The sequence below is a fragment of the Protopterus annectens genome, chromosome 5.part0, assembly GCF_019279795.1.
Source record: "Protopterus annectens isolate FY-2018-M chromosome 5.part0, PAN1.0, whole genome shotgun sequence".
NCBI lineage: Eukaryota > Metazoa > Chordata > Ceratodontiformes > Protopteridae > Protopterus > Protopterus annectens.
Window position 1 is genome coordinate 1747723680 of NC_056735.1, and position 71837 is coordinate 1747795516.

Consider the following 71837-nt stretch of genomic DNA (forward strand, 5'->3'; position numbering starts at 1 on the left):
GGAGCCGATACCAGTGTTGTCTTGGCCAGTCTGGAGCAATGAGAACCATTTTCTGCCTCTCTGCTCTGGCTTTTAATAGAACTTTGGACAGCAGAGGAAGAGGCGGGAAGGCATAGACTGTCAATGTTGCCCAATTGAAGGAAAGTGCGTCCGCTTTCCAGGCCTGTGGATGACAGGTCCTTGAACAAAATTTTTTCAACTGGCAATTTCTGTGGGTAGCAAAGAGATCTATGTCTAGCTGTCCCCATGCCAGAGTTATCTTTGTGAAAACTTGAGGATGCAACTTCCATTCGTGTGGATCTGTCATATTTCTGCTTAGGTTGTCTGCCAGTGTTTTCCTTCACTGGCAGGAATTGCGCCTGTAGTTGAATTTACAATTCCAGTGCTGTGTTCCATAGGGTCATGGCTTGCCTGCACAGAGGGTATGAATGAGTTCCCCCGTTTGTTTATGTACCACATCACTGTGGTGTTGTCTGTCCTTATCAATAGCTGGCCTGGATGCAGTAGGTCTTTGAAGGTCATAATAGCCTTTTGCACGGCTAGCATTTCCTTTTGATTGATGTGAAGGTGCTTCTCTTTTCGGGTCCATTTTCCCTGAATGCACTGATCTGTCATGTGTGCTCCCCAGGCGTAGTCTGAGGCGTCTGTTGTGATGATTTGAGTTGCTTGAGGTACACAGAAAGGAAGACCTGCGTTTCTTTGGCAAGCTTGAGCCCACCACATAAATTCCTTTTGAAGGCATGGAATGAGTGGTATAATTGCTTCCAAGCTGTGGCTGTGTTGAGACCACAAGTTTTTTTAGGTACCATTGAAGTTTCCTCATATGCAGCTTTGCACATGGGATTAGTAGGATGCAAGATGCCATGAATCCCAGAGCCTGCAGGACTTTCCTTGCAGTTAGCCTGGTGTAAGTTGCCATTTTTCTGAAGTATTGAGACAGTTGCCCTTGCTTGTCTGGTGTGAGGTAGGCCCATCTGGGTGGTTGTATCCAAGCTGGCACCCAGGAAAATTTGTTGAGGGTATTAGTTTTGATTTCTTTTTGTTGACTGTGTATCCCAGGAAGTTCAACAGTTTTATTACAAATGCCAGGTGCTGCAGTAGTATGTCCTTGCTGTCCGCTTGGATCAGGCAGTCGTCCAGATATGGGTAGATTTGTATCCCTTGTAGACTGCAGAAGGCGATTACTGATGCCAGGCATTTCGTAAACACTCTGGGCGCAGTAGATAAGCCAAAGGGCAATACAGAGAATTGGTAATGGGTTGAACCTGCAAGAAATCGGAGGTATCTTCTGCAATCTTGTCTGATAGGGACATGCAGGTATGCCTCCTTGAGGTCCAATGTTACCAGCCAAGACTCCTTGCCCAGCATGGGAAGAAGCTGCTGTAATGTGAGCATCTTGAATTTTGGCACCTGTAGGTAGGTGTTTAGGATGGATAGGTCTAAGATAGGTCTCCAATCTTTGTCTTTCCTTGGTACCAGGAATAGTCTGGAATAAAGCCCTTGACCTTGTTCTTTTGCAGGTACCTCTTGAATTGCTTTCATGTCCATGACAGCTGAAATTTGTTTTTGTGCCTCTGCCCTTGAATTTTGTGGCAGGTTTGGCATGCCTCTCAATTTTGGAAGGGTGTGAAAGTGGAACCTGTAGCCTCTGTCTAATGTCCAGATTCAATTTGTCTCTTCTAACAATATGTCAATTTTTTGAGAATAATGTCAGTTTTCCGCCCAAAGGTGCTGCCATTAAAGCTTTGCTTGGCAGGTATAGGGGGAAGTCATTGTGTCGGTTTTCTAAAAGACTGTGATCTGTCTTCTCTACCTCTTGGGGTTGGTGCTTGCCACTGTCTGGCTCTGAAAGATCCTTGAGGTTGCCCTCTACCCCTTGGACGCCTGCATCTGCCCCTCTGAGGTCTGTCCGTGGCTGTAAAGGACCAATTTTTTGAAGGCCAGTTTCTGCTGAAACGTGGAGGCTGTACCTGCAGGAAATCTTTCACTGTTTGCATTGATTTCGCTTTTTCCTCCATTTTCTTTAGCACCTCCTCAGCTTTAACACCAAACAATACATCTTTTTGAAGAGGTGTATCTAATAATTTAGCTTTGACATGATCTGGTAAGCTTTACTCCTTGAGCCAAGCATGCCTACATATAACAGACCCTGTTACAGCAGCTCTACATGAGGCCTCTAAAGCATCAAAACCACACTGCAAGGTATGTTTACCCACTTGCTCTGCACCATGCAACAAATCCTGCAACTCTTAAATCTGGTTGTTCTGGTTGTGTCATCTTGCTTTTCAGCTGAGATATCAAAAACTGTTGATACTTTAACATGTGGAACTGACAGTTTAATGCCCACATGGTTAAAGTGGCCGAGGTGTACACCTTTTCCCCCCACCTTTCTAAAGCTCTGGAATCTCTCTCTGAAGGTAATGGGTTTTTAGCAGTAGAGGCCTTAATTCCCTTGGGACCCTGTGAAATAGTTTCTGGGTCAGCAGTATGGCTTTTGTATAGGAACTGGTGAGAATCAGGAACCCGGTAATACCAGTCTGGTTTAAACAGGAGCTGGAGGCAAAGAATCAGGATTAAGGCTGGCTTCTGTGTACACATCATCAAATATATCTAAAACAGGAGGGATAGCCAGAGGCCTATGCTGGGGGAGCAGAAGAAATTCCCTGAGCCTTTTCTTGGAATCTGAGTAATCTTGGCCTTCCCAGTGAAAGTGTTCCCTCAGTGTATGCAGCGTTTCCCCAGAAGTGAAGTCTTCAGGGGGGGAGACCGAGGGAATAGACTCCTCTGCATCAGAATCCACGAAGGGAGAATAGGCATAATCCTGGTCCTCAGAAAGTTCTGAGGTAATAGAAGCTTGATCTGAGGAAGGGTAGTCTTCCTCTAATCTAGGCCTTTTGTCAGAGGGGGGTTGAGAACCTCTGATAAGAGTAATCAAATCCTCAGCCATTTTAAGAATCTGTTTTTTAGGCATGGTGCCTTGAGAGGGGGTCTGAGGAACCTGTTTTTTGGTTTCCATGGCTGTTTTGGATTTAGTGAAGGCTTTAATAGCAAAGGAGGAAGGCCTGAAGACCCCTTGAGAAATGGCAGGCCTGTCTAAATTCTGAGTTTCCCCGCCAGGAGTGGCGTCTGTATCTGTAGTAGGAATGGGGGCAGAGGAGCCTGCGACCTCAGGTACTGAAGACAACGGTAATGCATTGTCATCAGTACTCAGGGGCTGCATCGGCGCTTCGCTGAGTACCGGAGAACCGGTAGTCGGCCTTAGCGTTGTTTCATTAGGTGGTGCAGACCTCGTATGTCGGTCCTTATCCTTGCGTTTTTTGCTCAAAACTGGAGTCGGAGTATCCGACGACATAATACAATTACATTTTTAGCCAAAAAAGTGAAGGGCGATCTCCGCCCGACGCTTAATAGTGCGTTTGTTGAATCTAGCACAAAAACAGCAGGCCGAGACGTCGTGGTCTGGGCCTAAGCAAGGTATACAGAAAGAGTGGAAATCCTTATGCGGTATTTGCTTCCCACATGAAATGCAATTATTAACTTTGTCTGACATCGGTCTGAGGCAAGAAAAGTTTCTCCAACGGGGTACTTAGCTTTCAAGAAGACTTCGCCTGAAATACTTTCGTAAATCTCAGCAGCTGGCCGACCAGCACTTGCGAACTGCTTCTGCTTCGGGCACCGCGCGGCAAGAAAGACTGAAGAAAATGGTGTCGGCTGCCTCTTTTGTACCCCTGCCACACTGACATCAGGGAAGAAGCGACGACAACTGACGCCGGACCTAGACTTTGGAATTCGGCCGACCGAGGACCCGCCTGACGGCAGGATAACTCATCTGTTATGACTGCAGCTGTATGCACGATTAACATCAAAAAGCTACACAGCATTCCCAAAGGGCTTAGTTCGGTCAAGATAGTACTACAACTACCTGTGGACATCCAAGGTATGCAGGACATTTTCTAACATGTTTTAGGTTCTAGAAAGAAAACTGGGAGATTGATGCTTTTATTCACAGTAACTTCAGAAACAACCTTTGGCATGAAAGAAGAGATTAATGCATACAGCATACAACACTGCTCTAGTGCAAAATCAGACAAGGTTGACCCACCATAACAGCTTGCTGCTCACAGACTCACCCTGCAGTTTTTAAGAGCATTAAGCAAAACATTTTTCCAGGTGATGAACCTCAAATCAGCGAGTAAGGCATGTTCAAAAGCAGATTATGTCAAATTCTCAAAACTAAAGTTCATAGGTTCATAGGTTTATACTAGGCTATCTGCCCTAAGGCATTTATAAGCCTAGCCCAAATTATTGTGGCTTACGCCACCCCTTATATGAAAAAATACTGTGCCCATTAGTTTGTTGTGCCTCTGTCCAGCAGTGACCCAGAGATGATTCCCGGGGTAAACCTACGATCTCCCATCCACAGGTCTAGATTTCTCTTGAACAGAGTCAGCGAGGTGCTCTGCCTCACATGGACCGGGATTTTATTCCACAGCATAGGGAGTCTCTGAGTGATAAATCTATCCCTCCAGCACGTCCTATTTATATCCGTGCTAAGGTTTAAGTCGCTTGCTCTAGTGGTTTTGGTGGATTTGGATTTTTTGAGGTGGAGCATGTCCATTAATTCCGGGTTGGACATGGCCTTGTATGTCAGGCACATGTCACCTCTGAGCAGACGGTATGCGACTGAATAGAGCTGGAGTTTCTTCAATCTGGCAGCATATGACAGATTTTGGAGTCCCTTTATCCTTTTGGTGAGGAACTTTGGGGTCTCTCCAATTGCTGCAGATGTCGGGTGAGATACATCCCGAATGGGGCATTGTACTCGATCATTGGTCTGATAAGTGAAGAGTACAGGGGAACAATGACCTCACTAGATCTGGATGTGAATCCCTTCATGATCAGGTGGGCAATGTAGAAGGTCTTTCTAACCACTTTAGCAATGTGAGTGACAAAAGAAAGGCCACTGTCAACCTGGGTCCCCAGGTCCCTGATAACCTCTTCTGTGCTTAGTGGATTGCCACCTATATGGTAGCTTGGGGTTACCTTGTTTTTCGAAGGGTATGACTATACATTTTTGGCGTTTAACTTCAGGCCATGGCTCTGGCACCAGCTATCTGTTTCCGTGAGTCCCTTCTGAAGGATATCCGTGTCCGATGCACTTTCCACTATGGCGCCCAGTTTGCAGTTATCTGCAAACTTTGTCAGCCAAAGTCCTCCCATGTTGGCCTGTACTGCCAAGGACCTAGCCCTGTGGGACACCACTTGTGACCGGCTTGGAGTCTGACATAGCGCCAGCAGCTCTAACCCTGTGGGTTCTGTCCTTAAGCCAGTTTGCAACCCATCTTGTGACATATGGGTTTACATTTAAGCTGGTAAGTTTTTCTACAATACCCGAGTGGGGTATTGTGTAAAGCCTTTGCAAGGTCAAGGTAGGCTGTATGGACTGCCTTTCCTCATCAATGGCCTTGGTGACTATTTCAAGAAGTCGACCAAGTTCAAAAGGCATGATCTTCCCTTGACAAAGCCAAACTGGGTCGGGTCCAATGTCTGCAAGTCCCCTATATCTTTGTTTATGAGCTCCATTATGATCCTCTCCATAGCTTTGCAGACTAGACTTGTTAAGCTTATGGGGCGTAATTACCAGGGTCCGAGGCCACCTTTGTGGAGTGGGACCACAGTTGCCGACGCCACTCCTTGGGCACGTATCCTGTGGTAAGGCTGAGATTAAACAGCTGCCTTATGTGCGGGTTTAATTCCTCATTTAGCTCGTGTAGCACACAGCCGGGGACACCATCCGGTCCCATTGATGCTGTGTTTTTAGCTTTAGAGAGCAGCTTTCACCTGCATTTGAGATGCCGGGGAGGCTACACTCGGCTGGGATAGTTCTCTCCTTTAGGGGGGGAGGGGGGGGTGAAGTTTGCACTGAACCTGTCTGCCAGTATGTTGGCAATGTCTGTGGGTTCAGTGATTTTTGTATCATTTTGGACTAATTCTGAGCATATCTGTGAGTTTCCACCCAGGTTCCTAACATAGCTGAAAAAGGCCTTATGATTGTCCTTTGAATCCATGGCAATTTTTCTCTCACAATTGGCCTTAGTTGATTTTATGAGTGCTCGTATTTTTTTACTAATAATGATCAGGGGTGACTTCCCTTTTATGGATTTTGTTCTCTCATGTAATAGCTTTCTCCTCTTATTGTAAAGTTTGTTAATGGCTGGGGTCCAAGTTGAAATCCAAAGGAGGAGGAATTTGCTTTTGAAGGGGTCTCAAGTGCAACACTACTTTTATAAACCATTTGACCACAAAGAAAAGAAAGCGGGATCCTTAGACAGATCAGTTGAGCAGGCCGCAAGATGCACCTTGATAGATGCACAGGATAAGCCATTGAGTAGCTCGCAAAAACATTTCAAAACCAGAGAGGTAGACACCATATCAGGCCCTCGGATATCAGTTAGGCACCACCAAAACCTATTCCATTTGAAAAATTAAAGTTATGTACTTACCATAACTATGCATCTGTGTTGTCCATTTTCATTCTTCCTCAGCTACTGGGTATTGGATCTGATCTTGGATCCAACTCAGCCGCATTTCCTAAACTCTTGAATCCAACTCTCAAGCTCCTCCCTCTACTCATAATGCCCCAATCAACCTGCTAAACCTCAGATCAAGTCTGCTACTTTATTTGCCACAGGAATAACCATCTTTAGTTTAAGACAAAGTAAGAGAAGGGGTAGCAGAATTGGAGCTCAGACTTGAAACAGAAGTTTCACAATAACTATACATTCACTCCAAGAAAATGGACAATACAGAGGCATAGTTATGGACAGTACACAACTTTAATATTCTGATGTTTTCCTTTTCATTCGTTCAAGTACTGAGACAGAGTCCCCAACTATGTAAACCTTGGGTGGCACTAATGGAAGGATATTCCAGTGTACTGGAGAACCAAAGGAAGCCATGCTCCTGGAAGACAAATACAATTTGTCATGAACAATCAAGGTAAGAGCATTAGACCAGGTCAATGTTGCACAGATAGAAGTTCTAGACCAAAAGGTATAAAGTTGCGATAGACCTGGTGCAGCATGCTTTATGAAGCCTGGGTAAGGATAGGCTTTGCTGACTGTAAACAAAGGAAATGCAATCGGGGTAACTTTAGAAATTGCAGAGCCCAGTTTGTTGGGAGAGAAGAAAAAACAATTGCTTTGACATGTTGACATCTTGTTTTATGAAGATGAAAATGTAGTTGCTTATGTACATCCAAAAGATGGAGCAAGTACTGTCCTTTGGCAGCAAACCTAGGACACAAAACAGGCAAATTAATGGCTTGATTAATATTTGGAGGCTACTTTAGGCAAAAAAGATGGAATGGTCTACAAAGTAACCCTGTCTTTCTGAAAAATGAGATAAGTGGATTTGGAAGAAAGCCTGGACTTCAGAAACTCTTCTTGCAGATGTTATGGCAACAAAAAAGCAGTTTTCCATTAAAAAAAAAAAAAAAAAATTAAAAATCAGATTTAGCTCATGTTTTTTTTTTGGAGTTAACCTTTGCAGCAAGACTGTCGAATCTCGGGTGGGGGGGGGGGGGGGGGCTTCACTTGGGGCCTAAGCAAGAAAACACCTTTGAGGAAAAGCCTTACACAATTTTAAAGATGCCAATGAGAACGAATTTTCACCAGAGTGAAAATTAGATAGGACTGCCAACTGCACTGACTGTATAAAAACTAGCTCCATCTTGAAAAAATAGATGCTAAAAAATCTAGGACAGCAGAAGTAGGAGCATTGAACATGTCACATTCTCTCTGAAGTGCCCAAATACAGAATCTCTTCTATCTTCCCACAAGGCCTCTACAAGGAAGATCTACAAAAGTAAATGGAAGTACCTGTTAGACTGGGAAGGAAAGCCTGGGCTGTTATCAGTGGAATTGGAGAAAGCATGCAGTCAACCTGAGGCCTGGAATGTCCAGATGATCCACCCCTGTGGGATGAGAAAGGAGGTCTGGACCGGGGTCCAGCATCCATGGTGGATAACGAAGGCGAGTCCAAAGGAAGGGGAACCACACCTGACTAGGCAAAAAGGGGGGCAAGACAGGACAACCCAGTTGTTATGACTGCAGATGCATCCATGAAGGACATCCACACCTGACTAGGCAAAAAGGGGGGCAATAAGGATAATGGTGCGCTTCATCCAAAGTGCTTTCTGTAAGCATTTGGTAATTAAAGGTATTGCGGATAACGATGAAGGAGATCAGAGGGCAAAACTTGGATGGGAGCATCTCTGACTCCCACCTGGGAGGGAGGGGGGCTTAGGGCAAAGAACCTGTTGCACTTCTTGTGGGGAGATGCAAAGGGATTGCAGCAAAGTTACTTAAAAACAAAAGCCAGCACCATGTGAGTATGTCCAACCTTCTTTACTGTGGCAACACCATACAAAATCATACCGGTTTCATCACTTTTGCCTTCTTCGGTGATGCAAACAGAAGCACAAATTGTTATCATTTATACTCTGATAAATTAACATTTAAAGCAACAGCAACAATTAAAGTCAGGGCTATGTTTTAACACACTTTATAGATGGTCATTAAGCCCTGGCAAGAATAAACCCCCAAGCCTAATGATCCAACCTCTTTTTTTATTTAACATTACATGCCATCCTGATTTGTCTGTCCTGTCCCCCCAGATTTTAACAATAATCATGAAGTGAAACTTAGCATTACTGTGTTTAAGAGTATGTTTATATAAAACGTTTGATGTACGTTTATTCCGAATGTCACTTAGATGTTCAGACATACGAATACTCCAAGATCGCGAGGTCTGACCTACACAGAAGGCAGAAAGTACAGTTTTGTACCTACCATAAATGTAGATGTCGATAGGAATGCATCTGCAGCCCTTACAAATGGGTTGTCCTGTCGTCAGGCAGCCCTTCGGTCGGCCGGATTCCAAAGTCTGGGTCTGGCTTCGGCTGGCGTCGCACTTCACCCGACGTCATAGCTGCAGTTCTTTGGGTATAAAGGCATCAGCCGACGCCATTTTCCTCAGTGTTTCTTGCCCCAGATGCCAGGTGCCCTCTTGGATGGCTAAATTTGGATAAATGCCAATGTTTCCAAATAGCAGAGAGCAAACACATAAAATAAGCATGTATGTACATATATACAAACAAATACACCATAATAGATCCCCCCCAAGCTAGCTGAAAGATGGCAAATACCCTAGAAGTACCACAGAGGGGAAGGCGGGTGGGTAATCCTGACTGCAGATGCATTCCTATCGGACATCTACATTTATGGTAGGTACAAAACTGTACTATGTCCTTCAAGGATGCATCTGCAGTCCTTACAAATGGGTAGAATACCATAGCCAAACTAGGGGAGGAGGAAAAAAGGGAGATTATGGTGTAGTTAGGATCCCTTGCAAAACAGCAGTGGCAAAACCTGCTCGGGATTTAGAGTATAAAGGTAAATTATAATGCTTGGCAAATGTATGCACGGAGGTCCAAGTAGCAGCCTCTATAATGTCCTTGGTAGCCACCCCTCGTAAGAAAGCTGTAGTAGTGGCTGTAGCCCTTGTGGATGAAGCCTGATGTTCTCTGGAGTTTTCTTTCCATGGAAGGAGTAACAAAATCTAATGCAATTTCCTATCCACTTGGAGATTGTCTGTTTTGAAATTGCTTTTCCTTCCCTTCCTGTTGCTTATGCTACCAGAAGCTGGTCAGTTTTTCTATTGGACTTGGTCCTGTCCAGGTAGTAGCGTAATTGTCTATGTACATCCAAGGTATGCAACAGTCTTTCTCCCCTGTTCTGTGGGTTGGGGAAGAATGTAGGTAGGTGGATAGCCTGGTTTAAGGACATTCTGGATACCACCTTAGGCATAAATGTAGGATTTGTTCTCATGGACACTCTGTCTTGATGGAAAATCAGGAAGGGTTGCACTGCCATTAATGCCTGTAGTTCCGAAACCCTTCTTACTGAGGTGATTGCCAGCAGGAAAGCAGTCTTCCAGGATAAGTATTGTAATTCTGCTGTTGCTGCTGGTTCGAAAGGAGGAAGTGTCAATTTTTCTAGCACAAAGTTCAAGTCCCATGCTGGCAATGGTGGTTTCCTAGGAGGTTTTACATTTTTAATTCCTCTCAGAAACTGCCTGAGCAGAGGATGTGAGAAGACAGGGGGATCCAAGCTGTATTCTGCCGAAATAGCTGATGCGTGTATCTTGATGGAGGAATAGGACAGGCCTGTATGGAAGAGCTCTGCTAAGTACTCCAGGATGTTGGCTATGTTTACCAGTGACACATCTTTTCCCTTTGCAGTACTCCAAATGAGATATCTTTTCCATTTTGCTGCATAATTCTTTCTTGTTGAAGGTCTGCGAGCCTCAAGAATAATGTCTTTAACCCTTTGGGATAAATTTGGGTTAGTTGCTCTTATGTAATGTTCCAGGCAGTCAGCTGCAGAGTTTTCAGGTTTGGATGCAGGATGTTGTAGCTGTTCTGTGTTAACAGCAATGGGATCAGGGGTAGTGTCCACATTTGTTCCCGAGACATGCTCCTCAGTAATGGGTACCAATGTTGTCTTGGCCAGTCTGGAGCTATCAGAATGATCCTTGGACGTTCCTCTTTGATCTTCAATAGCACCTTGTGCATCAAAGGAAGTGGTGGGAATGCATATGCGGTCAGGTTTTTCCAACTGAAAGATAGGGAGTCCACCTTCCAAGCAAGTGGGTGGTACGTCCTTGTGCAGAATTTCTTTAGCTGGTAATTGAGTGGGGATGCAAATAAGTCTATTTGTGGTAGTCCCCATTTTCTTGTGATGGCTTTGAAGATGTCCGGGTGCAGCATCCATTCGTGGGCATCCGTGGTAGTTCTGCTTAATATGTCCGCTAGAATGTTTTCTTTTCCCGGTACAAAAATTGCTTGCAACTGAATGTTGTAGCTCAGAGCCACATTCCATAGGTCCAGTGCCATCCGGCATAGGGGGTATGAATGTGTGCCTCCCTACTTGTTGATGTACCACATAACTGTGGTGTTGTCTGTCCTTATCATCAACTGTCCTTCTTGGAGAAATGGTCTGAATGTCTGGATTGCCAATTTTACTGCCAGCATTTCCTTTAGATTTATGTGCAGGTGCAGCTGATCTTGAGTCCATAAGCCTTGTATGCACTTGTCCAGCATGTGGGCCCCCCCAGCCGAGATCTGAGGCGTCCGTTGTGATGGTTTGGCTTGGTTGAATGCTGTAGAAGGGCAAACCTGTGTTCGACTGACAGGCCTGAGCCCACCATAGGAACTCTTGCTTCAGGCATGGTATTAGTGGAATTTTGGTTTCTAGGCTGTGTTTGTGTTGAGACCATAAATTCTTCAGGTACCACTGTAGCTTTCTCATATGCAGTCTGGCATGAGGGACCAGAATTATGCAGGATGCCATGAAGCCCAAGGCTTGCAGTACTTTTCTTGCTGTTAGATGGTTCTGCTTTGTTAATGCCAAGAAGAAGAGAGGAAGTTGTTCTTGTTTTTCTACAGTTAGGAATGCCATCTGCTTTGATGTGTCCAGCTCTGCACCTAAAAAGGTTATTCTTTGGGATGGTATCAGCCTTGACTTTTTTATATTGACTGTATATCCCAGGGCTTGCAGCAAGTAAATGACTCTTTGTAAATCTTCTGTTAGCTTGTTTTTGTTGTCCGCTTGTATCAGGCAGTCGTCCAGGTAGGGATAAATTTGGATTCCCTGAAGTCTGCAATGAGCGATTACTGATGCCAGGCATTTCGTGAACACTCTGGGCAGTAGATAAGCCAAAGGGCAATGCTGAGAATTGATAATGCTCTGATCCTGCAAGAAATCTGAGGTATCTTCTGCAATTTGGTCGTATGGGGACGTGCAGGTATGCCTCCTTGAGATCTAGAGTTACCAGCCAAGACTCCTTGCCCAGCATGGGAAGAAGCTGCTGTAGAGTCAGCATTTTGAATTTTGGAACAATGAGGAATGTGTTTAAAGCGGACAGGTCGAGAATAGGCCTCCATTTTTCTTCTTTTCTGGGTACCAGGAAGAGTCTGGAGTAAAATCCTTTTCCTTGTTCCATAGATGGTACCTTTCCACAGCTCTCATTCTTACTAATTGAGCTATTTGTTTTAGAGCTTCTATCTTTTGATTTGGTGGTAGGTTTGGCATTCCTCTTTTTCCTGGTAGAGTATGGAAATGAAACCTGTAACCTTGGTCTATAGTTTGCAAAATCCACTTGTCCCTTGTGATGTAATGCCAGTTCTTTGAAAATAAGGCTAGCTTTCCGCCTAAGGGTGCTGCTATTTGTTCCCTGGTAGGCGGTGCCAGAGCCAAGTCACTGTGATTGTCCTGTTGCAGTGGTAGTGGCTGTGTCTGTGCCTCGCTGGTTGTTGCCCTGCCACTGGCGTCCCCTGTAGGCACCCCTGGATTGATTTCTGCCTCTTGAATGCCTATTCCTGCCTCTCTGTGCTTTAGAGGAGTCTGGAAAGGACCAATTCTTGGAGGGCCAGTTCCTGCTAAACCTTGGAGGTTGGACCTGTAAGAAGTCTTTCACTGTTTGTACAGATTTTGCCTTCTCTTCCATTTTCTTCAGTACCTGCTGAGCAGGAGAACCAAATAAATTGACCTTGTCCATGGGAGCATCTAATAGTTTTGATCTGACATGGTCCGGCAAGGCCTGTTCTTTCAACCATGCATGCCTTCTGATAACTGTGCCAGTCATGGCTGATCTAAAGGAAGCCTCCAGTGCATCATAGCCGCATTTTAAAGAATGGTTACTAACTTGCTGAATGTTATGCACCATTTCTAGAACATATTTCTTATCTAAAGATTCATCAGAGGACAGTTTCTTAGTTAACTGATCAAGCATAAACTCCTGATATTGGATCATATGAAATTGACAGTTCAAGGCCCTAGCTGACAGAGTAGCAGAGGTGTATACTTTTTTACCCCATCTCTAAGGACCTGGATTCCCTTTCAGAGGGAGGGATTTTAGCAGAGGTAGATGCTACTGCCTTAGGCCCCTGGGAGATAGTCTCGGGATCTGCAAAAGGAGCCTTGTATAAATGGTGATGTGTGTCCGGGACCCTGTAGAACCTATCGGGCTTAGCAGGGGCTGGAGGTAAAGAATCAGGAGCAGTACAAGCATCATTAAATGCATCATCTACAACAGAAAGTACTGGAGGTATAGCTAAAGGCCTATGTTGTGGTAAATGCAAAAAGGTCCTAAGCCTTTTCCTGGAGTCTGAGAAATCTTGGCCCTGCCACTGAAATTGTTCCCTCATGGCATGTAAGGTTTCCCCAAAGGAAAATTCCTCGGGTGGAGAGGCAGAAGGAATCGACTCTTCAGCATCAGAGTCTTCGTAAGGAGAATAAGTAGCCTCTGGAGGGTCTGTATTGTCCGAATCATCAGAGGAATCATCCGTGGACACTGGCTCAGGGGGCTCTGCTCTAGGTCTCTTTTCTGGAGGTGGATGAGATTGGGATCCCCTTATTAAAGAAATGAGATCCTCGGCCAAAGAAAGCATTTGGGAACTGGAGCTGGGCCTGTGAGAGGGGGGCTTAACAGGCACAGTCTTAGTAGCTTTAGCTGCTTTAGCCCTGGCAAAAGCCTTAATGGACATGGCTGCAGGAGGCCTAGCAGCTCCACGTGCAGGGGTCGATATATCCAAGGGAATAGTGTCCGATAATTCCTGAGAAACCACAACAGCAGGTTGGATTTCAGAAGCCGATTCTACCAGGTTAGAAGAGGCCTCGGTAGAAGGCATGGTTTCGGCTGAAGAAAGAACCGCTTGCTCGGTTTCGGCCGAAAGAGACACTCGCGGTTTGCTTAACCGCGGTTTCGGCCGAAACCGCGGACCGCGAGTGTCGGTCCTTTTCTTTGCGTTTTTTGGTAATTTGGGTAGTCGGAGGATCCGACGGCATAATATAGGCAAAATCAGAGCCGAAAAACTGCTCAGCAAACTCCGACCGACGTCTAAGCGTCCGTCGGTTAAAAGAAGCACAGGCTAGACAAGCTGCTACGTCGTGGTCTGGGCCTAAACAAGGTAAGCAGTAAGAGTGGAAATCTTTATGAGGTATTTGTTTCCCACAGGTTATTCACTTTTTCTGACATCGGCTGAGGCAAGAAAGAGTCCCCAACGGGGTACTTAGCTTTTTAGAAGTCTTCGAAGTAGTATTCGGTAGTAGTAATCTCTGGATCTGACCGACTGGCACTTGCGAACAGCTTCTGCTTCGGGCGCCACGTGGCAAGAAAGACTGAGGAAAATGGCGTTGGCTGATGCCTTTATACCCGAAGAACTGCAGCTATGACGTCGGGTGAAGTGCAACACCAGCCGAAGCCAGACCCAGACTTTGGAATCCGGCCGACCGAAGGGCTGCCTGACGACAGGACAACCCCATTTGTAAGGACTGCAGATGCATCCTTGAAGGACATTATGAACATGTGGCTGGATATATCAGCCAATCTGATCCAAAGTTTGCAAAAAACCCAATATCATAGACCCTGCTTGTATTTTTACTAGAGAATTGTTTTGTCTTTAACATGCGTCTACATAAAGAACAATACCCACATAGAAATGATCCAATCAATTTTTCCCCAATCAAAGTAAGCTGTTCTATACTCTGGCCCTTATTACCCCATTTATAGTGGTTAAAATAAGAGCCCAAGGTCCGCCCTCTCAGATATGAAAATTGACATTTTCCTGTAAGGAGATTAGAAAGTTCATTAGCCAACAGAATATTCCAATTTTGATTAATAGTGTCTTTAATGATGTTAATATTCCTCCCATAGGTAGTGACAAACCTAATAGTGTTATCATCACACGTTTTCCCACGATATTTCAACGTTTCAGACCTATCCAAACCTGCCACCCACTTTGTAGTTGACAATGTTACTATGTTGATAACCCCTCACAAAAAATCTCTGCGTAAGATCATCTTCAAAGTGCTCATAGCTTTCTACTGTAGAACAAACTCGTTTAACCCGTAAAATTTGTGACTTCGGTATATTCTTGATGACATGGCGTGGATGAAGATTAGTGGCATGCAACACATTATTGTATTGCAGATATTTATGAAATATTTTCGATGACAATGTATTGTCATTATTTCTAATAACCGTTACATCCAAACAATGTATCTGTTGTAAATCCATACTGAGAGTAAATCCAATTTCCCATTTATTTTCATTCGGGTATTGAATGAACTCCAACAAATATGTCATCACCACGCCAAATTAACCAACAGTCATCAAGATATCTTCTCCAGATATCTACTTCTGGCAAAAAAATATTATGTGAGCTGTCATAAATGAGCAACTCCTCCAAATAACCCATAAACAAATCGGCATATATGGGGGCAAAAGATGCCCCCCATAGCGGTTTCTTGAACTTACCAATAAGTCTCCTTAAAAATACAGAACATTTTTAGTTAACATATGTTCTGCCATGCATCTTAGTAATGTGTTAAAGCCCGGTGGATAAATGTCCACCTTCTCCAACCAGTATTTAATGGCTTCTAAAGCCCAGTTGAGGAATACTGATATATAATGCCGTTGCATCTAATGTCAACAGCCAATCTGTCTCAAACAGAGTCTGATATTATTCTGAGAAATTCAGTCGTATCCTGAATTCTTAACATAACTGCCCTTAATAAAGGTTGTAAATGTTAGGTCAAGAAGACCGAGGGTTTCAGTAAGGGAATCAATACCAGACACAATCTGCCTCCCTGGTAGTCTATTAAAGTTTTTTAATAGATTTTGGATTACAAATCGAGGACTTGTTTCTGGGATCATCAACTACCAATTATTTAGTGCACCAGCCTTACATGCTGGGGGGGGGTTTGGATTCAGTTGCAGCAAAGTTAGCCACAATGATAGAAAAACCTCCCTACCACCAACTGATTCAGAGCCCACTTGAGGCATCAGAATGGACCCTGCTGAGTTTGTCCACTAGCACATTGGATTGTCCTGGCATGTGTGTTGCCGTAACACAGAGGTTGGAGGAGATCTTGCCTCTTGAAAAACAGGAGAAGATCAGCCCCCCCGTTTGCTGATGTACCAAACCACAGAATGTCAGTTTGTACTGGAACTGTCCCAAGAGGAAGGGCATATTGCAAGGCCTGCAACGCTAAGAGGACAGTACAGTTGTGTGCACTTACCTTAAATGTAGATGGTAGAGTGTATTCACTGTTGTAGTCATTTCATTTGGGTTATCTGCTTGCAGTAGCCCTCAGTCGGCCTGATAAACTCTTGAATTCTGCGTTGGTTGCTGTCCCTTCTTCCATGATGTCAAGGGTATAAAATATGCAGCATACGCCATTACATAAGTTTTTCTTGTCCCAGATGTCAGGTGCCCCCCTAATGGGAAGCAATTAAATCTATAAATACAAGGATATACCTCCAACAAAAAAGCAAATACACCAAAAAGTTTTTTGCGCATAGTGAGAAGTAGAGGTAAAGCCAAAAGAAGAAAGGGGGCTGGAGGGAGAGTAAAGTACAGTTGTGAACAGTTACCATAAATGTAGATAAGAGTGTATTCACTGTTGCAGTCATTACATTTAGGTAATCTGCTGGGAGGTTGCCCTCAGTCGGCCTGAATAACAAAGTTTTGGGTCCCGCGTCGGTTGCAGTCTCCTCTTCCATGACGTCAGGTCGTCAAGGGTATAAAACATGCAACAGACACCATTTTATTCAGTTTTTCTTGACCCAGATGTCAGGTGCCCCCCCCCCCCAAATGGGGAGCAAATATATATATATATATATATATATATATATATATATATATATATATATATATATATATAAATAAACAGTAAATATATAAATATACTTTTAGAAACAAACAACCTTCAACTAAAAGTAAATACACCACAAAGGCGTTTGAGTATAGTGAAGAAAAGAAAAGTTATAGAATAGGGGGTGGCGGGTGGGTAACCAGGACTGCAACAGTGAATACACTAACATCTACATTTATGGTAAATGTACACAACCGTACTATGTTCTTCATGTTTCTATGTTGTAGTCATTACATTTGGGTAGAATCCCAAAGCTATGGATGGGAGGACGGAACTAAACAGCATTAGGAGTGGCTATAAGGCCCTGCAGGACTGCAGTGCCAAAGCCTGCCCTGGAGTTGGAGAAGAAAAGTAAATGATAATGCTTTGTGAAGGTATGAACAGAGCTCCAAGTAGAAGCTTCTAGAATGTCTTTGGTTGGGACCTCTCTGAGAAAAGCTGCTGAAGTAGAGGCAGCCCCGGTGGAATGCGATCTCATCCCCTTGGGCACAGGTTTACCATGGTGTAAATAGCAGAAACAAATGCAGTGGCTTATCCATTTAGAAATAGTCTGCTTTGATATAGCCTTCCCCACTGATCCTGCAGCAAATGCTACCAGTAGCTGCTCAGCCTTAGAGATTTAGTCCTACTTAAGTAGAATCTTAGTTGTTTGTGTACATCCAATGAAAGTTCAGCGAATTTGGGTAAAATGTTGATAAGTGAATGGTCTGGTTAAGAGCCACACTGGATACCACCTTAGGCATACAGGAAGGATTGGTCTTGAGGGACACCCTGTCCGGGTAAAATATAACAAAAGGCTCCACTGCCATGAGAGCCTGTAGTTCTGAAACCCTTCTTGCTGAAGAAACTGCCATAGGAAAAGCGGTTTTCCAAGATAAACATTTTATAACCGCAGTAGCTGCTGGTTCAAAAGGAGGCAGGGTGAGTTTTTCCAGCACAAAACTGAGGTCCCATGTAGGAGTTGGTGCTCTTCTGGGAGGCCTTAAATGTTTGGCCCCTCCAAGATACTGTTTAAGCAGTGGATGAGAAAAGAGGGGAGGCTCTGTGTTGTAATGAGCCGAGATGGCAGAAGCATGGATTTTTACTGAAGAAAAAGATAGGCCCCTGTCAAGTATCTCAGTCAAATAATGTAAAATCTAAGGTATACTGGGCTTTGCTGTGTCTATTGTTCCAAGCACAGAATCTTTTCCATTAAAATCAGCATAAGATTTCCTAGTACTAGGCCTTCTGGCTTCCAAAATGACATCCATCACAGATTTACTGAGAGGTGCTGTTTGAATAATTAATTGATTAGCCATGCTGCAAGATTCAGAGTTTGGAGCAGAGTGCGCAGAATTTGAAAACTCTGCTGAGACAGCAGATGAGGTATTTGAGGCAAGTACCATGGAGGAAAGGGAGACATATTCCTTAGAAGCGGGTACCAGTGCTGGCGAGGCCAGTCCGGAGCAATTGGATCATTTTTGGTTTTTCCTTAACTTTTAGTAAGACCTTGGAGAGCAGAGGCAGAGGGGGGAAAGGCGTAGACTGATAGGATTTTCCAGCTGAAGGATAGAGCATCCACTTTCCATGCTTTTTTTGATGAGTTCTTGTGCAGAATTTGTCCAACTGATAATTTTGGGGAAGAGGCAAATAGATCTATGTCTGGGCTCCCCCATTTCTGTGTTAACATACTGAAGATTTGTGGATCCAGTTTCCATTCGTGAGGGTCCATAAGATTTCTGCTTAGGTAGTCTGCCAGAGTATTTTGCTTTCCTGGCAGGAACTGAGCTTGAAGATGTATTTGATAAGTCAAGGCTGTGTTCCACAAAGCCATGACTAGTCTGCAAAGGGGGTAGGAATGTGTACCCCCTGCTTATGTACCACATAACTGTGGTGTTGTCAGTCTTTATCACTAGTTGTCCTGGATGAAGCAAGTCCTTGAAGGCTGTCAGAGCGATCTGAACAGCTAGCATCTTTTTCTGGTTGACATGCAGATGCATTTGGTTTGGACTCAATTTGCCCTGAATGCATCTCCTGCCAGTTGGGCCCCCCCCCCCCAAGCATAGTCTGATGCGTGTGTAGTTAGGGTTTGGGTGGCAGGGGGTACAGTGAATGACAGTCCCTTGTTTTGGTAACATGTCTCTTACCACCAAAGAAACTCCTGTTGTAAGCAGGGAAGGAGAGAGATCATTGTTTCCAGGCTGTGACAATGCTGACTCCATAAACTTTTTAGGTACCATTGAAGTTTCCTCATATGCAGTCTCGTATATGGAATTAGTAGACTGCAGGATGCCATGAACCCCAAAGCCTGCAGAATTTGTCTTGCAGATAACTAGGTTTTTGTTGCCATTTGTTTGAAGTATGTTGTCAGTTGCCTTTGTCTGGCGTGAGGTAATCCATCTGGGCAGTTGTATTCAAGCTTGCACCCAGGAATGTAATTATTTGAGAGGGTACCAGTTGCGATTTCTTTTCATTTATGGTGCACCCTAGGCATGCTAGAAGCCTTTTTACAAATGTCAGATGTTGAAGAGTGTCCTTGTCCTCTGCTTGAAAGAGACAATCGTCCAGATAAGGATAAATTTGAATACTTGTCTGCAGAATGCAATAACTGGTGCCAAGCACTTTGTAAAGAACCTAGGTGCAGTAGATAAGCCAAAGGGCAGTGCAGAGAATTTGTAATGCAAAAAAACCTGCTTTGAAGCTGAGGTATCTTCTGCAGGATTCCCTTATTAGGATATGCAGGTATGCCACTTTTAAGTCTAGATTTACTAACCAAGCATTCCTGCCTAGCATAGCCAGTAGCTGTTGTAAAGTCAGCATTTTGAATTTTGTAAAGTCCAAGAATGTGTTCAGAATTGACAAGTCCAGTATTGGACGCCATGAATGGTCTTTGCTGGGCACCAGGAAAAAAGTCTTGAATAAAAACCTTGTCCTTTTTCCTTTTCTGGTACTGGGTGAATAGCCCCCATATCCATGAGGGGCATGACTTGTTTCTGGGCCTCTGCCCACTGGTTTTGTGGCAGATCCGGCCATCCATTTGGAATTGGCAAAGTATGAAAATGAAATCTGTACCCCTGGGATACTATGTTTAATACCCACTTGTCCTGGGCAATACTGCCAATTTTGAGCATGAAGTGCTAGTTTCCCCCCAAGGGGGCTGCCAAAAGATAAGTGCTTGGTGCTGGTAGAGGAAAGTCATTGAGACTGCTTACTGTAGGGTTGTGCTTAGTTTCCAGATTTGGAGGTGGAGGCACCCCACTGTTTTGACCTTTAAGAACCCTGTGATTGGTATCTGGAGCCTTTTGAGCACCTGGATTTGCCCTGAGTGGCTCTATTGGACACAGGAAAGGACCAGTTTTAAGTAGGCCAGTGCCTACTGAACCTGGGTGGCTGCACTTGCAAGAAATCTTTTCCAGTTTGCATAGATTTAGCTTTGTCTTCCATTTTCTTTAAAACCTATTCTGCCTTATTACCAAACAGAGTATCATGCTGCAAAGGTGCATCCAACAATTTAGCTTTAACATGATCAGGCAGATTTTGCTCCTTGAGCCAGGCATGCCTTCTAAATCACAGATCCAGTAACTGCGGCCCTACAAGAGGCCACCACTGAATAAAAACCACATTGCAAAGTATGCTTTCCAACCTGTTCTGCTGAATGCAATAATTCCTGTAACTCTATTTTCCACACAATCAGAAATCAACATCATTTTCTGTTTCATTAAGCCCATAACATGCTGTTGATATTTAAGAATATGAAACTGGCAGTTTAAAACCCTGATAGTCAAGGTTGCAGACATATAAGCCTTCTTATCTCATCCATCTCTATCAGAAGGGGTAGGATTTTTGACTGTAGAGACCTTTACACCCTCGGGACCCTGAGAAATAGTCTCAGGATCAGCAGCAAGATTTTTGAAAAGAAATTTGTAGGAGTCAGAAACCCTGTAATATCTGTCTGGCTTACTAGGAGCCGGAGGCAGGGAATCGGGAGCCACGCTAGATTCTGAGAACACATCAAAAATGTCTAATACAGGAGGTATTGCCAAAGGCCTATACTGAGGAAGAAGGAAATCCCAAAACGTCTTTTTAGATTCAGAGAAGTCCTGACTCTCCCAGTGAAAAAGTTCCCTTAAAGTATGAAAAGTCTCTCCAAAAGAGTAATCCTCAGGAGGAGATGCAGATGGGATGGATTCCTCTGCATCAGAATCCTCATAGGGTGGAATAGAAAATTCCTGATCAGAAGAAATAGAAATCTGATCTGAAGATTCATTATCAGTGCCTTGCCTAGGCCTCTTAGCGGGGGGGTTGGGAACCCATGATCAAGGTAATTAAATCCTCAGCCATTTTGTTCATGTTTTTTAGGCATAGGGGCCTGAGCATATGGCTCATGCATCATTTTTTTAGACATAGAAATTGTTTTTGACCTTGTTTTTGTTGCTGGCGTCTGTAATATAAAAATGTTGAGGCCTAAAAACACCCTCAGAAGCCGGTGCCTGCCCAGCGGCTCCGGGCCCATCCAAGGGAGATACATCAGCGGGTTCGAAACTCAGAACGCGGCATACTCCGAATGGGTCTCGGTAAATGCCTTTAACTCAAAAGTAGCAGGTATCAAGGGCTGCAAAAGTGCCTCACTGAGTACCGGTGACTGTCTTAGGAGTAGCATCGTCGTCAGTCCTGGACTTCGACGGTCTGTCTCCGTCTTAATTAGTGTTTTTTATGACCTCCGGTAGTCTGATTGCTAACAGACATTTCAGGATAATCAAATCTTTAACCAAAATATTTAGAAGCAAAAATATACAGCCGCTTAATAGTGCGCAGTTAAAATCAAGCACAAAACCGACAGCAAGGCATGTTGTGATCAGGGCCTTGGCAAGGAATACAGTACAAATGAAAATCCTTATGAGGTATTTGCTTCCCACAAGTAATGCAATTATTAACTTTTGCTGACATTGGTAAGGAGCAAGAAAAAAAGTTTCCCCAATGGGGTACTTGGCTTTAGTTTGAAGACTTCGGTTCTGAAACTCCAATACGAAAATTTCAGGAGTCGGACGACCGACACTTGCGAACTGCTTCTGCTTCGGGCACCGCACAGCAAGAAAGACTGAATAAAATGGCGTCGGCTGCATGTTTTATACCCCTGCCAACTTGACATCATGGAAGAGGAGACTGCAACCGACGCAGGACCCAAGACTTTGTTATTCAGGCCGACTGAGGGCAACCTGCCAGCAGATTACCCAAATGTAACGACTGCAACAGTGAAACACGAAGAACATCCAGGACTGCAATAGTGAGTACACTCTAACATCTACATTTACGGTAAGTGTACACAACTGTACTATGTTCTTCGTGTTTCACTGCTACAGTCATTACATTTGGGTAGATCCCCAAAGCTAGGGTTAGGAGGAGGAATTTAAATAGAATTCGGACCAGCTATAAGGCCCTGCAAGACTGCAATGGCGAAACCTGCTCTGGATTTAGAGAAAATTGGCAAATGATCATGCTTGATTAAATTATGCACAGAACTCCAGGTAGCAGCTTCTAGGATGTCCCTTGTAGGGACACCCCTGAGAAAGGCTGTAGAGGTAGATGCGGCCCTGGTTGAATGGGGTCTGATGCCCAGTAGGATAGGTTTTCCAAGGTGCTTATAGCAGAAATGAATGTAGTGGCCTATCCATTTTGAAATTCTTTGAAATAGCTTTCCCCTCTGTCCCTGCAGCTAATGCCACCAGCAGTTCAGATTTCCTTTGAGGTTTAGTCCTGTCCAAGTAGAACCCAAGTTGTCTGTGCACATCTAAGGAGTGCAGAATCCGTTCCCCTTGGTTCTGTAGGTTAGGAAATAAGGTAGGCAAACGAATGGACTGATTAAGAGCCACCCTGGATATAACCTTGGGCATGAAGGAGGGATTGGTTCTGAGGGACACCCTGTACGCATGAAAGATGATTAAAGGCTCCACTGTCATAAGGGCCTGCAATTCAGATACCCTTCTTGCAGAAGTGATTGCTAAAAGAAAAGCTGTTTTCCAGGAAAGGAATTTTAAATTTGCGGTACCAGCTGGCTCGAAAGGAGTAAGAGCGAGTTTCTCCAAGACCAAAGTTAAGGTCCCAGGCTGGAGTTGGAGCTCTCCTGGGTGGCCTTAAATATTTGGCCCCTCTGAGGAACTGCTTGAGCAGTGGGTGAGAGAAGAGGGGAGGCTCTGTGCTATAATGAGCTGAAATGTCCGAGGCATGAATTTTGGAGGAGGACAAAAACAAGAACTTGTGAAGCATCACAGTCAAATATTATGGAATCTGAGGTAAAATGGGCACTGCTGCACTCAACCCTTGAGATGAGTTCCAGGCACAAAATCTTTTCCATTTTGCAGCATAAGATTTTCTAGTACTAGGCCTCCTTGCCTCTAAAATGATATCAATCACCAATTTACTGAGGGATGGTAAAGGAGAGATTAGGTAATTAGCCAGGCTGCTAGGTTCAGGGTTTGCAGCTGAGGGTGCAGAATCTGGTTCTCCTGCTAAGACAACAGGGAAGGAGTCTGAGGCAGGTGCCATGGGGCCAAGCGTGACACACTGCGCAAGAGAGGGTACACCAGTGTTGGCGTGGCCAGTCTGGGGCGATCAAAATCTTCCTTGGGTTGTCCTGTTTGATCTTTAGTAGTACTTTGGGGAGCAGAAGCAGAGGAGAGAATGCATAAACTGATAGGTTTTTCCAGCTGAAGGACAGAAAGTACAGTTTTGTACCTACCATAAATGTAGATGTCTGATAGGTATGCATCTGCAGTCATCACATACGGGTTGTCCTGCCTCAGGCAGCCCTTCGGTCGGCCGGATTCCAAAGTCTGGGTCCGGCATCAGCTGATGTCGCCCTTTCCCCGACGTCAGAGCGCCTGGGGTATAAAAGAGTCAGCCGACGCCATCTTCCTCAGTGTTTCTTGCCCCAGATACCAGGTGCCCTCAAAGGAAGGCTAAATTTGGAGAAATGCAATAAATTCCAAACATGCACAGAAATATATATATATATATATATATATATATATATATATATATATATATATATATATATATATAGATATATATATATATATAGATATAGATATATATAGGACATCTACATTTATGGTAGGTACAAAACTAAACTGTACTATGTCCTTCAAGGATGCATCTGCAGTCATCACATATGGGTAGAATACCATAGCCAATCTGTGGGTGGAGGATCTATGTAAAGGATGGTGTTGCTAAAATGCCCTGCAGGACTGCCGTAGCAAAGCCTGCTCTGGATCTGCAATATAAAGGTAAATTGTAATGCTTGGAAAATGTATGCACGGAGCTCCATGTAGCAGCTTCTAAAATGTCCTTGGTAGCCACCCCTCTTAAGAAGGCTGTGGAGGTGGCTGTGGCTCTGGTGGAGTGAGGTCTAATGTTAGCTGGCACAGTATTTCCATGAAAGGAATAACAAAAACGAATGCAATTCCCTATCCATTTTGAAATTGTCTGTTTGGAAATTGCTTTTCCTTGTGCACCAGCAGCATATGCTACCAACAACTGGTCAGTTTTTCTGTAGCTTTTAGTTCTGTCCAAGTAGTAGCGCAACTGTCTGTGTATGTCCAGGGTGTGCAGAAGTTTCTCCCCTTTGTTTTGTGGATTTGGAAAGAAGGTAGGCAGGTGAATAGCTTGGTTTAATGAGACCCTGGATACCACGTTTGGCATAAATGAAGGATTGGTTCTCAATGAGACTCTGTCCAGATGAAAAATAAGAAAAGGCTGTACTGCCATGAGGGCCTGTAACTCGGATACTCTTCTTGCTGAGGTTATGGCCAGAAGGAAGGCAGTCTTCCAAGACAGGAACTGTAGTTCTGCAGATGCTGCTGGCTCAAAGGGAGGCAGAGTTAGTTTTTCCAACACGAAGTTAAGGTCCCAAGTAGGCACTGGAGGTTTCCTTGGAGGATTGATGTTTTTAATTCCTCTTAGAAACCGTCTTAGGAGAGGATGAGAAAAGACGGGTGGATCAGTATTGTACTCTGCTGAAATTGCTGAAGCATGAATTTTAATGGAAGAGTAAGACAGGCCATTGTGGAGCATTTCTGCCAAGTATTCCAGGATATGTGCCATGTTCATCACTGTCGCATCTAGGCCCTTTGTGGTGCTCCAAGTGTGAAATCTTTTCCATTTTGCTGAATATGCCTTTCTTGTGGAAGGCCGGCGAGCTTCAATGATGATAGCCTTCACTCTCTTGGATAGCTTATCCTGAGGAGGAGTCGAGGTATTTTCCAGGCTGTTAGTTGCAAGGTTTTCAGGTTGGAATGGAGAGTTTTGTAATTGTGCTGTGTCAGGAGAAGTGGCCATTGAGGAAGAGGCCATGGTTTTGTGCGTGACATGCTCTAACAGTGGGTACCAGTGCTGTCTTGGCCAGTCCGGAGCCATCAGAATCACTTTTGGCTGCTCTGTCCTGATCTTCAGTAAGACCTTGGTCATTAATGGAAGAGGTGGAAATGCATACACTGTTAGAGTTCTCCAGCTGAAAGAGAGGGCGTCCACTTTCCATGCTTGTGGGTGGTATTGTCCTTGAGCAGAATTTCTTCAGCTGATGATTGTGGGGGGAGGCAAAAAGATCTATTTCCGGCTTTCCCCATGATTGTGTTATCTGTAGGAAGATGTCTGGGTGCAGCATCCATTCGTGTGCATCCATGATATTTCTGCTTAAGCTGCCCGCCAGTATATTGTCTTTTCCTGGCACAAACTGGGATTGCAGCTCTATATTGAGTTTCAAGGAAAGTTCACATAGATTCATTGCCAGTCTGCAAAGAGGGTAGGAATGGGTGCCTCCTTGCTTGTTTATGTACCACATAACTGTGGTGTCTGTCCTTATTAGCAGGTGGCCTTGATGCAGAAAGAGTATGCAGGCCTCGATTGCATGTAACACTGCCAGCATTTCCTTTTGGTTTATGCGCATGCATAGCTCCTTTTGTGACCATAGTCCTTGAATACATCTGCCCTCCATGTGTGCTCCCCAACCGTGGTCTGAAGCGTCGGTTGTAATGGTTTGGCTGGCTATTGGTTTGCTGAAGGGCAGACCCTTGTTTGACTGGCTTGCTTGAGCCCACCACAGAAATTCCTTTTGGAGGCATGGAATGAGTGGGATCAAAGTTTCTAAGCTGTGACTGTGCCGAGTCCATAAACTCCTTAGGTACCATTGTAGTTTCCTCATATGCAGCCTTGCTTGTGGAATCAGAAGAATGCAAGATGCCATGTAACCCAGGGCCTGCAGGATTTTCCTTGCAGTCAGCTGAGTTTGTCTTGTCAGATTCTTGAAGTAATCCAGTAGTTGTCATTGTTTTTCTTCTGTGAGAAAAGCCATTTGGGTGGTTGTGTCTAGATCCACACCCAGAAAAGTTATTCTTTGGGATGGAACAAGTCTTGATTTGTGAATGTTGACTGTATATCCCAAGGCCTGCAGTAGGTGGATGGCATAATTCAAATCCTTTACCAAAGTTTGTTGGCTGTCCGCTTGTACAAGGCAGTCGTCCAGATATGGGTATATTTGAATCCCCTGAAGTCTGCAGTGTGCAATTACTGATGCCAGGCATTTCGTGAATACTCTGGTCGCAGTAGATAAGCCAAAGGGCAATGCTGAGAATTGATAATGCTCTGAACCTGCAAGAAATCTGAGGTGTCTTCTGCAACTTTGTCTGATAGGGACATGCAGGTATGCCTCCTTGAGGTCTAGAGTCACCAGCCAAGACCCCTTGCCCAGCATGGGAAGGAGTTGCTGTAGAGTCAGCATTTTGAATTTTGGCACGATGAGATAAGTATTCAGAGCAGACAAGTCGAGAATAGGCCTCCATTGATTTTCTTTTCTTGGAACAAGGAATAGTCTGGAATAAAATCCTTGGCCTTGTTCTGAAAAAGGAACCTTTTCTATAGCTTTCATTTGCATTAAGTTGGAGATTTGTTTCAAAGCCTCTGCCCTTTGATTTGGTGGCAGGTCTGGCATGCCTTTTGTTTTTGGCAATGTGTGAAAATGGAACCTGCATCCTTCATCTATTATTTGCAGTGTCCATTTGTCTCTTGTAATACTGTGCCAATTTTCTGAGAATAAAGAAAGCTTTCCGCCCAAAGGTGCTTCTAATTGAGCCCTGGTTGGCGGAGTCAAAGCAAAGTCATTGAGTCTGTCCTTGTGCAGCAGTTGTAGGTCCTGCACTACCTCTCTGGTTGGGAGGCTGCCACTGACGTCCTCTGTAGGAGTCTCTAGCTTGCCCTCTACCTCTGGCACGCCTGTTCTTGCCTCTCTGAAATCTTTCTGTGTCCGGAAAGGACCAATTCTTGGTAGGCCAATTTCTGCTGAATCTTGGTGGTTGGACTTGTAGAAAATCTTTGACTTTGTACAGATTTTGCCTTTTCCTCAAATTTCTTTAAGACCTCCTGGGCAGTGGAGCCAAATAACTTTTGCTTTTCCAGTGGAGCATCCAGAAGCTTAGCTTTAACATGGTCTGGCAGAGATTTTTCCTTCAGCCAAGCATGCCTACATATGACTGCACCTGTCATAGCTGACCTACATGAAGCTTCCAATGCATCATAACCACCACTGCAAGAAATGGTTGCTAACCTGCTGGGAGTCATGTACCAGATCCTGAAGTGATTTGCGATCTAGGGGTTCAGGTGAAGACAGTTTCTTATGCAATTCATCTAACAAATACTTTTGGTACTGTATCATATGAAATTGACAATTTGTTGCCCTCATAGAAAGAGTAGCAGAAGTATACACTTTTTTACCCCATCTCTCTAAAGCCCTGAACTCTCTTTCAGAGGGGAGTGGATTTTTAGTTGCGGCAGCTGCAACCCCTTTAGGGCCCTGGGAAATAGCTTCTGGATCAGCAGAGTGGGCCTTGTAAAGAAAATGATGCGAGTCCGGGACCCTGTAGTACCTATCAGGTTTGACAGGGGCCGGAGGAAGAGTGTCAGGGGTTATGCTAGACTCAGAGTACACATCATCAATGACATTCAAAACAGGAGGAATAGCCAAAGGTCTATGCTGAGGTAAATGCAGAAAAGTTCTTAATCTTTTCCTGGAATCAGAGAATTCCTGGCCCTGCCATTTGAAATGCTCTCTCATAGTGTGAAGGGTCTCCCCGAAGGATAGTTCTTCAAGAGGGGAGGCCGAGAGGATAGATTCCTCTGCATCAGAGTCCTCGTAGGCCGAAAAAAAACCCTCCTGGTAGTCCGAGAGAGCAGAGCCATCAGAGGCCTCCTCTGAGGAGTGGGGATCAGAGGGCTCAACCCTGGGCCTTTTGTCTAGAGGAGGTTGAGAGCCCCTGTCCGGATGGGATTGAGAGCCCCTAATTAAGGAAATAAGGACCTCAGCTAAGGTTAGAATCTGTGAACTTGTAGTGGGTCCCTGAGGAATAACCGTGGGAGGCATAGCTTTTGTGCGTTTAGCAGCTTTAGCCCTGGTGAATGCCTTTATGGACATGGATGCAGGAGGCCTGGCTGCACCACGTGCTGGTGTAGTTTTGTCTAGAGGAATGGTGTCGGAAGTTTCCAAGACACCAGTTTCTGAAGGAAATTCAATAACCGACTCAGCAGGGGCCTCCGGGGCCGAGGTCGTCGGTTGAGCGGTTTCGGAAGTACCAAGGACTCTGTTTCAGCCGAGACCAAGACACTCGCGGTAGGCCTGGCTGTGGTTTCAGCCGAAACCGCGGCCCACGTGCGTCAGTCGTTGTCCTTCCATTTCTTTGTTAAATGTGAAGTCGGAGTCTCAGACGGCATATTGTACGAAAAACTAGCCCCAAAAAATTCATCTGCAAACTCCGCCCGACGTCTAAGAGTGCGTCGGTTGAAGGAAGCAGAGGCTGAACAGGCCGAGACGTCGTGGTCTGGGCCTAGGCAGGGGAGGCAGTAAGAGTGGAAATCCTTATGAGGTATTTGTTTCCCACAAGTTAAGCAATTAACTTTTTCTGACATCAGCTGAGGCAAGAAAGAGTCCCCAACGGGGTACTTAGCTTTTGAAGTCTTCGGTAGCTGAATTACAGGAGCTGGCCGACCGGCACTTGCGAACTGCTTCTGCTTCGGGCACCACACGGCAAGAAAGACTGGGGAAGATGGCATCGGCTGACGCTTTTATACCCCAGGCGCTCTGACGTCGGGGAAAGTGCGACATCAGCCGACGCCGGACCCAGACTTTGGAATCCGGCCGACCGAAGGGCTGCCTGAGGCAGGACAACCCATATGTGATGACTGCAGATGCATCCTTGAAGGACATCATCCACTTTCTAAGCTTGTTTGTGGAGTCCTTGTGCAAAATTCGTCCAATTGATAGTTCTGGGGGGAGGCAAACAGGTCAATATCTGGGCTCCTCCATTTTTGTCAACATGTTGAAACTCCTTGGTTCCAGTTTCCACTCGTGTGGGGCCATGAGGTTTCTGCTTAGTCCATCTGCCAGTGTATTTAATTTCCCTGGCAGGAACTGAGCTTGTAGATTCACTTAATAGCTCAAGGCGGTGTTCCACAATGCCATGGCTAGTCTGCAGAGGGGGTAAGAATGGGCCCCCCCCTGCTTGTTTATGTACCACATAACAGTGGTGTTGTCCGTCTTTACCATTAGTTGTCCTGGAAGAATGTGATTCTTGAAGGCGGTCAGAGCATTCTGTACAGCTAACATTTCTTTTTGATTGATTGATATGCAGGTGCATTTGACTTGGGTTCCATTTGCCCTGAATGCACTACCCTGCCAGGTAAGCCCCCGCCCCCCCCCCCCCCAAGCATAGTCTGATGCATCTGTTAGGGTTTGGGCAGCAGGGGAATAGTGTGAATGGTAGTCCTTTGTTTTGGTGGCAGGCCTTTGCCCATCAAAGGAACTCTAGGCGTAGGGAAGGTATGGTAAGAATCATTGCTTCTAGATCCTGAGAATGTTGACACCATAGGCTTTTTAGATACCACTGCACTTTCCTCACATGCAATCTTGCATACGGAATTAGAAGAAAGCAGGAGGACATGAACCCAAGGCTTGCAGTATTCGCCTTGCAAATAGCAGGGTTTTTGTAGCCACTTGTTTGAAGTAGGTTGTCAAATGAATTTGCTTCTCTGGCGTGAAGAAAGCCATCTGGGAAGTTGTATTCAAGCTTGCTCCCAGGAATATAATTTGTTGACAGGGTACCAGGTGTGATTGCTTTTCGTTTATGGTGTACCCCAGACAAATTAGCACCCTCTGTACAAAAGGCCAGATGATTCAAAAGTATGTCCTGGCTTACTGCCTGAATTAGACAATCGTACAGGTATGGGTATATTTGAATTTTCTTTGCCTGCAAAATGCAATAAACGGAGCTAGGCACTTTGTGAATACCCTGGGTGCAGTAGATAAGTCAAAGGGCAGTGCAGAGAACTGATAGTGCGTGCAGCCTTGCTTTGAAGCGTAGGTATCTTCTGCAAGATTGCCTGATTGGGATGTGGCAGGTATGCTTCTTTTAAATCTAGTGCTGCCAACCAGGTATCGTTGCCTAGCATAGGAAGCAAAGTACAGTTGCGTACCTACCATAAATGTAGACATTAGAGTGTATTCACTGTTGCAGTCATTACACTTGGGTTATCCTGCTGGCAGGCTACCCGCAGTCAGCCCGAGTTCCAAAGTCTTGGTCCGGCATCTGTTGCAGTCACCTCTTCCCTGACGTCAGTGCGCCAGGGGTATAAAAGATGCAACAGACGCCATTTTCTTCAGTTTTTCTTGCCCCAAATGTCAGGTGCCCCCAGATAGGAAGGCTGGAAAAATAAAATTATGCCAAAAGGCATTCATGTACTAATATAAACATTTCCTCCATCTACAAGCAAATACACCACATAGGTTGTATAGAGTTGAAAAGTACAGAAAAGTCCCAGCAATGAAAGGGGGATGGTGGGTGGGTAACCTGGACTGCAACAGTGAATACACTCAAATATCTACATTTATGGTAGGTACACAACTGTACTATATTCATCGTGTTTCACTGTTGCAGTCATTACACTTGGGTTGAATCCCAAAGTTGAGGTCGGGCGGCTGGGTCTAAATTGGATTTGGACAGGCTACCAGGCCCTGCAGGACTGTAGTGGCAAAGCCTGCTCTGGATTTAGAGTAGAGTAGAGAGGCAAGTGGTAGTGCTTGGTGAAAGTGTGCACTGAGCTCCAGGTTGCAGTTTCTAAAACGTCTTTGGTTGGTACTCCTCTGAGAAAGGCTGCTGCTCTGGTAGAATGTGGCCTAATGTCCTTAGGCACTGAATTGCCGTGTTGTGCATAACAGAAGTGGATGCAGTGTCCTATCCATTTTGAAATTGGATGCTTTGTGATAGGTTTTCCTTGTGATCCTGCAGCATAAGCTACAAACAGTTGCTCGGTTTTTTCTGAAAGCTTTTGTTTTGTCCAAGTAGAATCGTAGCTGTCTGTGTATATCCAAAGCGTGCAGAAGTCTCTCCCCTTTATTCTGGGGATTTGGGTAGAAAGTTGGTAAATGAATGGTTTAGTTCAGGGCCACATTGGAAACCACTTTTGGCATGAATGATGGGTTTGTCCTAAGAGAAACCCTGTCCTGGTGAAAAATGATGAAAGGTTCCACAGCCATTAATGCCTGTAACTCTGAGACTCTTCTTGCTAAAGTTATTGCTAGGAGCAGAGCAGTTTTCCATAAGAATTTTATATCAGCTGTGCTGGCTGGTTCAAAAGGAGGAAGTGTGAGTTTTTCTAAAACAAAATTGAGATCCCAAGTTGGTACTGGTGCTCTCCTTGGGGGTCTTATGTTTTTTGCCCCTCTGAGGTACTTTCTTAGTAGAGGATGTGAAAAAATAGGAGGCTCCGTATTGTAATGAGCTGAAATGGCAGAGACATGTATTTTAATTGATGAGAAAGATAGGCCTTTGTCCAGCATCTCAGTTGGGTATTGTAAAATCTGAGGTATATTTGGAACAAGTGGTTCGAGCCCTTGTGCCTGGTTCCAAGCACAGAATCCCTTCCATTTTTCTGCATAAGATTTCCTAGTGCTGGGCCTCCTGGCTTCTAAAATGACATCCATAACAGTGCAGTCTGAGTGGCTACATTATCTGCCATGCTGCCAGATTTAAGGTTCTGAGTTGACTGTGCATAATTTGACTGTTTTGTTGAGTCAGATGAGGAATTTGAGGTAAAGGCCAAGCTGGGCATTGAGACAAGCTCTTTAGGATTGGGTACCAGTGCTGGCGTGGCCAGTCTGGGGCAATCAGGATCATTTTTGGCCTTTGTCTGACTTTTAGGAGCACCTTGGAAAGAAGAGGCACTGGAAGGAAGGCATAGACTTGTCAGGGCTTTCCAGCTGAATGATAAGAGCATCCACTTTCCATGCTTGCGAGTGATAGGTTCTTGTGCAGAATTTCTGTAGTTGGCAATTGTGAGGGGAGGCAAAAAGATCAATGTCTGGGCGTCCCCATTTCCTTGTTATCATGCTGGACACCTGTGGATTTAGTTTCCATTCGTGAGGGTCCATGAGATTTCTGCTTAGTTCGGCTGCCAGTGTATTTTTTGTTCCTGGCAGGAATTGTGACTGCAGATGTATTTGATAGGTCAATGCTGTGTTCCACAAAGTCATGCTTGCCTGCATAGGGGGTAGGAATGTGCGCCCCCTTGCTTGTTTATTTACCACATAAAGTACAGTTTTGTACCTACCATAAATGTAGATGTCCGATAGGCATGCATCTGCAGTCCTTACAAATGGGTTGTCCTGTCGTCAGGCAGCCCTTCGGTCGGCCGGATTCCAAAGTCTGGGTCTGGCCTCGGCTGATGTCGCACTTCACCCGACGTCATAGCTGCAGTTCTTCGGGTATAAAGGCATCAGCCAATGCCATTTTCCTCTGTTTCTTGCCCCAGATGCCAGGTGCCCTCTAGGAAGGCTAAATTTGGATAAATGCAAATGGTTCCAAACAGTAGAGAGCAAACAAAAAATAAGCATGTATGTACATATATACAAACAAATACACCATAATAGATTCCCCCAGCTAGCTACAAGATGGGCAAATACCCTAGGAGTACCACAGAGGGGAAGGAGGGTGGGTAATCCTGACTGCAGATGCATGCCTATCGGACATCTACATTTATGGTAGGTACAAAACTGTACTATGTCCTTCAAGGATGCATCTGCAGTCCTTACAAATGGGTAGAATACCATAGCCAAACTGGGGGAGGAGGAGAAATAAGATTATGGTGTAGTTAAGATCCCTTGCAAAACAGCAGTGGCAAAACCTGCTCGGGATCTGGAGTACAAGGGTAAATTATAATGCTTGGCAAATGTATGCACGGAGCTCCAAGTAGCAGCCTCTAAAATGTCTTTGGTAGCCACTCCTCGTAAAAAAGCTGTGGTAGTGGCTGTAGCCCTTGTAGAGTGAGGCCTGATGTTTTCTGGAGTTTTCTTCCCATGGTAGGAGTAACAGAATCTAATGCAATTTCCTATCCACTTGGAGATTGTCTGTTTTGAAATTGCTTTTCCTTCCATTCCTGTTGCATATGCTTCTCATGGACACTATCTTGATGGAAGATCAGGAAGGGCTGTACTGCCATTAATGCCTGTAGTTCAGATACCCTTCTTGCTGAAGTGATTGCAAGCAGGAAAGCAGTTTTCCAGGATAAGTACTGTAATTCTGCTGTTGCTGCTGGCTCGAAAGGAGGGAGTGTCAACTTTTCTAGCACAAAGTTCAAGTCCCATGCTGGCAATGGTGGCTTCCTAGGTGGTTTTACATTTTTAATTCCTCTCAGAAACTGCCTGAGCAGAGGATGTGAGAAGACTGGAGGATCCAAGTTGTATTCTGCTGAAATAGCTGATGCATGAATCTTAATGGAAGAATAGGACAGGCCATTGTGGAAGAGCTCTGCCAAGTATTCCAGGATGTTAGCTATGTTTACCAGTGACACATTCTCTCCTTTTGCAGTACTCCAAATGAGATAGCTTTTCCATTTTGCTGAATAATTTTTTCTTGTTGAGGGTCTGCGAGCCTCCAAGATAATGTCTTTAACCCTTTGAGATAAATCTGGGTTATTTGGTCTTACGCAATGTTCCAGGCAGCCAGCTGCAGTGTTTTCAGGTTTGGATGTAGGGTTTTGAAGTTGTTCTGTGTTAACAGCAAGGGAACTAGGGGCAGAGGCCATATTTGTTCCCGAGACATACTCCTCAGTAATGGGTACCAGTGTTGCCTTGGCCAGTCTGGAGCTAACAGGATGATCCTTGGACGGTCTTCTTTGATCTTCAATAGCACCTTGTGCATCAAAGGAAGAGGTGGGAATGCATATGCTTGTCAGGTTTTTCCAACTGAAAGATAGGGAGTCCACTTTCCAAGCAAGTGGGTGGTACGTCCTTGTGCAGAATTTTTTCAGTTGGTGATTGTGTGGGGATGCAAATAAGTCTATTTCTGGTAGTCCCCATTTCCCTGTAATGATTTTGAAGATGTCCGGATGCAGCATCCATTCGTGGGCATCCGTGGTAGTTCTGCTTAGGATGTCTGCTAGTATATTTTCTTTTCCTGGCACAAAAATTGCTTGTAACTGAATGTTGAAGCTCAGGGCCACATTCCAGAGGTCCATTGCCATCCGGCATAGAGGGTATGAATGTGTGCCTCCCTGTTTGTTGATGTACCACATAACTGTGGTGTTGTCCGTCCTTATCAACAGTTGACCCTGTCGAAGAAATGGTCTGAACTGCCAGTTTTACTGCCAGCATTTCCTTTTGATTTATGTGTAGGTGCAGCTGGTCTTGAGTCCATAAGCCTTGTATGCACTTGTCCAGCATGTGTGCCCCCCAACCGAGGTCTGAGGCGTCTGTTGTGATGGTCTGGCTTGGTTGAGTGTTGTGGAAGGGCAGTCCTTTGTTTGATTGACAGGCCTGAGCCCACCATTGGAATTCTTGCTTCAGGCATGGAATTATTGGAATTTGGGTTTCTAGGCTGTGCTTGTGCTGAGACCATAAATTCCATAGGTACCACTGTAACTTTCTCATATGTAGTCTGGCATGTGGAATCAATATTATGCAGGATGCCATGTAACCCAGGGCTTGCAGGACTTTTCTTGCTGTTAGCTGGTTCTGCTTTCTTAATGCCATGAAGTAGAGAGGGAGTTGCTCCTGTTTTTCTACTGTTAGGAATGCCATTTGTTTTGATGTGTCCAGCTCTGCACCCAAGAAGGTTATCCTTTGGGATGGTATCAGCCTTGACTTTTTTATATTGACTGTATATCCCAGGGCTTGCAGTAGATGAATGACCGTTTTCAAGTCTTTTGTTAATTTGTTTTTGTTGTCCGCTTGCAACAGGCAGTCGTCCAGGTAAGGGTAGATTTGAATTCCCTGAAGCCTGCAATGAGCAATTACTGATGCCAGGCATTTTGTGAATACTCTGGGCGCAGTAGATAAGCCAAAGGGCAATGCTGAGAATTGATAATGCTCTGATCCTGCAAGAAATCTGAGGTATCTTCTGCAATTTGGTCGTATGGGGACGTGCAGGTATGCCTCCTTGAGATCTAGTTACCAGCCAAGACTCCTTGCCCAGCATGGGAAGAAGTTGCTGTAGGGTCAGCATTTTGAATTTTGGAACAATGAGGTATGTGTTTAAAGCGGACAGGTCGAGAATAGGTCTCCATTGGTTTTCTTTTCTTGGTACCAGGAAGAGTCTGGAGTAAAATCCTTGTCTTTGTTCCATAGATGGTACCTTTTCTACAGCTCTCATCCTTAGTAAGTGAGCTATTTGTTTTAGAGCTTCTGTCTTCTGATTTGGAGGTAGGTTTGGCATTCCTCTCTTCCTTGGTAGAGTATGGAAGTGAAACCTGTAACCTTAGTCTATTGTCTGTAAAATCCATTTGTCTCCTGTGATGTAATGCCAGTTTACTGAAAATAAGGCTAGCTTCCCGCCTAAGGGTGCTTCTAGTTGTTCCCTGGTAGGCGGTGTCAGAGCCAAGTCACTGTGATTGTCCTGTGGAAGTGGTGGTGGCTGGATCTGTGGCTGTACCTCGCTGGTTGCTAGCCTGCCACTGACGTCCCCTGTAGGCACCTCTGGATTGACCCCTGCCTCTTGAGCCTATTCCTGCCTCTCTGAGCTCTGGAGGTGTCTGGAAAGGACCAATTCTTGGAAGGCCAGGTCCTGCTAAACCTTGGAGGCTGGACCTGCAAGAAATCCTTGACTGTCTGGACAGATTTTGCTTTCTCTTCCACCTTCTTCAGCACCTGCTGTGCAGGGGAGCCAAACAGATTGAGCTTATCCATGGGAGCATCTAGGAGCTTTGATTTAACATGGTCTGGTAAGGACTGCTCTTTTAACCATGCATGTCTTCTGATCACTGTACCAGTCATGGCTGATCTAAAGGAAGCCTCCAGTGCATCATAGCCGCATTTTAAAGAATGATTACTGACCTGCTGAATGTTATGTACCATTTCCTGAACAGACTTTGTCTAATGGTTCATCCGAGGACAGTTTTTTAGTTAACTGGTCTAACATAAATTCCTGATACTGAATCATGCGGAACTGACAGTTCAAGGCCCTAGCTGAAAAAGTAGCAGAAGTATAAACCTTTTTACCCCATCTCTCTAAGGCCCTAGATTCCCTTTCAGAGGGGAGGGGGTTTTTTGGCAGAGGTAGCTGCTACGGCCTTGGGTCCCTGGGAGATAGTTTCGGGATCTGCAAAAGGGGCCTTATACAAATGATAATGTGTGTCCGGAACCCTGTAGTACCTATCGGGCTTAGCAGGGGCTGGAGGAAGAGAATCAGGAGCAGTATAAACATCATTAAATGCATCATCCACAACAGTAAGTACTGGAGGAATGGCTAAAGGCCTATGCTGTGGCAAATGCAAAAAGGTTCTAAGCCTTTTCCTAGAGTCTGAAAAATCCTGGCCCTGCCATTGAAATTGTTCCCTCATAGCATGCAAGGTTTCCCCAAAGGAAAATTCCTCAGGCGGAGAGGCAGAAGGAATGGACTCTTCAGCATCAGAGTCTTCATAAGGAGAAAAAGGGCCCTCTGGAGGGTTAGAATTATCTGATTCATCAGAGGAGTCATCTGAAGAAATTGGCTCAGGGGGCTCTACCCTAGGCCTCTTCTCTGGAGGTGGGTGAGAGGTCCTGTCTGGGTGTGGTTGGGATCCCCGGATCAAAGAAATGAGATCCTTTGCTAGACTAAGCATTTGTGAACTAGAGCTAGGCCTGTGAGAGGGGGGTCTTAGCAGGCACAGTTTTGGCAGATTTTGCTGCTTTAGCCCTGGCAAAGGACTTAATCGACATGGATGCAGGTGGCCCAGCAGTTCCACGTGCAGGGGTAGAAATATCCAAAGGGATAGTATCAGATAAATCCTGAGAAAGTACAGTTTTGTACCTAGCATAAATGTAGATGTCCGAACTGGATAGCATCTGCAGTCATAACAACTGGGTTGTCCTGTCGTCAGGCAGCCCTTCGGTCGGCCGGATTCCAAAGTCTGGGTCCGCTCGCTGATGTCGCACTTCACCCGACGTCATCTTTGCTGGTCTTCGGGTATAAAGGCATCAGCCGACGCCATTTTCCTCAGTGTTTCTTGCCCCAGATGTCAGTTGCCCTCTTGGAAGGCTAAATTTTGGATAAATGCCAATGTTTTCAAAAAGATAGAAGGCAAACACAAGAAATAAGCATGTATGTACATATATACAAACAAATACACCATAACAGACTCTCCCCACCAGCTAGCTATTAGGGGGGTAAATACCCTAGGAGTACCACAGAGGGGAAGGAGGGAGGGTAATCCTGACTGCAGATGCTATCCAGTTCGGACATCTACATTTATGGTAGGTACAAAACTGTACTATGTCCTTCATGGATGCATCTGCAGTCATAACTGGGTAGAATACCATAGCCAACTAGGGGAGGAGGAGGAAGAAATTATGGTGTGGTTAGGATCCCTTGCAGTACAGCAGTGGCAAACCCTGCTCGGGATCTGGAATACAGAGGTAAATTATAATGCTTGGCAAATGTATGCACGGAGGTCCAAGTAGCCGCCTCAATAATGTCCTTGGTTGCCACTCCTCGTAAGAAGGCTGTGGTAGTGGCTGTTGCCCTTGTAGAATGAGGCCTTATGTTCTGTGGAATTGGTTTTCCATGGAAGGAGTAACAGAATCGTATGCAATTTCCTATCCATTTGGAGATTGTCTGTTTGGAAATTGCTTTTCCTTCCCTTCCTGTTGCATAGGCTACAAAAAGCTGGTCAGTTTTCTGTTACTTTTGGTTCTGTCCAGGTAGTAGCGTAGCTGTCTATGTACATCCAAGGTATGCAGCATTCTTTCCCTCTGTTTTGAGGGTTGGGGAAGAAGGTAGGTAGGTGGATTGCCTGGTTTAAAGACACTCTGGATACCACCTTAGGCATAAATGTAGGATTAGTTCTCATGGACACTATCTTGGTGGAAGATTAGGAAGGGTTGTACTGCCATTAGGGCCTGAAGTTCAGAAACCCTCCTTGCTGAGGTTATTGCCAGTAGGAAAGCAGTTTTCCATGATAGGTGCTGTAGGTCTGCTGTTGCTGCTGGTTCAAAAGGCGGGAGTGTCAACTTTTCTAGCACAAAGTTCAAGTCCCAAGCTGGCAATGGTGGTTTCCTAGGAGGTTTTACATTCTTGATCCCTCTGAGGAACTGCCTGAGTAGAGGATGTGAAAAGACCGGTGGATCAAAGCTGTATTCTGCTGAAATAGCTGATGCATGTATCTTGATGGAGGAATAGGACAGGCCTGTATGTAGAAGCTCTGCCAAATACTCCAGGATGTTAGCAATATCTATATTCGACACGTCTTTTCCTCTTTCAGCACTCCAAATGACAAACCTTTTCCATTTTCCTGCATAGTTCCTTCTTGTTAAAGGTCTGCAGGCTTCAAGGATAATGTCTAACCCTTTGGGAAAGATCTGGATTAGTTGCTGCTATGTGATGTTCCATGCAGTCAGTTGCAAAGTTTTTAGGTTTGGATGCATGATGCTGTAGTTGTTCTGAGTTAACATCAAAGGCATCAGGGGTATTGCCCACATTTTGTCCCGAGACATGCTCCTCAGCAATGGGTACCAGTGTTGTCTTGGCCAGTTCGGAGCTATCAGAATTATCCTTGGACGTTCCTCCTTGATTTTTAGTAATACCTTGTGTATCAAGGGAAGAGGTGGGAATGCATATGCTGTCAGACCTTTCCAGCTGAAGGAGAGCGAATCCACCTTCCATGCAAGTGGGTGGAATGTCCTTGTGCAGAATTTTTTGAGCTGGTGATTGAGAGGGGAAGCGAATAGATCTATCTGCGGCATTCCCCATTTCTTTATGATGGTCTTGAAGATGTCCGGGTGTAGCATCCATTCGTGAGCATCCGAGGTGGTTCTGCTTAATATGTCTGCTAGAGTGTTCTCCTTTCCCGGTACAAACATTGCCTGTAACTGGATGTTGTAGCTGAGTGCCAGGTTCCAAAGGTCCAAAGTCATTCTGCATAGGGGGTATGAATGAGTGCCTCCCTGTTTGTTGATGTACCACATGACTGTGGTGTTGTCTGTCCTTATCATCAAATGGCCTTCTTTGAGAAATGGGCTGAATTTTTGGATTGCCAGTTTTACTGCCAGCATTTCTTTTAGGTTGATGTGCAGGTGTAGCTGGTTCTGAGTCCACAATCCCTGTACACATTTGTCCAGCATGTGAGCCCCCCATCCTAGGTCTGAGGCGTCTGTTGTGATGGTTTGGCTTGCTCGAACGTTGTGAAAGGGTAGGCCTGGATTTGTCTGGCATGCTTGAGCCCACCATAGGAACTCCTGTTTTAGGCATGGGATTAGTGGTATTTCTGCTTCTAGGCTGTGCCTGTGTTGGGACCATAAATTCTTTAGGTACCACTGTAGTTTTCTCATATGCAGTCTGGCATGTGGGACCAAGATTATGCATGATGCCATGAAGCCCAAGGCCTGCAGAACTTTTCTTGCTGTTAGCTTGTTCTGTTTTGTTAGTGCCAAGAAGTAAAGAGGAGTTCTTTTGTTTTTCTGCAGTTAGGAATGCCATTTGTTTTACTGTGTCCAATTCCGCGCCCAAGAATGTCCTTGTTTGGGATGGTATCAGCCTTGACTTTTGAAAATTGACTGTGTATCCCAGGGCTTGTAGCAAGTAAATGACCCTTTGTAAATCTGTTGTCAGCTTGCTTTTGTTGTCCGCTTGTAGCAGGCAGTCGTCCAGGTATGGATAAATTTGGATTCCCTGTAGTCTGCAGTGGGCGATTACTGATGCCAGGCATTTTGTGAATACTCTGGGTGCAGTATACAAGCCAAAGGGCAATGCTGAGAATTGATAGTGCTCTGATCCTGCAAGAAATCTGAGGTATCTTCTGCAATTTGGTCGAATGGGGACGTGCAGGTATGCCTCCTTGAGATCTAGAGTTACCAGCCAACACTCCTTGCCCAGCATGGGAAGAAGTTGCTGTAGGGTCAGCATTTTGAATTTTGGGACAATGATGTATGTGTTTAAGATGGACAGGTCGAGAATAGGTCTCCAACTTTTTTCTTTTCTTGGAACTAGGAATAGTCTGGAGTAGAATCCTTTGCCTTGTTCTGTTATTGGTACTCTTTCCACAGCTCTCATCTTTGTTAATTGCATTATCTGCTGTAGAGCTTCTATTTTTGATTTGGAGGCAGGTTTGGCATTCCTCTTTGACTGGTAAAGTGTGGAAGTGGAACCGGTAACCTTGGTCTATGGTTTGCAAAATCCACTTGTCTTTGTGACAGTGCCAATTTTTGAAAATAAGGCTAATTTTCCGCCTAATGGTGCTGCTATTTGTTCCCTGGTAGGCGGAGTTAGAGTCAAGTCATTGTGATTGTCCTGTTGCAGTGGTAGTGGCTGTGTCTGTGCCTCTGTTATTGCCTTGCCACTGTCGTCCTCTGTAGGCACCCCCTCTGGATTGATTTCTGCCTCTGTAACGTCTATTCCTGCCCCTTTGGGATCTTGTGGAGTCAGGAAAGGACCAATTTTTGGCAGGCCAGTTCCTGCTAAACCTTGGGGGCTGAACCTGTAAGAAATCCTTAACCGTTTGTACAGATTTTGCCTTTTCTTCCATTTTCTTCATAACCTGCTGGGCAGGTGTACCAAACAAGCTGGCCTTATCCATAGGAGCATCTAATAACTTAGCTTTAACATGATCCGGTAAGGCCTGTTCCTTCAACCATGCATGTCTTCTTATTACTGTGCCAGTCATGGCTGATCTAAATGAAGCCTCCAGTGCATCATAGCCACATTTTAAAGAATGGTTACTAACCTGTTGTATGCTATTTACCATTTCTAATACATATTTCTTATCTATAGAGTCATCAGAGGATAGCTTTTTAGTTAACTGATCCAGCATAAACTCTTGGTATTGTATCATATGAAACTGACAGTTTAAAGTTCTAGCTGAGAGAGTAGCAGAGGTGTAAACTTTTTTGCCCCATCTGTCTAAAGACCTGGATTCCCTTTCAGAAGGAATAGGATTTTTTGCTGTGGTCGAGACTACTGCCTTAGGCCCCTGGGATATAGTTTCGGGGTCTGCCAGTGGGGCCTTGTATAGGTGGTGATGAGTGTCTGGCACCCTGTAAAATCTATCTGGTTTGGCAGGGGCTGGAGGTAAGGAATCAAGTGCAGTGCAGACATCATTAAATGCGTCGTCCACAACAGAAAGGACAGGAGGTATAGCTAAGGGCCTATGTTGTGGTAAGTGCAGAAAAGTTCTAAGTCTTTTTCTGGAATCTGAGAAATCCTGTTGCTGCCATTGGAATTGTTCTCTCATGGCATGTAAGGTTTCCCCAAAGGAGAATTCCTCTGGTGGAGAGGCAGCTGGAATGGATTCTTCAGCATCGGAGTCTTCATAATTGGAAAAAGGAGCCTCTGGCTGGTCTGTAATATCGGAGTCATCCGCAGAATCATCAGAGGAGACAGGCTCTGGGGGCTCTGCTCTAGGTCTCTTTTCTGGGGGTTGAGAGGCCCTGTCTGGGTGAGATTGAGATCCCCTAATTAAGGATATTAAATCTTCTGCCAGAGTAAGCATTTGTGAACTAGAAGTGGGCCTGGATGAGGGGGGTTTAACAGGCACTGATTTAGTAGATTTGGCTGCTTTAGCCCTGGCAAAGGCCTTAATAGACATGGCTGCAGGAGGCCTAGCAGCACCACGTGCTGGGGTAGAGACATCCAAAGGGATGGTGTCTGATAAGTCACTAGAAACCACAGTTGTAGGTATAATTTCTGAGGCTGTTTCAAGTAAAGTGGCAGAAACCTCAGTAGTAGTCATTGATTCGGCTGTATTTTGATCAGTTTTCTCAGTTTCGGCTGAAACAGAGACACTCGCGGTTTGCTTAACCGTGGTTTCGGCCGAAACCGCGGGCCGCGAGTGTCTGTCTTTTTCTTTGTGTTTAACAATTTGGGTAGTCGGAGGATCCGATGGCATAATGTACGCAAAATCTGAAAAACTGTTCAGCAAACTCCGACGCCTAAGCGTTCGTCGGTTGAAGGAAGCACAGGCCGAACAGGCTGCTACGTCGTGGTCTGGGCCTAAACAAGGCAAACAGTAAGAGTGGAAATCTTTATGAGGTATTTGTTTCCCACAAGTTAAACAGTTATTGACTTTTTCTGACATCGGCTGAGGCAAGAAAGAGTCCCCAACGGGGTACTTGGCTTTTAGAAGTCTTCGGTAGTAGTAATCTCTGGTTCTGACCGACCGGCACTTGCGAACAGCTTCTGCTTCGGGCGCCACGCGGCAAGAAAGACTGAGGAAGATGGCGTCGGCTGATCCCTTTATACCCGAAGAACTGCAGCTATGACGTCGGGTGAAGTGCGACATCAGCCGAGGCCAGACCCAGACTTTGGAATCAGGCCGACCGAAGGGCTGCCTGACGACAGGACAACCCATTTGTAAGGACTGCAGATGCATCCTTGAAGGACATCTTTCAGTTACCAGGAAATACTCCCCATAGGTAGTAAAGGGTATAAGACATAGGTACGTACCAGTAATTAAGAGGGGAAGGAGGGAGGGTAACCTGGACTGCAGCAGTGTTACACTAACATCTATATTTATGGTAGGTACAAAAAGTACAGTTTTGTACCTACCATAAATGTAGATGTTGGAGTGCTAATACAGCTGCAGTCATAACAGATGGGTTCTCCTGCCGTCAGGCGGGTCCTCGGTCGGCCGAATTCCAAAGTGTAGGTCTGGCGTCGGTTTTCATCGCTTTCTTTCCTGACGTCAGTGTGACAGGGGTATACAAGACACAGCCGATGCCATTTTCTTCAGTCTTTCTTGCCCCAGATGTCAGGTGCCCCCAGAAGGAAGGCAAAATATACAAAAAAAAAAAAAATTATATATATATATATATAATCATGCATTGCAATATAATCAAAACCCAGTAGTTGCAAGCAAATACACCATAGAAGGAAATCCAATCAAGTTGTGAGATGAGGAGTTAGCCACTAGGTCTGTACCCAGAGGGGAAGGAGGGAGGGAAACCTGGACTGCAGCTGTATTAGCACTCTAACATCTACATTTATGGTAGGTACAAAACTGTACTATGTTCATCGTGCATACAGCTGCAGTCATAAGATGGGTAGAATCCCAAAGCTACGCACAGGGTGGTAGGCACTAGGTGGAACTGGGAGGAGCCAGAATGCCCTGCAACACAGCAGTGGCAAAGCCTGCTCTAGTTTTGGAGTATAAAGGTAGGTGGTAGTGTTTAGTGAAGGTATGCACAGAACTCCAAGTGGCTGCCTCCAAAATATCTTTGGTAGGGACTCCTCTGAGGAAGGCTGCAGAGGGAGCTGTGGCCCTTGTGGAGTGGGGTCTGATGCCTACAGGTACAGATTTACCATGAAAGGAGTAACAAAACCGTATGCAGTGGCCTATCCATTTTGAAATAGTCTGTTTGGAAATTGGCTTCCCTTGAGCTCCTACAGCATAGGACACAGAGTTGTTCTGATTTCCTGAAAGGCTTTGTTCTGTCCAAATAGTAACGTAGCTGTCTATGGATGTCTAAGGAATGTAGCAGCCTTTCCCCTATGTTTTGAGGATTGGGGTAAAAGGTAGGTAAGTGTATGGCCTGATTTAAAGCTACCCTGGATACTACCTTAGGCATAAATGACGGGTTGGTTCGTAGGGAAACCCTATCCTGATGGAAGATGAGAAAGGGCTGCACAGCCATGAGGGCGTGTAGTTCCGAAACCCTACGAGCTGAGGTAATGGCCAGAAGGAAAGCTGTTTTCCAGGACAGATATTGCAAATCTGTTGAGGCAGCTGGTTCAAAGGGAGGCAATGTTAATTTTTCTAGAATGTAATTAAGATCCCAGGCTGGTATTGGTCGTTTCCTTGGAGGTCTTATATTCTTAGCCCCTCTGAGGAACTGTCTTAAGAGTGGGTGGGAGAATAATGGTGGATCAGTATTGTATTCAGCAAAAATGGCTGAGGCATGGATTTTGATGGAGGAAAATGAAAGCCCACTGTTCAACAGCTCAGCTAGATACTGTAATATCTGAGGTAAATTCAGTTTTCTAGGATCCTGGCCTTTTTTCTCATTCCAAGTGCAAAACCGTTTCCATTTTGCGGAGTAAGCCTTTCTAGTAGATGGTCTTCTGGCCTCCAAAATGACATCCTGCACCTCCTTGGAGAGTAGGGTCTGTTGTGGTGTTAAGGAATTTTCCATGCAGCCAGATTGAGTGTTTTCAGCTGACTGTGAAGAGTTTTGTAGCTGTGCTGAGTCAGTAGAAGAGGCATTAGAGGTAGGGTCCAGGGAGGAGAATGTGTTAGGCTCCTCAGGAGTGGGTACCAGTGTTGTCTTGGCCAGTCTGGAGCGATCAGTATCATCTTCAGTCTGTCTGCTCTTGCTTTCAAGAGCACCTTGGACAGAAGAGGCAAAGGTGGGAAGGCGTAAACTGTACGTGCTGCCCAACTGAAAGAAAGGGCGTCCACTCTCCAGGCCTTTGAATGGAATGTCCTTGAGCAGAATTTTGTCAATTGATGATTCCTGTGGGAGGCAAAGAGATCTATGGCCTTCCCCACGCTTGGATTATCTTTGTAAACACTTGAGGATGCAACTTCCATTTGTGCGGGTCTGTCATATTTCTGCTTAGATTGTCTGCCAGCGTGTTTTCCAAACCTGGCAGGTACTGTGCTTGAAGTTAGATTTGCCATTCCAGAGCCAAGTTCCAAAGTGACATGGCCAGCCTGCACAGGGGGTATGAATGTGTTCCTCCTAGTTTGTTTATGTACCACATTACTGTGGTGTTGTCTGTTCTTAATAATTGCCCTGGATGCAGGAGGTCCTTGAAAGCTGTAATTGCATTTATCACTGCTAACATTTCCTTTTGATTGATGTGAATGTGCTTTTCCTTTTGGGACCATTTGCCCTGAATGCACCTGCCTGTCATGTGTGCCCCCCCAGGCATGGTCTGAAGCGTCTGTTGTGATGACTTGATTTGCTTGAGGCTTGCAGAATGGTAGACCTGTTGGTTTGGCATGCTTGGGCCCACCACAGAAATTCCTTTTGCAAACATGGGATTAGTGGTATTATTATTTCCAAACTGTGGCTGTGTTGAGACCATAGGTTTTTTAGGTACCATTGAAGTTTCCTCATATGCAACTTTGCACATGGGATTAGAAGAATGCAAGATGCCATGAAGCCCAGAGCCTGCAGGATTTTCCTTGGTTAGCCTGGTACAATTTGCTAGTATTTTGAAGTACCGAGTTAGTTGCCCCTGTTTTTATGGCGTAAGATAGGCCATCTGGGTGTTTGTGTCCAAGTTGGCACCCAGGAAAATTATTTTCTGAGATGGTGTTAGCCTGGATTTCTCTTTGTTGACTGCGTATCCCAGAGAATTCAATAACCGTGTTACATAAGCCAGATGTTCCAGAAGTATGTGTTTGCTGTCCGCTTGGATCAGGCAATCGTCCAAATAAGGGTAAATTTGTATCCCTTGAAGTCTGCAGTAGGCAATTACTGATGCCAGGCATTTCGTGAATACTCTGGGCGCAGTAGATAAGCCAAAGGGCAATGCAGAGAATTGATAGTGGATTGAACCTGCAAGAAATCTGAGGTATCTTCTGCAGTTTTGTCTGACTGGGACATACAGGTATGCCTCCTTGAGGTCCAATGTTACCAGCCAAGACTCCTTGCCCAGCATGGGAAGAAGCTGCTGTAAGGTGAGCATCTTGAATTTTGGTACAGTAGAAATGTTTAGGATGGATAAGTCCAAAATGGGTCTCCAATCGGTTCCCTTCCTTGGTACCAGGAATAGTCTGGAATAAAAACCTTGACCTTGTTCGTGAGTAGGTACCTCTTGAATAGCTTTCATATCCATGAGCTTTGAAATTTGTATTTGAGCCTCTGCCCTTTGATTGTGTGGCAGGCTCGGCATGCCTCTCATTTTTGGTAGAGTGTGAAAATGAAATCTGTAGCCTCTGTTTATAATGTCCAGGATCCATTTGTCTGTTGTGGTAATATGCCAATTTTTTGAAAATAATGCCAGTTTTCCTCCCAAGGGTGCTGCCAGCTGAGACTTGCTTGGCATGCAAAGGGGAAGTCATTGGGTTTGTTTCCTGTATTGTTGTGCACTGTCTTCGCCACCTCTTGGTGCTGGAGTTTGCCACTGTCTGCCTCTATATGATCCTTGAGATTGTCCTCTGCCCCTTGTGCGCCTGTATCTACCTCTTTGGGACTTGTCCGTGGCTGGAAAGGACCAGTTTTTTGAAGGCCAATTTCTGCTAAAACGTGGTGGTTGTACCTGTAGAAAAGCTTTGACAGTTTGCATAGATTTAGCTTTTTCTTCCATTTTCCGTAGTATCTCCTCAGCATTAGTACCAAATAATACATCCTTTTGTAAAGGAGCATCTAGTAGTTTAGCTTTAACATGATCAGGCAAGGTTTGTTCCCTAAGCCAGGCATGTCTACGAATGACTGATCCTGTAGCAGCAGCTCTACTTGAGGCCTCTAGAGCATCATAGCCACATTGTAATGTGTGTTTACCCACTTGTTCTGCACTATGCATCATATCCTACAACTCCTTCAAATCTGGTTGTTCAGGTTGTGACATTTTATTCCTTAATTGTGATAACAGAAACTGCTGATATTTAAGCATATGGAACTGACAATTTAAGGCCCTCATGGCTAGGGTGGCCGAGGTATATACCTTTTTTCCCCACCTTTCTAAGGATCTAGACACTCTTTCGGAAGGTAATGGATTCTTAGCAGTAGAGGCCTTCATTCCCTTGGGGCCTTGAGAAATGGCTTCAGGGTCAGCATTATGGCTTTTGTAAAGAAACTGGTGTGAGTTAGGTACTCTGTAGTACCCATCAGGCTTTACTGGGGCAGGAGGCAGGGAATCCGGATTAAGGCAAGCCTCCGAGTAAACATCAAGTATGTCCAGGACAGGAGGTATCGCCAGAGGTCTGTGCTGAGGTAGCAAAAGAAAAGTACAGTTTTGTACCTACCATAAATGTAGATGTCCGAACAGGATAGCATCTGCAGTCCTAACAAATGGGTTGTCCTGTCGTCAGGCAGCCCTTCGGTCGGCCGGATTCCAAAGTCTGGGTCTGGCCTCGGCTGGTGTCGCACTTCACCCGACGTCATCTCTGCTGGTCTTCGGGTATAAAGGCATCAGCCGACGCCATTTTCCTCAGTGTTTCTTGCCCCAGATGCCCTCTTGGAATACTAAATTTTGGATAAATGCCAATGTTTCCAAAAAAAATAGTAGGCAAACACAAAAAATAAGCATGTATGTACATATATACAAACAAATACACCATAAGAGATCCCCCCCTAGCTAGCTATTAGGAGGGTAAATACCCTAGGAGTACCACAGAGGGGAAGGAGGGTGGGTAATCCTGACTGCAGATGCTATCCTGTTCGGACATCTACATTTATGGTAGGTAAAAAACTGTACTATGTCCTTCAAGGATGCATCTGCAGTCCTAACAAATGGGTAGAATACCATAGCCAAACTAGGGAGGTGGAAGAAGAATTATGGTGTAGTTAGGATCCCTTGCAATACAGCAGTGGCAAACCCTGCTCGGGATCTAGAGTATAGAGGTAAGTTGTAGTGCTTGGCAAATGTATGCACGGAGGTCCAAGTAGCCGCCTCAATAATGTCCTTGGTAGCCACTCCTCGTAAGAAAGCTGTGGTAGTGGCTGTAGCCCTTGTAGAGTGAGGTCTTATGTTCTGTGGAATTTGCTTTCCATGGTAGGAGTAACAGAATCTTATGCAATTTCCTATCCACTTGGAGATTGTCTGTTTGGAAATTGCTTTTCCTTCCCTTCCTGTTGCATAAGCTACTAAAAGCTGGTCAGTTTTTCTATTGCCCTTGGTTCTGTCCAGGTAGTAGCGCAACTGTCTATGTACATCCAAGGTATGCAGCTGTCTTTCCCCCCTGTTCTGTGGATTGGGAAAGAAGGTAGGTAGGTGGATTGCCTGGTTTAGAGACACTCTGGATACCACCTTAGGCATAAATGTAGGATTAGTTCTCATGGACACTATCTTGATGGAAGATTAGGAAGGGTTGTACTGCCATTAAGGCCTGTAGTTCAGAAACCCTTCTTGCTGAAGTAATTGCCAGTAGGAAAGCAGTTTTCCAGGATAGGTGTTGAAGATCTGCTGTTGCTGCTGGTTCAAATGGAGGGAGTGTCAATTTTTCTAGCACAAAGTTCAAGTCCCATGCTGGTAATGGTGGTTTCCTAGGAGGTTTTACATTCTTGATTCCTCTGAGGAACTGCCTGAGTAGAGGATGTGAGAAGACAGGGGATCAAGCTGTATTCTGCAGAAATAGCTGATGCATGTATCTTGATGGATGAATAGGACAGGCCTGTATGGAGAAGCTCTGCCAAGTACTCCAGGATGTTAGCAATATCTATCTTTGACACATCTTTTCCTCTTTCAGTACTCCAAATGACAAACCTTTTCCATTGTCCTGCATAGTTCCTTCTTGTTGAAGGTCTGCGGGCCTCAAGGATAATGTCTTTAACCCTTTGGGATAAATCTGGGTTAGTTGTTATGTAATGTTCCAGGCAGTCAGTTGCAGAGTTTTTAGGTTTGGATGCATGATGTTGTAGTCGTTCTGAGTTAACATCAAAGGCATCAGGGGTAGTGTCCACGTTCTCCCCCGAGACATGCTCCTCAGCAATGGATACCAGTGTTGTCTTGGCCAATTTGGAGCTATCAGAATTATCCTTGGACGTTCCTCTTTGATTTTCAATAGTACCTTGTGCATCAAAGGAAGAGGTGGGAATGCATATGCTGTCAGGCCTTTCCAACTGAAGGATAGAGAGTCCACCTTCCAAGCAAGTGGGTGGTATGTCCTTGTGCAGAATTTCTTGAGCTGGTGATTGAGTGGGGATGCGAATAGGTCTATTTGTGGCATTCCCCATTTCTTTGTGATGTTGTAGCTCAGAGCCATATTCCAAAGGTCCAGAGTCATTCTGCATAGGGGGTATGAATGCGTGCCTCCCTGTTTGTTGATGTACCACATGACTGTGGTGTTGTCTGTCCTTATTAGATGGCCTTCTTTGAAGAATGGTCTGAAATTCTGGATTGCTAGTTTTACTGCCAGCATTTCTTTTTGATTTATGTGCAGGTGCAGCTGGTCTGGAGTCCATAATCCTTGTATGCATTTGTCCAGCATGTGTGCCCCCCAACCTAAGTCTGAGGCGTCCGTTGTGATGGTTTGGCTTGCTTGAAAGTTGTGGAAGGGCAAGCCTGGGTTTGACTGACATGCTTGAGCCCACCATAGGAACTCTTGTTTCAGGCATGGGATTAGTGGTATTTCGGTTTCTAAGCTGTGCCTGTGTTGAGACCATAAATTCTTTAGGTACCACTGTAGCTTTCTCATATGCAGTCTGGCATGGGGGACCAGGATTATGCATGATGCCATGAAGCCCAAGGCCTGCAGTACTTTCCTTGCTGTTAGTTTGTTCTGCTTTGTTAATGCCAAGAAGTAAAGAGGGAGTTGTTCTTGTTTTTCTGCAGTTAGGAATGCCATCTGTTTTACTGTGTCCAATTCCGCACCCAAGAATGTTCTTGTTTGGGATGGTATCAGTCTTGACTTTTTTAAATTGACTGTGTATCCCAGGGCTTGTAGTAAGCAAATGACCCTTTTGTAAGTCTTTTGTCAGCTTGCTTTTGTTGTCCGCTTGTATCAGGCAGTCGTCCAGGTATGGATAAATTTGGATTCCCTGTAGCCTGCAATGAGCGATTACTGATGCCAGGCATTTTGTGAATACTCTGGGCGCAGTAGATAAGCCAAAGGGCAATGCTGAGAATTGATAATGCTCTGATCCTGCAAGAAATCTGAGGTATCTTCTGCAATTTGGTCGTATGGTGACGTGCAGGTATGCCTCCTTGAGATCTAGAGTTACCAGCCAACACTCCTTGCCCAGCATGGGAAGAAGTTGCTGTAGGGTCAGCATTTTGAATTTTGGGACAATGATGAATGTGTTTAAGGCGGACAGGTCGAGAATAGGTCTCCAACTTTTCTCTTTTCTTGGTACTAGGAAGAGTCTGGAGTAGAATCCTTTGCCCTGTTCTGTTGGTGGTACTCTTTCCACAGCTCTCATCTTTGTTAATTGGGCTATCTGTTTTAGAGCTTCTGTTTTCTGGTTTGGAGGTAGGTTTGGCATTCCTCTTTTTACTGGTAAGGTGTGGAAGTGAAACCTGTAGCCTTGGTCTATGGTCTACAAAATCCACTTGTCTTTTGTGATATAGTGCCATTTTTTTGAAAATAAGGCTAACTTTCCACCCAAGGGTGCTGCTATTTGTTCCCTGGTAGGCGGTGTCAGAGCCAAGTCACTGTGATTGTCCTGTTGCAGTGGCAGTGGTTGTGTCTGTACCTCGCTGGTTATTGCCTTGCCACTGGCGTCCTCTGTAGGCACCTCCTCTGGATTGATTTCTGCCTCTGGAACGCCTATTCCTGCCTCTCTGAGATTTAGAGGAGTCTGGAAAGGACCAATTTTTGGAAGGCCAGTTCCTGCTAAACCTTGGGGGCTGAACCTGTAAGAAATCTTTAACTGTTTGTACAGATTTTGCCTTCTCTTCCATTTTCTTCATTACTTGCTGAGCAGGAGAACCAAATAGACTGGCCTTATCCATAGGAGCATCTAACAGCTTTGCTTTAACATGATCCAGCAAGACCTGTTCTTTCAACCATGCATGCCTTCTTATAACTGTGCCAGTCATGGCTGATCTAAATGAAGCCTCCAGTGCATCATAGCCACATTTTAAAGAATGGTTACTAACCTGCTGAATGTTATTCACCATTTCTAAAACATATTTCTTATCTAAGGAGTCATCAGAGGACAGTTTCTTAGTTAACTGATCAAGCATAAACTCTTGGTATTGGATCATATGAAACTGACAGTTCAAAGCTCTAGCTGAGAGAGTAGCAGAGGTGTAAACTTTTTACCCCATCTCTCTAAGGACCTGGATTCCCTTTCAGAAGGGAGAGGGTTTTACTGAGGTCGGCTACTGCCTTAGGCCCCTGGGAGATGGTCTCGGATCTGCAAGTGGGGCCTTGTATAGGTGGTGATGAGTGTCCGCACCCTGTAAAACCTATCTGGTTTGGCAGGGGCTGGAGGTAAAGTATCAGGAGCAGTGCAAACATCATTAAATGCATCATCCACAACAGGCAGAACTGGAGGTATAGCTAAGGGCCTATGTTGTGGTAAGTGTAGAAAGGTCCTAAGCCTTTTTCTTGAATCTGAGAAATCTTGTCCCTGCCATTGGAATTGCTCTCTCATGGCATGTAAGGTTTCTCCAAAGGAAAATTCCTCTGGTGGAGAGGCAGATGGAATAGATTCTTCAGCATCGGAATCTTCATAAGTAGAAAAAGGAGCCTCTGGATGGTCTGTAATGTCAGAGTCATCAGAAGAATCATCTGAAGACACTGGCTCTGGGGGCTCTGCTCTAGGTCTCTTTTCTGGAGGCTGAGAGGCCCTGTCTGGGTGAGATTGGGATCCCCTAATTAAAGAGATGAGATCCTCTGCCAGAGTAAGCATTTGAGAACTGGAACTGGGCCTGTGTGAGGGGGGCTTAACAGGCACTGATTTAGCAGTTTTGGCTGCTTTAGCCCTGGCAAAGGCCTTAATAGACATGGCTGTAGGAGGCCTAGCAGCACCACGTGCTGGGGTAGAGACATCCAAAGAGATGATGTCTGATAATTCTATAGGAACCACATTAGTAGGCAAAACTTCAGAGGCCGATTCAACTAGGGTAGCAGGAGCCTCGGTAGTGGTCATGGATTCGGCTGAAGATTGACCAGTTTGCTCGGTTTCGGCCGAAACCGAGACACTCGCGGTTTGCTTAACCGTGGTTTCGGCCGAAACCGCGGACCGCGAGTGTCGGTCTTTTTCTTTGCGTTTTTTTAACAATTTGAGAAGTCGGAGGACCCGACGGCAAAATGCAAAATCTGTGCCGAAAAACTGTTCAGCAAACTCCGACCGACGCCTAAGCGTTCGTCGGTTGAAGGAAGCACAGGCTAAACAGGCTGCTACGTCGTGGTCTGGGCCTAAACAAGGTAAGCAGTAAGAGTGGAAATCTTCATGAGGTATTTGTTTCCCACAAGTTACAGTTATTTACTTTTTCTGACATCGGCTGAGGCAAGAAAGAGTCCCCAACGGGGTACTTAGCTTTTTAGAAGTCTTCGAAGTAGTATTCGGTAGTAGTAATTTCTGGATCTGACCGACCGGCACTTGAGAACAGCTTCTGCTTCGGGCGCCACGCGGCAAGAAAGACTGGGGAAAATGGCTTCGGCTGATGCCTTTATACCCGAAGACCAGCAGAGATGACGTCGGGTGAAGTGAGACACCAGCCGAGGCCAGACCCAGACTTTGGAATCCGGCCGACCGAAGGGCTGCCTGACGACAGGACAACCCATTTGTTAGGACTGCAGATGCATCCTTGAAGGACATTTCCCCAAGTCTTTTCTTGGAATCTGAAAAATCTTGGCCTTCCCAATGGAAGTGTTCCCTCAAGGTATGCAAGGTTTCCCCGAAAGAAAAATCCTCTGGGGGAGATGCATTAGGAATGGACTGCTCTGCATCAGAATCTTCAAATGGAGAGTACGAGTGTTCCTTTTCATCAGAATGTTCTGAAATAATGGAGCCCTGGTCAGAAGAGGGAGAATCTTCCTCCACTCTGGGTCTCTTGTCCGGAGGGGGTTGGGAACCCCTGATAAGAGTAATTAAATCCTCAGCCATTTTGAGCATCTGCGTTTTAGGCATGGGACCTGGAGATGGGCCCTGTGCAACAGGCCTCTTGGGATGCATGGCTGATTTGGACTTAGTAAAGGCCTTTATGGAAAAGGAAGATGAGGGTCTGAAGACACCATGGGTGGAAGTGGACCTGTCCACATTAAGAGGCTCAACACTCACAGTGGCTTCGGTAGCTGTAGTCAGGGTATGGGCCGAGGTACCTGCAGTCTCGGTTACAGAAGACACCGCCAGAGAAGTGTCATTGGTAGTCGGGGGCTGCGTAGGCGCCTCGCTGAGACCCGGACCACGTGTAGCCGGTTTTGGCATGGTGGAGGCCGCGGACCTCACGTGTCGGTCTTTGTCCTTGCGTTTTTTGGACAAAACGGTAGCCTGAGTCTCCGACGACATTTTATAATCAAAAGCTTTACCAAAAAAGTGCTGGGCGAACTCCGCCCGACCCTTAATAGTGCGTTTATTGAAAGTAGCACAAAAGCGACAGCCCGAGACGACGTGATCTGGGCCTAAACAAGGTATACAGAGGGAATGGAAATCCTTATGCGGTATTTGCTTCCCACAAGAAATACAATTGTTAACTTTGTCTGACATCGGTCTGAGGCAAGAAAAGGTTCCCCAACGGGGTACTTAGCTTTAAAGAAGACTTCGGTTTCCAAATTTTCGTAATTTCAGGAGCTGGCCGACCGGCACTTGCGAACTGCTTCTGCTTCGGGCACCGTGCGACAAAAAAGACTGAAGAAAATGGCGTTGGCTGTGTCTTATATACCCCTGTCGCACTGACGTCAGGAAAGAAAGCGACGCCGTACCTAGACTTTGGAATTCGGCCGACCGAGGACCCGCCTGACAGCAGGAGAACCAATCTGTTATGACTGCAGCTGTATGCACGATGAACATCTGTACTATGTTCATAGTGTTACACTGCTGCAGTCATTACACTTGGGTAGAATCCCAAAGCTGAGGTAGGGTGGCTGGATCTAGAAGGCATTAGGGGTGGCTATAAGGCCCTGCAGCACTGCAATGGCACAGCCAGCTCTGCATTTAGAGTAAAGACGCAGATGGTAATGCCTGGTAAATGTATGTACAGAACTCCAAGTTGCTGCTTCCAAAATGTCTTTGGTAGGTACTCCTCTGAGGTAGGCAGCTGAAGTGGCTGTTGCCCTGGTGGAGACGGAATGCTGTTAGGCAAAGTTTTCCCATGTTGTGTATAGCAAAAACGTATACAGTGTCCTATCCATTTTGAAATTAGAAGTTATGTACTCACCATAACGTTCCATCTGAGTAGGTGTATTCATTTGTCTGCAACCTGTGGGTTATGGATCCGATATGGCATGGTTTTCCAGCTATGGATCCGCGCTCTCAGCTCCTCCCCTCACCCATAATGCCCTGCTCTCCCTACATGACCTCAGATAGAGTTTGCCAACAATATCAATACCCTGAAGAGGGTAACATAATATGCAGGAAACTGAAAAGGCCAGGGGGAAGGAGGGCGGGATGGTTGCAGACAAATGAATACACCTACTCAGATGGAACGTTATGGTGAGTACATAACTTCTAAATCTGAAGTAGGAGATTCATTTGTCTGCAACCTGTGGGACAGAGTCCCCCGCTACCTGAATCTTGGGCGGCCATCATGGAAGGATATTCCGGAGCACCGCGGAGCCAAAGGATGCTCTACCCCTAGATGTAATATCCAACTTGTAGTGGGAATAAAAGTATGAGATGAAGCCCAAGTGGCTGCTGAACAAATATCATCCAGAGGAATCCTAGCCTTAAAGGCCGCCGAGGTAGAAACTGACCGGGTTGAATGGGCATGAACACCCTCCGGTGCGGGCCTTCCAGAAGCTTGACAAGCCAATAAGATGCACTGCGAAATCCAGCGTGACAAAGAGACTTTGGAAATTGGCTTGCCCAAATTAAATTTAGCAAAGGAAATAAACAGCTGGTCGGATTGCCTATGACCAGCTGTCCTGTTTAGATAAAATCTAAGTTGCCTGTGAACATCTAAGGAATGAAGCTTGTATTCACCTTTGTTTTGGTATTTAGGAAAGAAAACAGGGAAGTTAATGGATTGATTAATATTTGCTTCAGAAGCTACCTTAGGAAGAAAGGACGGGTTTTGTCCCGAGGTATACACGGTCTGGATGAAAGACCAAGTAAGGAGGCTTGGCTGATAAGGCTTGAAGTTCTGAAACTCTCCTGGCCGAGGTAATTGCTACTAAAAAGGCCATCTTGAAAGATAAGAATTTCAGATCTACCGTAGCCGCAGGTTCGAAGGGGGGAGCGGTCAAGGCCTGAAGGACCAATGAAAGGTCCCAAGGGGGAACCACTTGTTTTACAGGGGGCCTGAGAAGAAAAGTACCTTTTAGGAAAATCTTACACAATTTGGCAGACATCAGTGGACTGGAGTCGTGACCAATATGATAATGAGAAATTGCCGCAAGTTGCACTTTGACCGTAGAACTGCTGGCACCATCATTAAAAAGAGTGGTTAAGAAGTCAAGCACCAGAGGAAGGGGAACTGTGAAGGGGTTTAGACCTTGCCGCTCCGCCCACATGGAGAACCGTTTCCACTTGCTACGCTAAACTTTCCTGGTGGATGGTTTATGCGCCGCCACCAGGATGGCTTTAACTGGAGACGAAATACCGGGAGTCCTGATCAGGAGTGGAACTGGAGCAGCCAAGCAGTCAGCTTCAGGTTGTCCAGATTTGGGGCTGATAAGCGGGAAGGGTGAGATATCAGATCCGGAATGGGATCTAGAATCCAAGGAGGATTCACTGAGTGAGACCTTAGGAAAGGGAACCAGATCTGTCGAGGCCAAAATGGGGCAATGAGAATCATTCTGCACCCCAACCGAGAGGCTTTCTGAAGAACTTGGAGCATCAGAGGCAAGGGGGGGGGGGTAAGAATAAAGAAGACCGGGTGGCCAAGCATGCACCAGAGCATCTCTTGGGGTACCTCCGGGAGGAGGTATTAGAGCAAAAAAACTGTCGCACTTTGTGTTTGAGGAATGCGCAAAAAGATCGCAACAAGGAGTTCCCCACCGTGCGAAGATGCGTTTCGCTACCTGAGCATTGAGAGACCACTCGTAAGGGGTGAGAATGGTGCGACTGAGTTTGTCCGCAAGAATGTTGGACCGACCCGGAATATGCGTTGCTATGAGAAAGCGGTTGGTGGAGATTGCCCATTCCCACACTCTCATGGCTTCTCGACAAAGAGGGTAAGACCTGGTTCCTCCTTGTTTGTTGATATACCAGACGACAGACATGTTGTCCGACTGAATCGCAATAGTTCCCAAGGGAAGAAAGGCCTGAAGTGCTACCAACGCTAAGAGCACCGCCCTCATCTCTAGAACGTTGATATGCAGTAAGGTCTCTGAATCGTTCCAAGTGCCTTGGACCGTCCGGCCTGCAAAATGCCCCCCCCACACCCAAGGCGGGAGGCGTCCGTGGTCACAGTGGCGAGAGGGGGAGAAGCACAAAAGGGGCGGCCTCTGTGGAGATCCGGAGAGTGGAGCCACCACAGGAGGGACCGCTTGCAAGCCTTGCTGATCGCAATGGGATGATGCATAGGAAGATCAAGATATGACCACTGAACTTGAAGTGTCCATTGAAGGATGCGCATATTGAATCTGGCGAGAGGAAGAAGAGCTATCGCTGCCGCCATGGACCCTAGAGCCCTCAGGACCAACTCCGCCGGAACTGAGCTGGAGTGGAGAATGGCCCGCACCTGGAGCTGCAGATTCTGAATTCTGTCCGCAGTGAGGAAGGCTCTTAACCGTTTCGTGTCTAGCCTGGCACCTATAAAGTCTATGAACTGCGTGGGTGCTAGGTTTGATTTTCCTGTATTTATTGTGATGCCCAGACGGGGAGCTAGATGGAGAAAGGAGTCTCGCGCCAATAATAGTAGATGCCTTGTTGGAGCGGTAAGAAGCCAGTCGTCCAGGTAAGGGAAGACCTGCACCCCCTGAAGCCTCAGGTGGGCCGCTACCACTGCTAATACTTTGGTGAACACCCTGGGGGCTGTGGCGAGACCAAAGGGAAGGACCCGGAATTGGTAGTGACTGGCTCCCAGCCGGAAGCGGAGAAACCTCCTGGAGCGCCTGTCCATTAGTATGTGGTAGTACGCATCCTTGAGGTCTATGGAGCACATCCAGTGATTTTCTCCCAGAAGGGGGAGAATAGACTGCAACGTGACCATTCGGAACTTCTCCTTGGGAACTGCCAGGTTCAAGAGTGAAAGGTCTAAAATTGGTCTTAGATCCCCCGTCTTTTTTGGCACTAAAAAGAACCTGGAGTAGAACCCTGATCCGATCTGGTCTGGGGGGATGGGCTGGATGGCTCTTTTCTTTAGCAGATGGCCAATTTCTGCTAAAGCGGCCTCCCACTGACCGGGCGGAACGTCGGGGAGGGACTTCAATTTTGGCATGTGACGAAATGGGATACGGTATCCTCTGGATATGATTTGGAGGACCCAGCGGTCTGATGTTATGGACTCCCATGCCGCTAGGTGCTCCGAAAAACGTCCCCCGACTGCCTCCAGAGTGGAGCAGCCGGGCAACCCTTCAGGGCTGCTGCGCGGGCCGTTCAGAGAAGGGTTCTCTGGACCCGAAGTTCCTGGGAGCCCCTCTGCCCCTGGGGCGGCGTCCTCCCTGTCCTCCTCTGCCACAGAAGGACTGGTTGTCTGGAGCGGGTTGGGATTGCTGCGACTTCCGGAACCACATCTTCTTCTGGCCCTCTTGGTTCCTAGAATAGGGCCTCTGGGGCACAGAGAAGCGGATTCCGACGGCAGACAGCGTCTTCCCGTCCTTTTCGCTCTGGGTCAAGGTATCACGAACAGTCTTGCCAAAGAGGGCAGAACCATCGAAGGGGGCGTTCGCAAAAGACGCCTTGAAGGGCTCCGTGAAATCGCAATGACGGAGCCAGGCCTGACTTCTGGTAACTAGGCCTGCCCCTGCGGCTCTAGCGTCACCTTCCGTAGCATGGGACAGTAGCCGCATAAAGGTATTAGTGACGGTCCCGAGAGTGGCCATACGGGTGGAGTGCAAAACTTTGTCCTCCTCCGACATGGACTCTGTGGGGGATGCAGCGTATTCCTTGATAAGATCGCGCTGCATCCTAATCACATGTGCCAGGTAGTTCAGTGCCCTTACTGAAAAGGTCGCTGAACTAAACATCCGCTTCCCCAAGCGGTCCATCATCAGAGACTCCTTGCTCGGGGGATGGACTGAGGGACTCTCCTGAGCAAGTTCCCTCTTGGTGGCTGCCGCCGTCAACATGCCATCTACCGGAGGCCCCTTACTCCAATGGGCACGGTCAGCCGGGGGACTAAGAATGCGGTCGGGCCTTTTTGGGATTGGCTCCACGGTGTCCGGTTCCTTCCACGCCTTGGTGGTAATCAGGTCCACCAGGGGGTCGGCAGGAGGGGACACCCAAGAGGTAGACGGGCACTTGGGGGCAGACCACCCCCCCCTTATGCGAAGCATTTCCATGATGTCTCCAAAGGAGACAACCTCGGGGGGTGATCTTGGGGAGCCTTCCCCTTCCTCCAAGTCCGTGTCTTCAGTGAGAGAGTCGGGGGAGTCTATGTGCCTCCTTTTGCACGTATGTTTGCGGGGGGCATCCTCCGGAGGGCTGTCAGAGGACTCCTCGCAAACAGTGACCTGTTCCAAAGGAACAATTTGGGGCAAAGGAGCGGGCTGTCCCAATGGCCGGATGGTGGAAGCCTGGCCCAGTGCAGATGGAGTGCGGGACGGAGCCGAAGCAAGTGCAGAGGGTCCGGAAACCCTCAACAGGGCCCTCTCCACTACATCAAAAGCCGAGGGGGAGCCGGCCTCAACCAAAGGATCCGAAGAGTGGATCGGAGCCTGAGCTGAAGCACTCGGATCTGAGGGGACAGCGCGCTCCGAGACAGACGGCGCCGAAGGAGCACTGATCCCCCCGGATCCGAAGCTCGGATCCAAGCTCCGAGAGGTCGGATCCGAAGCACTCGAGGGCAGGGTCGGATCCGAAGTACCAAGTACTATCGGCACCGACCCACCCCCGGCTCTGAAGCTGCTCGGCTCCAACTGCTCCGAACCCGGGTAGTGGGTCGGAGAAGGAGCTATAGGTTTAAAGAAAGGGGTCGAGCTCCCCCCCAGAGGGGGGGGGAGGCAAGAGCACTCCCATCTGCATCTGGGCCTGGATGAACCTTCTCAACATCCGGTCCAGATCAGCATCTGATAAACTATAAGTCGATCTCGACGAGGCTACCGAGGTAGGCCTTGAGTGCCTCCTGGATAGCCTCGACTGAGATCGGGTTTCCTCCTCCTCAGTTCCCGGTGAAAAGCACACGGGCGACCGGAGCCGAGGAGGGGGAGAACCAGCAGACAAGGAGGCCGGAGGAGAAGCCTGCTTGGCAGGCGGGGCCGAAACAGAGGTCTCGGCCCGCCGCTTATGGTGCTTCTCCCTCCGGTCCTTCCTTCTAGCTTCCCTCTCCTTTGAACCACTGCAGGGAGGTTGAGTCCCAGGAGGAGGAGGGGGAGCCGGAGAAGAGGGAACCGTGGACACGGTACCCCCCCCGAAGGAGCGGAAGCCGGAGCCGAGTCCGGGGGCAAAAGTCCCGCCAGGACCAGCTTAGACCTCCGCTCCTTCAATGCCCTAGGGTTGAACCCTGCACAAATGGAACATCCAGAAGTGAGGTGCTCAACCCCAAGGCATTGAGCGCACCGAGTGTGGCCATCAGCAGGGGAGAGCTTATGGCCACACTGAGCACTTCGAAAAAATAGCCTTAGGTTGTTCTGACATCCTAAGAGCCTAGATCTTACTTAAACTAATCTAAAAAAAGTAAAAGTAAACTAGTCGCACAACACAGGCCCAAACACACACTACGCTACCAGCGAGGGGAGGGAAACTAAAAATAAAAAGATTAATTAAACTAACAACTTTAACTACAAAAAAGGGAACCTAAACTTTCACACAAAACTGTCAAAAAATTTTAAATTTTAACACTAGAAAAGGTTGAATAAAGCACTTAGCTGAAGAGCTCGAGAAACCAATCTGGTCACCAGCGCGGCAAACTAGATCTGGGGTCATGTAGGGAGAGCAGGGCATTATGGGTGAGGGGAGGAGCTGAGAGCTCGGATCCATAGCTGGAAAACCATGCCGGTTCGGATCCGATATCGGATCCATAACCCACAGGTTGCAGACAAATGAATCTCCTACTTCAGATCTGTCTGTTTTTAAATGTCTTTTCCCTGTGCTCCTGCAGCATATGCTACCAGTAATTGCTCCGTTTTCCTGAAAGCTTTGGTTTTGTCCAAGTAGAAGCGTAACGGCCTGTGAATGTCCAAAGAATGCAGTAGTCTCTCCCCTTTATTCTGTGGTTTTGGATAAAAAGTTGGCAAGTGAACAGTTTGGTTTAGAGCCACACTGGATACCACCTATGGCATAAACATAGGGTTAGTTCTTAAAGACACCTTGTCCTGGTGGAAAATAAGGAAAGGTTCCACTGCTATTAGTGCTTGTAATTCTAAAACTCTTCGTGATGATGTTAGTGCCAGGAGCAGAGCAGTTTTCCAAGAGATATATTTTAATTCTGCTGTGTTAGCTGGCTCAAAAGGAGATAAAGTTAAGTTTTTCAAAACAAAGTTGAGGTCCCAAGTTGGAGAAGGTGCTCTATGGGGCGGTCTTATGTTTTTAGCCCCTCTGAGGTACTTTCGTAGAAAAGGATTAGAGAAAATTGGTGAATCCGTGTTGTAATAAGCAGAGATGGCAGAGGCGTGGATCTTAATGGATGAGAAGGAGAGGCCTTTGTCCAGCATCCCAGTTAAATATTGTAGTATCTGAGGATTGTTTGGGACAAGAGGATCAAGGCTGTGAGCTTGGTACCTGGTACAGAATCTCTTCCATTTATGCAAATAGGCTTTCCTGGTACTAGGCCTTCTGGCCTCCAGAATGACATCCATAACAGCTTTGGAGAGAGGCATTGCTTGCTTGACTAAGGAATCTTCCATGCAGCTACGTTTAAGGTCTTTAGCTGGCTGTGTAGTACCTGATTGTTGTGCCGAGTCAGCAAATGTGGGATATGAGGCAAAATCCAGGGTGGTCCTTGTGCTAAGTTCTTTAAGATTGGGTACCAGTGCTGCCGTGGCCCGTCTGGTGCAATCAGGATCATCTTTGGCTCTTCTTGCCTGGCTTTTACGAGTACCTTTGGCAGGAGAGGTAGTGGTGGGAAAGCGTATACTTGTAGGTTTTTCCAGCTGAATGAGAGGGCATCTACTTTCCATGCTTGTGGATAAGTAACTCCTTGTGCAGAATTTCTGTAGCTGGCAGTTCATTGGGGTTGCAAACAGATTTATGTCCGGGCTCCACAATTTCTGTGTTATCATTCTGAATATTTGTGGATTCAATTCCCATTCGTGGGGATCCATGATTTTTCTGCTTAAGTCGTCTGCCAGCGTGTTTTTCTCTCCTGGCAGGAATTGTGCTTGGAGATGAACTTGATAGGTTAGAGGGGTGTTCCACAAGGTCATTGCTTGTCTGCAGAGGGGGTAGGAGCGAGTGTCCCTGTGCTTGTTTGCAGAAGGGGTAGGAGTGAGTGCCCCCGTGCTCGTTTATGTACCATATAACTGTGGTGTTGTCTGTCTTTAGTAGTAGTTGTCCTGGATGCAGCAGGTCCTTGAAAGCTACAAGAGCATTTTGTACAGCTAGCATCTTTTTGACTGATGTGAAGATGCCTTTGTTCTGCGGGCCACTTGCCCTGAATACATTTGCCTGCTATGTGTGCTCCCCAGGTGTAATCCAATGCATCTGTTGTCAGTGCTTGCCTGGCTGTGGGTTGAGTAAAAGGCTGTCCCTTGTTAAGGTGACTAGCTTGAACCCACCATTGAAACTCCTGTTGAAGGCAAGGAATTAGTGGTATAACTGTTTCCAAACTTTGACAGTGTTGAGACCGTACATTCTTTAGGTACCATTGTAGTTTCCTCATATGCTGTCTGGCATATGGAATTAGTAGTATGCAAGATGCCATGTAACCAAAGGCCTGCAGAATTTTTTTTTGCAGGGAGTTGGGTCTTTGTTGCCATCAATTGAAAGTATTGAATCAGTTTGTCCTTGCTTGTCTGGTGTGAGATAAGCCATCTGGGCCGTTGTGTTCAAGCTGGCACCCAGGAATATTATCTCTTGTGAGGGCACTAGTTTTGATTTCTTTTCGTTTACTGTGTACCCCAGGCAACTTAACTTTTTTTACAAATGCCAGATGCTTTAGAAGAATGTCCTTGCTCTCTGCTTGAATCAGGCAGTCATCCAGGTACGGATAAATTTGAATTCCTTTGTCTGCTAAATGCAATTACTGGTGCCAGGCACTTTGTGAAGACCCTGGGCACAGTAGATAAGCCAAAGGGCAGTGCAGAGAATTGATAGTGCATTGAACCAGCTATGAATCTGAGGTATCTTCTGCAGTTTTGTCTGATAGGGACATGCAGGTATGCCTCCTGAGGTCCAAGGTCACGAGCCAAGCTTTCTTGCCCAGCATGGGAAGAAGCTGCTGCAGTGTCAACATTTTGAATTTTGGAACATCCAGATAAGTGTTTAGAGAAGAAAGATCCAGAATGGGCCTCCAAGGCGTTGTCCTTTCTGGGAACCAGAAAGAGTCTTGAGTAAAATCCTTATCCTTGCTCCTGTGGTGGTACCTTTTGAATAGCTCTCATATCAATGAGTGCTGTAATTTGTTTTTGAGCCTCTGCCTATTGATTTGGTGGCAGATTTGTTATTCCTTTTAACCTTGGCAGTGTGTGAAAGTGGAACCTGTAACCTTGAGATACAATGTTGAGAACCCATTTGCCTTTGGTGATCATATGCCAATTGTGATAGAAAAGTACCAGTTTTCCTCCCAAGGGGGCTGCCAAGAGAGTCGTTTGGCAGCTGTAGTGGGAAGTCATTGGGGCTGCTTTTTATATGGTTGGGGCCTGTCTTCCCCTTCTTTCTGGCCTGAAGCAACTCATTGTTGAGGCCTGTAAGTACCTTGTGGTGGACCTCTACCTCTTGGACGTCTGTATCTGCCCCTTTGAGGTCTGTCTGTAACTGTAAAGAACCAATTCTTAGTTGGCCAATTTCTGCGAAATCTAGGAGGCTGAACCTGTAAGAAATCCTTCACCGTTTGCATAGATTTTGCCTTATCCTCCATTTTCTTTAATACCTCTTCTGCCTCAACTCCAACCACATCATGCTGCAAAGGTGCATCCAATAATTTTGCTTTAACATGATCTGGTAACGTATGTTCTTTTAACCAAGCACGTCTCCTAGTGACAGAGCCTTTAACTGCTGCTCTACAGGAGGCCTCTAAAGAATCAAAACCACATTGCAAAGTATGCTTTCCCCACTTGTTCAGCTGCATGCAATAAATCCTGCATTTCTTTAAAATTAGGAGGATCTGAATCTGGAAGCATTTTTTGTTTCAACTGAGACAGTAAAAATTGCTGATATTTTAGCATGTGAAACTGGCAATTTGAGGCTCTTATTTCTCAAGTTGCAGACGTATATACTTGCTTTCCCAGTCTGTCTAATGCTCTGGAATCTGTCGGAGGGAACTGGATTCTTAGCTGATGAGCCTTAACCCCTTTGGGTCCCTGAGAAATAGTTTCAGGGTCCGCAACAGGGCTTTTATACAAAAATGTGTGTGAGTCAGGGACTCTGCAGTATCTGTCAGGTTTAACTGGGGCTGGAGGCAAGGAATCAGGATTTAAGCTGGATTCCGTATACACATCATCCACAATATCCAACACTGGCAGAATAGCAAGGGGTCCGTGTTGAGGTAATAAAAGGAAGTCTCCAAGCCTTTTCTTGGATTCTGAGTAATCCTGGCCTTCCCAGTGGAAATGCTCCCTCATGGTATGTAAGGTTTCCCCAAAGGAGTAGTCCTCCGGCGGAGAGGCTGATGGAACTGACTCCTCAGCATCAGAGTCCTCATAAGGGGGTAAAGAATATCCTAGGTCTGAGGATGAATCTGTAGAGATGGACACCTGGTCGGAGGAGTCATAGTCTGCTTCCTGTCTAGGCCTTTTATCAGGAGGGGGATGGGACCCCCTGATCAGAGTGATTAGGTCTTCGGCCATTTTGAGCATTTGTTTCTTAGGCATGGAGGCCTGTCCTAGAAAATGCTGCATTTGTTTTTAAAGGAGGCTTAGACTTAGCAGAGGGTTTAATACTCAACTCAGTAGGTCTGAAAACACTTTCTGAAGCTGCGGGTAGCTCAGCTACTCAGGATCCCTCTGAAGGGTTAGTTTCGGTAGGCTGAATAACTTGTGCATCCGAAGGCCCAGCCATCTCGACATGGGAGTCAGAGGCGGCCTGCGGTTCTACAGAAGCGGTAGTCAGGGGCTGCGAAGGCACCTCGCTGAAAACCGGAGAACCGGCGACTGGCCCAGAAGAGGCTTCATCAGTTTTGGGCCTCTGATGCCTATCCTTGTCTTTGCACTTTTTATGTATTCCGGTAGTCAGAAGTTCCGACTGCATGGTATAATTGAATTTTCTACCAAAATAATGTCAGGCAAAATCAAACCAACGTTTAATAGTGTGCTTGTTAAACCTAGCACAAAACTGACAACCAGTGACATCGTGGTCTGGGTCGAGGAATGGGATACAATAAGAATGGAAATCCTTATGAGGTATTTGCTTCCCACAAGAAATACAGTTATTAACTTTTACTGACATCAGTCTGAGGCAAGAAAAAAAGTTTCCCCAACAGGGTACTTAGCTTTGTAGAAGACTTTGGTTCTGGATTCGGAATGAAATTCTCAGGAGACTGCCGACAGGCACTTGCGAACTGCTTTTGCTTCAGGCATCGCGCAGCAAGAAAGACTGAAGAAAATGGCGTCTGCTGCATCTTGTATACCCCTGTCACACTGACGTCAGGGAGGAGGCGACAGCAACCGACACCGGACCAAGACTTTGGAACTCAGGCCGACTGGGGAACCGCCTGATGGTAGGATAACCCAAGTGTAATGACTGCAGCAGTGTAACACGAACATCTGCTTGTGTATGTCCAAAGAATGCAGAAGTTTCTCCCCTTTTTTCTGTGGGTTTGGATAAAATGTTGGCAAGTGAATAGTTTGGTTTAGAGCCACACTTGATGCCACCTTTGGCATAAAAGTAGGGTTTGCTCTTAAAAACACCCTTGTCTTGGTGGAAAATGATGAAAGGTTCCACTGCCAATAGTGCCTGTAATTCTGAAACTCTTCGAGCGGAGGTTATTGCCAGGAGCAGAGCAGTTTTCCAAGAGACATATTTTAAGTCCGCTGAGTTAGCTGGCTCAAAAGGAGGTAAAGTTAATTTTTCCAACACAAAGTTGAGGTCCCAAGTTGGACTTGGTGCTCTATGGGGTGCCCTTATGTTTTTAACCCCTCTGAGGTACTGTTTTAGCAAAGGATTAGAAAAAATAGGTGGGTCCGTGTTGTAATGAGCAGCGATGGAAGAGGCATGGATCTTGATGGATGAAAAGGAGAGGCCTTTGTCCAGCATCTCAGTTAAATATTGTAGAATCTGAGGAATATTTGGGACAAGAGTGTCAAGGCTGTGAGCCTGGTTCCAGGCACAGAATCTCTTCCATTTATCCGAATAGGCTTTCCTGGTGCTAGGCCTTCTGGCCTCCAGAATGACATCCATAACAGCTTTGGAGAGAGGCAGTGCTTGCTTGACTAAGGAATCTGCCATGCAGCCAGGTTTAAAGTCTTTAACTGGCTGTGAAGTATCAGATTGTTGTGCTGAGTCACAAGATGTGGGATTTGAGGTAAAATCCAGGGTGGACCTTGTGCTAAGTTCTTTAAGATTAGGTACCAGTGCTGGCGTGGCCAATCTGGGGCAATCAGGATCATCCCTGGCTTTTCTTGCCTGGCTTTTATGAGTACCTTTGGAAGGAGAGGTAGTGGTGGGAAAGCATATACTTGTAGGTTTTTCCAGCTGAATGAGAGGCATCCAATTTCCATGCTTGTGGTTGGCAAGTCCTTGTGCAGAATTTCTGTAGCTGGCAGTTCATTGGGGATGCAAACAGATGTCCGGGCTCCACCATTTTTGTGTTATCATTCTGAATATTTGTGTGTTATCATTCTGAATATTTGTGGATGTAATTTCCACTCGTGCAGATCCAGGACGTTTCTGCTTAAGTCTGCCAGTGCGTTTTTCTCTCCTGGCAGGAATTGTGCTTGCAAATGAACTTGATAGGTTAGAGCTGTGTTCCACAAGGTCATGGCTTGTCTGCAGAGGGGATAAGAATGAGTGCCCCCTTGCTTGTTTATGTACCACATAATTAGAAGTTATGTACTTACCACAACGTTCCATCCGAGTAGGTGGATTCATTTGTCTGCAACCTGTGAGTTATGGATCCGATATCGGATCCGAACCGGCATGGTTTATCCAGCTATGGATCTGAGCTCCTAGCTCCTCCCCTCACCCATAATGCCCTGCTCTCCCTACATGAGCTCAGATCAAGTTTGCCATGTATCAAATACCCTAAAAAAGGGCAACACATTCTATGCAGGAAACTGACAAGGCCAGGGGGATAGGAGGGCGGGATGGTTGCAGACAAATGAATACACCTACTCAGATGAAACGTTATGGTAAGTACATAACTTCTAAATCTGAAGTAGGAGATTCATTTGTCAGCAACCTGTGGGACAGAGTCCCCAGCTACCAGAGTCTTGGGCGGCCGTCATGGAAGGATATTCCGGAGCACCGCGGAGCCAAAGGATGCTCTACCTCTAGACGTGATATCCAGCTTGTAATGAGAAATAAAGGTATGAGATGAAGCCCAAGTGGCTGCTGAACAAATGTCATCCAGAGGAATCCTAGCTTTAAAGGCCGCTGAGGTAGAAACTGACCGGGTCGAATGGGCATGGACTCCCTCCAGTGCGGGCCTCCCAGAAGCTTGGTAAGCTAAAAGAATACACGGTGAAATCCAGCGCGACAAGGAGACTTTGGAAATTGGTTTACCCAGATTGCCAAGGAAATGAACAATTGGTCGGATTGCCTATGACCAGCTGTCCTGTTAAGATAAAAACGAAGCTGCCTGTGAACATCCAAGGAATGCAGCTTGTATTCACCCTTGTTCTGATATTAAGGAAAGAAAACAGGGAGGTTGATGGACTGATTAAGGTTTGCTTCCGAAGCTACCTTAGGAAGAAAGGAGGGATTGATCCGGAGGTAAAAGCGGTCCGGGTGGAAGATCAAGTAAGGCGGCTTCATGGATAAGGCTTGAAGTTCCGAAACTCTTTTGGCTGAAGTAATGGCTACTAAAAATGCAGTCTCAAGAGATAAGAATTTTAGATCTACTGTGGCCGCAGGCTCAAAGGGGGGAGCGGTCAAGGCCTGAAGAACCAAGGAAAGATCCCATGGTGGAACCGCCTGCTTGACAGGGGGTCTAAGCAGAAAGGTGCCTTTTAGGAAGATTTTACATAATTTGGCGGACATAAGAGGTCCAGAGTCATGACCAACATGATAATGAGAAATGGCCGCAAGCTGAACTTTGACCGTGGAACTACTGGCACCATCATTAAAAAGAGTGGTAAGGAAGTCTAGCACCAAAGGAAGGGGAACCGTGAAGGGATCTAGACCCTGCCGCTCCGCCCAAATGGAGAATCGCTTCCATTTACTGCGGTAAATTTTTCTGGTAGAGGGTTTATGAGCCACTACCAGAATGGCCTTAACAGGAGACGAGATACCGGGAGTCCTGATTAGGAGTGGAACTGGAGCAGCCAAGCAGTCAGCTTCAGGTTGTCCAGGTTCGGAGTTGGTAGGTTCGATGGGTGTGATATCAGATCCGGAATGGGATCTAGAATCCAAGGTGGATTCACTGAGTGAGACCTTAGGTAAGGGAACCAGATCTGCCGAGGCCAGAATGGGGCAATGAGGATCATTCTGCACCCCAACCGAGAGGCTGAAGAACCTGGAGCATCAGAGGCAAAGGGGGGAATGCGTAAAGAAGCCCGGGAGGACAAGCATGCACCAAAGCGTCTCTCGGGGAATTCCCTGGAGGAGGGATTAGAGCGAAAAAACTGTCGCACTTGGTGTTTAAGGGCCAAGCAAAGAGCTCGCAACAAGGAGTTCCACACTGTGCGAAGATACGTTTCGCTACTTGAGCATTGAGAGACCACTCGTACGGGGAGAGAATGGTGCGACTGAGCTTGTCCGCAAGGATGTTGGACAGACCAGGAATATGCGTTGCGATGAGAAAGCGGTTGGTGGAGATCGCCCATTCCCACACGCTCATGGCTTCTCGACATAAAGGGTAAGACCTGGTTCCCCCCTGTTTGTTGATGTACCAGACCACCGAAATGTTGTCTGACTGAATCGCAATTGTTCCCAGGGGGAGAAAGGCATGAAGTGCTTGCAACGCCAAGAGCACTGCTCTCATCTCCAGAACATTGATATGCAGGGAGGTCTCCGAGTCGTTCCACGTGCCTTGGACCGTCCAGCCAGCAAAATGCCCCCCCCCACCCGAGGCGGGAGGCATCCGTGGTCACTGTGGTGAGAGGGGGAGATGCACAGAAGGGGCAGCCTCCGTGGAGATCCTGGGAATGGAGCCACCAAATGAGAGACCGCTTGCAAGCCTTGCTGATCGCAATGGGATGATGCAGGGGGAGAGAAAGATATGACCATTGTACTTGGAAGTGTCCACTGAAGAACCCGCATGTTCAACCGGGCGAGTGGAAGAGGAGAAATCGCTGCCGCCACGGACCCTAGTGCCCTCAGGACCAATTCCGCCGAAACTGAGCTGCAGTGGAGGATGGCCCGCACCTGGAGTCGCAGATTCCGAACTCTGTCGGTTGTGAGAAAGGCTCTTAACTCCCTCGTGTCTAACCTGGCACCTATGAATTCTATCAAATGAGTAGGGGCCAGGTTGGATTTTGCTATGTTTATCGTGATGCCCAGGCAGGGAGCTAGATGAAGAAAGGAGTCTCTCGCCAAGGATAGTAGATGCCTTGTTGGAGCGGTGAGAAGCCAGTCGTCCAGGTACGGAAAGACCTGCACCCCCTGAAGCCTCAGGTGGGCCGCAACCACTGCTAACACTTTGGTGAACACCCTGGGGGCTGTGGTGAGACCAAAGGGAAGGACCCTGAACTGGTAGTGACTGGCTCCCAGCCGGAAGCGAAGAAACCTCCTGGATCGTCTGTCCATTAGTATGTGGTAGTATGCATCCTTGAGGTCTATAGAGCACATCCAGTGATTCTCTCCCAGAAGGGGGAGGATGGATTGCAAAGTGACCATCCGGAACTTCTCCTTGGGAACTGCCAGGTTTAATAGGGACAGGTCTAAAATTGGTCTTGGGTCCCCCATCTTTTTTGGCACTAAAAAGAACCTGGAGTAGAACCCTGATCCGATCTGGTCTGGGGGGACAGGCTGGATGGCACTTTTCCTCAGCAGATGGCCAATTTCTGCTGAAGCGGCCTCCCACTGACCGGGTGGAACGTCGGGGAGGGATTTTAGCTTTGGGATGTGACAAAAAGGGATTTTGTACCCTCTGGATATAATGCGGAGGACCCAGCGGTCTGATGTTATGGACTCCCATGCCGCTAGGTGCTCCTAAAAACATCCGCCGACCACCTCCAGAGTGGAGCAGTCGGGCACCCCCTCAGGGTTGCTGCGCGGGCCGTTCAGAGAAAGGTTCTCTGGACCCGAAATTCCTGGGAGCCCCTCTGCCTCTGGGGCGGCGTCCTCCCTCTCCTCCTCTGCCACGGAAAGACTGGTTGTCCGGAGCGGGTTGGGATTGTTGCGACTTCCGGAACCACATCTTCCTCTGGCCCTTTTGGTTCCTAGAGTAGGACCTCTGGGGCACAGAGAAGTGGATTCCGACGGCAGACAGAGTCTTCCCGTCCTTCTCGCTCTGGGTCAAGGTGTCGTGAACCATTTTGCCAAAAAGGGCAGAACCATCAAAGGGGGCGTTTGCGAAAGACGCCTTGAAGGGCTCAGTGAAATCGCAATGGCGGAGCCAGGCCTGGCGTCTCGTGACTAGGCCTACTCCTGCAGCTCTAGCGGCTCCCTCAGTAGCATGGGAAAGCAACCACATAGAGGTATTTGTCACGGACCGAAGAGTGGCCATACGGGGTGGAGTGCAAAAGTTTGTCCTCCTCAGACATGGACTCTGGGGGGGATGCAGCGTATTCTTTGATAAGATCGCGCTGCATCCTGATAACATGTGCCAGATAGTTGAGCGCCCTCACTGAGAAGGTCGCTGAACTAAACATTCACTTCCCCAAGCGGTCCATCATCCGAGACTCCTTGCTCGGGGGATGGACTGAGGGACTCTCCTGGGCGAGTTCCCTCTTGGTAGCTGCTGCTGTCAACATGGCATCTACCGGAGGTCCCTTACTCCACTGGGCACAGTCAGCAGGGGGGCTAAGGATCCTGTCTGGCCTTTTGGGGATTGGCTCCACGGTGTCTGGTTCCTTCCACGCCCTGGTGGTAATAAGGTCCACCAGGGGGTCGGCAGGGGGGAACACCCAAGAGGTAGACGGGCCCGCTTCGAATGCCTCCAAGAACACGGACTCGTCCGAGGAAGACTTTGGGGCAGACCACCCACCTCTTATACGAAGCATTTCCATGATGTCTCCAAAGGAGACATCCTCGGGGGGGGGGTGATCTTGGGGAGCCTTCCCCTTCCTCCAAGTCCGTGTCTTCAGTTAAAGACTCGGGGGAGTCTATGTGCCTCCTTTTACACGTGTGCTTGCGAGGTGCATCCTCGGGGGGGCTGTCCGAGGAGCCCTCGCAAGCAGTGTCTAGTTCCAATGGAACTGCTTGGGGCATTGAAACTGGCTGTCCCAGTGGCAGGGTGACGGAAGCCTGACCCAGTGCAGATGTAGTGCGGGACGGAGCCGAAGTGCCGGGGGTCCGGAAGCCCTCAACAGAGCCCTCTCCACTACATCAAAAGCCGAAGGGGATCCAGCCTCGACCAAAGGATCCGACAGTCTGCTCCCCCTCTGATCAGAGGAGTGGATCGGAGCCGGCGCCGAGCCACTCTGATCCGAGGGACCAGTGCGCTCCGACACGGACGGTGCCGAAGGCACACTGAGTCCCCCGGATCCGAAGCTCTGAGCAAGGCTCCGAGAGGTCTGATCTGAAACACTCGAGGGCAGGGTCGGATCCGAAGTACCTAGTACTGTCGGCGCCGACCCACCCCCGGCTCCGAACGCTCCGAGCCCGGGTAGCGGGTCGGAGAAGGAGCTATGGGCTTGAAAAAAAGGGGTCGACCTCCCCCCCCCCGGGGGGGGGGCAGGAGCACTCCCATCTGCATCTGGGCCTGGATGAACCTTCGCATCATCCGGTCCAGATCAGCGTCTGAGAGACTATAGGTAGACCTCGAAGAGGCTACCAAGGTAGGCCTTGAGTACCGCCTCGATAGCCTCGAAGGAGGTCAAGTGGTCTCCTCCTCAGGCCCCGGTGAAAAGGATGGGACCGGAGCAGAGGAGGAGAGCCAGCAGCCATAGAGGCCGGAGGAGAAGCCCGCTTAGCCGGCGGGGCCGAGACGGAGGTCTCGGCCCGCCGCTTATGGTGCTTCTCTCTCCGGTCCTTCTTCCTTGCTTCCCTCTCCTCCGAACCCGTAGAGGGAGTTTGAATCCCGGGAGGAGAAGGGGGAGCAGGTAAAGCAGCAACCGCCGGAGCGGAAACTACTAACGGAGCGGAGGCCGAAGCAGAGTCCGGGGGCAAGAGTCCCGCCAAGACCAGCTTCGACCTCCACTCCTTCAATGCCCTGGAGTTGAACCCTGCATAGATTGAACATCCAGAGGTGAGGTGTTCAACCCCAAGGCATCGAACGCACCGAGTGTGGCCAGCAGCAGGAGATAGCTTATGGCCACACTCGGAGCATTTTGAGAAAATTGCCTTTGGGGCCTCAGACATTTTTTTTTTTTTTTAGAAAAAATAAAGTAAACTAGCACACA